Genomic DNA, 61270 nt, shown 5'->3' with positions numbered 1-61270 from the left:
CACAAAACTTTTTTACTATAACAAAAAAAGAAGAAGTAATTGTACATCAATTTAAAAAAAAATTCTCGAACGATGATTTTTTTATCATCAATTTGATTTTCAAAATTTTATTTAAAATTATTTATCTTTAAATTTTAGTTTAATTAAATTTAATTAATTATATGATTAATTTTAAGAATTAATTCATATATAAAATCTTAGCCAAGCCTAGTCTACTTGTAGAAATTGGGTAGGATAAATTTTAAAATCTTAACTTATTTTGAGATGATTTGTTAATCAAATAACTCAAACTCTATAATTAACAAATTATTAAAAAAAAAAATCAGAATAAGTTCTCCGATTGAATTTGAATCATTCAGATTACTAACATATCAAATTTTTGTCTCTCTTTTTGACCAATTTAGTAAACAAATAGAATTAATCAGATTCAAATCTAATGTCATACCCGAGCCTGCCCCATTTTTTACACCCTATCATAGTCCAAGCCACAATTTATACGTCCCAGTAATATAAATTTAAAAAAGATACACCACAACAACTTATCACCAATAAGGAAGAGATTATTTTGCGGAATCCGGACGAAGAAAACTGTTCAATTTTATCTCTATGAACAATTAAAATAAAAAATACAGTAGTGCACAGAAACAAATCGGACAGTTCTCTCCGTCCAGCACCCTTACATAATAATTTCTACCTCAAAATGCAAATAGTCTGATAGTAATAAAAAAAAAAAAAATCAGGTGCAAGACCCAGCGAAGAGCAATCACCTTATCTTAGCCAAGACGTGTCAGCATATGGGAAGGTGATGCGGCGGCTGGGGAAGCAGACAATGGTAAGCTGTAGCGAGCAAGACAAAAGTACTGATCATCTTTTCATAAGAAATAATATTTCTTTTGACTGATTTTGCTCTTCTTTGCCCTTTAAAGTGTCCTCACTGAACGTTACGCCAATATATGATTGAGAAAGAATAATGCTAGCCTTTTAATTATGATGAATTACAAAGAAATTTTATACATTTTGAGAGATAAGCAAGTGAACCTTCATCAAATCCCTCACACTTTGGGCAAATTATTGCACCCAGTCACCGGATGCGGAGATAGGTCCGGATATTAATAAAATATTATTTTAAATTAAGCGCATCAAAAGGGCTGGTAAAATGCAGATATGCAGTCAAAAGCGCAGGTAAAGCGCATGTAACGTGGCAAATTTTTATTAGATATTCGAACATATTATCCGCGTCCGGTGACCGGTTGCAATAATTTGCCCACACTTTGGGGCTGTTTGGTAGCGGGATTTAGGCCAGATTTGAGCAAAATCCAACCAAACGACCTAAAATGCAAAACCAAATCTCACGGTTAATGAAAGCCCCGGTTGATGAAAAATTCCGCATTTTCGTGGTAAATCCTGAATTTTTGAAATCCTCTCATTCGGCGGATTTAAACGAAAGCCATATTGTTTGCATCATCTTCTCACTCTCGCCTCTTCAGAATTGCCAAACAGTCACACGGCATTTAACAGGGTGCTACCAAACAACCCCTTTACATGTTAAATCAATCTCATGGGCCGAACAGACAAGTGAACTTTCTAGAACAACCAAGTAGGTTTATGATGACTCACATGAGCTACTTTCATAATTATAACATACAAAATAAAGATCCAGGAATCCAGTTTAACTGAGAACTATTTTGACAAATAACTGTGCTACAAAAGAGGACCAAAAAATGCAACTAAAATTGGTTTAAGTTATGTTACAAATATTTCCAGGCCAGCGATATATACAGAAGAAGATAATCCTCTATTCCAGTTAAATGAATTGACTGCTAATGCAGGAACTCTTCTCTCCCATTTTTGTGATCTCTGAGCAGAAAAATCTTCAGGTGGAGTTGGTGGATCAAAAAAATGTTTTGCTCTAGAGGATAGCACAATGTCTGCCAAAGTTCAGAAGAGGAAAAAAAAAAAAGTTAAACTAGCAAAGTCATCAACAGTCATTACCTTATCAGTCATATAATTTCGGCTTTAATAATAGACAGCGGCGCTAAAATGCAAACAGCGCAAAGAGAATGACATTTAAACAAGGAACAACTGCGTCTAAAAAGTATGGTTTATACTTTCCAACTTGAAGCAGTGTGTTAGGCCGGCCCCCTTGGGCCGGCTGAACCAGCTGAACCGGTCCCTAGTGGACCGGTTCTTGTCTATAGGCAAAAGGGAAACAAGGGGACGGAATAAGGAGAGAGAGAGAGGGGGCAGCTACGTAAAGAGGGCCCACACACTAATTAAATATTATATTGGAGAGAAATTTTAAATTAGAGGCTGTTTAGGGATTTAACTTTCATCCTTTACTTTAATTAGACTAGGATTGTTAGGGTTTGAATCATCTTGAATTGGAAGAGAGATTTGAGATCTAGGATTTTGTTCTTTTGGGATCTAGGCGTTGCTAGAGATTTCGAGAGTTGTTTCTTCCTCTCGAATAAAAAAAACTTGAATTGTGTGTTGTTTTCGTATTTGTAAATTGAATAGAAGAAGTTTCCTTGTGTTTTGTTTCCAATTTTCTGAAACTTCTGCTTTGTCTTGCAGATTTCTCTTTGAAATCAGCAGGATTTTTTGCTGTTTTCACCAATTACTGTTAGGTTTGCTTGCGAACTCAAGTATTTCCCTTAGGATTACTTGTGAACTCAAGTATTTCCTATCACAGTGACAAAATGTTGCAATGTAATTGTGCTTAGCCGAAAACATCCAATAAAATGCCTGGCAGTGGATAACCTTTGAATCAAAAAACTAGTTTGAAAATATGACAAGTGGGAATCAGCTAATTTAGTTTATAAATATCTTGGAAGTTATTGAAGTTATGAAATCAGGTATTGCCTACATCAACTTCATGCTTCAACATCCAACATTCTCTAAAATAAAATATATCCATATGAAACATGATAAACACACCAGAAGGAAAAAGAAATACATCTGTAAAAAACTTGCTTTAACTTCTACTTACAACCTTAGTTACCAAGTGTCCAGCTATTTTTATTCAGTACTCGAGAAACATAAATTTATGTTATATGTTGATGTGCACAAGCCCTGGGATTTCGTATGTAAATGACCCTGAAATTTTTGAAGAATATTTAAGGAAGTTGCCAGATGAACTTAAGATGGAAAACACTAAAAATACCGAAAATAGGAGGCTGAAAAGGGACGCCTAATCCACATCTTTTGATCCAAAAAAAAATTTCAGATCAAAACACATTGGATTCAACCTCTCATTTTTCGACACCTGTAGATAGTTCAGGGTGGCCATGCAAGAAGACTCGGCATAATCCTGACAACTATTTCATGTCAACTTAATAAATCATTATATGCCATTCATTCCTACCAGTAGCTAGATCAGCTGTAACTTTTTTCTTAGCCACTCCTTTGGGAGACTTCCTAATCTAGGCCTACTGTTTTTCCATCCAAAATCAGTCAATAAATTAGCTCACCAAAATGTATTTTTCAAACTAGGAAAATAAGAGGGGTCAAGTAACGAATTTATTAAAAGTTTCCTTACCAGTTTTCTACGGCAGCAACGCATACTGCTGTGAACAGAGAAAGAGCCAGAAAAAAGAAAGTTAATATCGTGGTATTTTCTGCAAAACTTGAGGACCAGCTGCAGGAAGAGTTAGCTGCTCCGAACTGGGCGAAGATTTAATTTTCCAGTCAATAGCTGAATTGCTTGCAGCTTGTTTAGATGTTCCTTTGCCAGTCACAGTCTCTCTTTGCATTTGTTGAGACTCCATCAATGCTCTAACCTGATGCAATTTTCCATTTGATTAGTTTATTCTAATTTACATAGTTTGTAACAAAATGTAGGCTTCACATGAGGCTCTTGCCAATAGTGTGTGGAGAGGTTAATTTAAGCAGCCCAACCTCAATATCAAAGAGAGGCTGCTTCAATTATTTGAATTAGTTATCTAGATCACAGACATGGTAAGGATTAATACACTTTTATCTGTTTCAATAATTATAACTTGTAGCATCAAAGGTCACAATACTGGTACTGGGATAATTACACTTTCATCAAAACTATGAATTCCAGCACATAGTAGTGGTCACAATTCTGATTCCAAATAGTTGAATAAAGTCGATGGCAATGATGATTCTCAAATTTAAAATTTGCAACATTCATTAACAATGCAGTGGAGACAAAGCCGGTGACACCAACTAGTACCTTACAAATTTTGAATATAAGCAACATCGCATAAGAAAGATGGGCAACATCCTAAAGTTTAAACATCTACGTTTAAAAATTAATAGCCGTTAAAATTTCTATCAATTATTTTGGGTGCTCTGTCGACCAATGAATCCTTGGGGTAAACTTTTTGTTTTAAAGCTCGTAAGTACAACCATAACCTACAATGAGAATGCATGATTACCACTTCTAGTCGTTTATTGTGAACATCAGCGGAGACCTACACAATTTCAAACCATAAAATCAGTAAGATGATGAAGAAGAAGCATACAAAAAAATTGAAATAATAAGACAATTTTGTGATGAGGGAAATCAAACAATAATGGTAAAACGAAGAGAAATGCATGCATTGCATGAGAGCATACCTACTTAAATATACAAAGTTTAAAACACATACTATAGAGGAAAAGGAATCATTATTTAATAATTAATACAAGTTTATTTAACCTTTTTTTCACCAAGATAAATTCAAATGACAAATCAAAACCATCAATTATCAATTTACACCATGAAAAATATAGAACATTAAATATCATAAACTTTTTTAGAACAATTTAATAATTCAACAGGAACATTAAATTCACATTAGAAATATGGGAAAGAAAAATAGATATATTATTTATGATTTTCACTGACCACAAGTACTCAAATATAATGAAACCTAACAATCATGTACCAAACAATGTCCAGCAATTTTTAGAAACGTAACAATCATGTACCAAAACAATGTTGCGCAATTTCTATGGCTTTTACGTCAAAAGTTTTTTTTTTCCTTCAATTTTTCCAGAAGGCATTAGACATTTCCTGTTTCGATTATAATTGATTTTTGTTCTTACATTCATGAAACAAGTCAAATTTCATACTAATGTCATACAATAACCCAAATTAAAACTCTTAAATCACTTGATGATTTATTAGAAAAGATTAAGATGTGATTTTCTCTCTCTCTCGGGAAAAGTAGAAGATTTATAAGAATAAATTATCTTGGAACAACAACAACAGCAAGTTTTTCTCCCACTACGTGGGGTCGTCTACATGAATCATTTTTCGCCATTGTGCCCTGTTAAAAGTCTTCTCATTTAAATCTAACAAAGAAAGATTATTTCTAATATTTTTTAACCAAGTCTTTTTAGGTCTACCTCTACCTTTCCTAACATAAGTCAAATCTAATACCTCAACTCTCCTAACCGAGTCATCATAAAGCCTCCGTTTAATGTGACCAAACCATTTGTTCATCTCCAATGTTTCCAAACAAACGGAATAGGTGATGCATTTTTTTTCGGTCTTTTGAACAGTATATTGGATATCGAATCTCCCAAAGCAAGTAGCATACGTACAAGTAGAATCCAGAAAAAGGAGTTTATATTAGCCATAAGATTTTTTATTGAGTTAGAAATTCCCAAGAAAGGTTAGAATGGTAATTTACACCTCTTGGGAGATACTAACTAAATGAGTGTGAGGGATAGACTTCTCTCCTCCTAAAAGGAGAATTGTCATTCTCTAACAGATTAAAATTTAATACTATAACCTTCAAATGTAAGATCTAAATTGCCCAATCTTTAACATCATTAAAACTAGTGGCATGAATGATTTAAAAAAAAAACTAAATCCATATGACCATCAAATGTAAAATTTTTACAATAGGTAGTTTCAATTGCATGAGAAGATAATTGCAATTACAAAGTAAAGAGGCTTCCAAATGTCTTGGAGTGAAATTTTAGAGGTTGATGATATCTTGCATAATGATTTTGACTAATGAAATTTATAGACAAAACTAAACTTTTAAAAGAGTTTATGTCTAACATCCAATCTTCCATGTATTTTCATATATTTGATGAATAGTTAAATCATCATAAAAATTAATTAACATTAAATTCCTATTTTGTAAATCAAAACAAACAAAATGGTCTAGAGTTTTAAGGTTATATGAAGCAATAATTTCAAAACTAAAATTAAGAGAAACAATCATTCTCCTTAGAGGGAAAAGCATATATATATAATAGAAGTAGCATTTGAAAGCTTTGGATCTTTAACATGTGCATGTCAGACATAAAAAGTAGCATTTGAAAGCTTTGGATCAGACATTCCAATGCATCAAATGTAAGATTAATATAATAGAAGATCCCATAGTCAAATGGCGATGGCATCACACGAAATCAACATTGACGTACTGTATATAATAATTTGACGGTGGCAGCTTTTGATAGATAAAGTCAACCAACAATGAAGCTGGCAACAATATAGGAAACTAGGGAAAATGTATATTTCCATTTGTAGAAATTTGGAGGAATAGTAGTGATTGGAGTCTTCTCAAACTCCGTTGCAATAATAGTGATGTAGGACTACATGCATAAATCGGAAACTTGCACAAAATATTTTAAGAACAATTTCAGATTTTCGCTATTCGTTATTAAAACAACAAAGTAAAACTGATAACAGTCACTTCCGTTTAGGCTAAACTACGCAAGAGGCTAAACGAAATCAAAACACGTAGGAAAAATAAAGCATTGCATGCGGAGTAGTTTCCAACTTAACCTTCGTTTAACAACGAGATCCAAAAGCAAAGAAGTACAAATCCTACGAATACTAGTGGATGGCGATGAGTAGACACAATCTCTTGCTTGAACAATTTCTCACGAAGACAGTAGAATTTGAAAGTAAATGAGTCAAGGAAGAAAATCACCTTCTCGGAGAAACGTCGTAATTCACCACGTACCTTCCAATAGTACTCCTTCAACGACTACTACGGGAGGGAGGAATTTCTAGGGTTCCGCCAATGATTTGAATCAAGCCGACGAAGGAAATTTGAGAAGATCCACGACGCCTTGGCCGTCGAATGCGAGGTAGGAATTAAACGTCGGATCGGCCATGCATCATTATCATGTAAGGAGAGAACGAACTCGAGAGGGAGAGGAAAAGAGATGACGGTGGGAAGAAGGAAGAAACTAGGGTTAGGAGAGAACTAGGTAGGGTGGAGGAAAAGTGTTGTAATCTCCATGCCCAAATTAATCTCAGATTTTTAAGTAGAAGTGGAGGGAAAAATCTGAAATTTGAATTTCAAAAGACAAGTAATTAGGAGCCTTAATGTAGCTTTAAGGAGGGGGGGGGGCCACCAAGGGGGCCGGCGGCATAGTAAAGGGGGAAGGGGGTTTGGGAGAGTGTAATGGGTTTCCTAATTTGCTCCAACAAATTAATGAAGAAAGATTTTAAATCCGTTTCAATTCAAATTTGAAATTGAAACCTCATTGAAACTTTCCTAATTTGTCACCGGACAAATTTGGAAACTTTCACTCATCAAAATTTTAAAATTTCGAAATTTGAAAATACATGAGGTGGCGGCAAGGGAGCTGGTAATTAACGGGAGTGGAGTGGTAGATGGAGGGGAGGCCGACGGTTAAGGAGATGGCCAGCGGGATGAATGGGAGGGGCGGGTTTTGGGGAGATTGAGCTTGGGTGGTGAGGTTAGGAGGTGATGATTGGTGGTGGGGAATGGCCGGCGGTGGACGTTGGGTAGAGGGGAAACAAGGGAGGAGGATAAACCAAGAGGCACCGGTGGTGACTGTTGGGTACGACGGGTGGCCTCTCCTAGGCTCCACCAAACTCTCAACACTCAAGCTCCACACAAAAGCTTAAAGAAGACAAAATGCAGGAAATTTTCTTCCATAGCATTCATTCGCTTCAAAAGTACAAGAGGAAGGCTTTAAATAGCCTATTACAATGACATAAAGCAAAAGGACTCAAATACCCTCAAGGGGCTACATGACTCAATCCCTCAAGCAAGGGTAAAAAAGGAAAAATGCTGAAATAAAATACATCAATAAGAAAATGACAATACTAAAATCAAAAGTACATCGGAATAAGAACATGTCAATACTAAAAATCAAAAGTACATCAGATAAATCATGACCGTAGATCTACGGCCACGTCAACGGTAGACTTTCCAACTGATGTCCCCATCAAACAGCCTCTAACAAAATTACCTATTCAAGTTTTGGCTCAAGATTATCTTCAGAAACATAATCATCACGTTCAAGTTTAGGGGATGAGATATTGTGACTATTGAAGATGGGCATAGTTAGGAAATTAAAGCGTTAGGCAAAGACATGAAATAAGCTTGTCAAGTTTTAAACATAAGATTTGTTGGGATTCATTATTGACATATGATACCAAATGAGAGAAACCAGAGCAAGGGTAGCAAAGAAGACTAACAAGAATCCACCATGAGAAGAGTTTGAGAAAAATATCTTTTATTCAATTCATTTTGCAGTGATTCAAATACAATACCATTATTTCTCATTTATGAACATAAAGTTTACAAAGATAAATTAATCATTTAAGTTCAAATCTAATCTCATAAAAATGAAATCTAATCCTAAATAATTCAACTTCAAACTTCGAATTAACCAATTAGGAAAATTTATCCAAATGAAAATATCAAATATCCTACTATAAATATAAATAGAAAATAAAATACTGCAAACCTAATTTCATGTTCAGCATCAGAAAGATGACCTTAAAAGCTATTTCTCCTCATGTTAGATGAAGGGAAATTAAATTCAAATAGCCTCATGTTAGATGAAGGGAAATTAAATTCAAATAGCCAAATAATGAAAATTCACATTATTTCTCTCCATTTTCTCCAATTCCTTCAGAACTAATAAAGACAAACTAATCTCAACATTGCAAAAAAAATTTGAACATATAACAATCTTACGTATCAGGATCAAGCATATGAGACATCAAATGAAAGTTACAAGATCAATGCCACTAGAGTGATCTAGACTATGTTAACTAGTCCAAGTCATTTAAAAAGGATGAGCGCTTTATGCAGAGTTTGGACAACGAGAAAAGAATATTGCATTTTAAGTACTACAAATTCAAAGTCATGTTCAGTCTGAGTTAAAATATAAAAATTAAACTGATAGGAAACAGCCACAAAACAGAGGAAAACAGAAGAAATTTAATAGAAATCTGAGAGAAAATAAAGCAAATCTCTTGTATTCCACTAGTAGATGCAAGAAAACAAGCAAAGATACAATTTCCTTCAATTCGAGAGGAAGGAATTGTTAAGAGAGTTGTTATTTGCATGTTTTACATTTTTGCAACTTATAAAATTTTGATGATTCCAAATATTATTGTTTAAAATTTTGTTTTCTCCAAACACTTTTTAGAAGAATTATTTTGCTCTTGTGTGGACTAACATTTCAGGATAATCGAACTCCAGACTAATGAAGACTTTAAATCAAAATTCAGCATGAGATAATTTGCAAATTGAAGCTTGTACTTTTCATTGTATTGAGTTTGAGAGGGAGTGATTATAATTAAGAAACTTAGCACACACACTTGGGGAGATCTTTAAAATTCATACTGATCGTACGGAACGAACCATGTTCGTACGGGATGATCAAGTCAGTTATCCCCTCGGAAGAGGAATGGAACGAACATGAAGTAAGAAAATTTTTCTAAGTCCTGATCGTCCAAACGAATTTTTCTATTCATCCCAGGACGAAATGCTTTCTGGAAAATTTTTGTTCAAACGAAATCCTATATTCGGCCCAGGACGAAAGCTCTCTATAAAAATTTCGTCCAGACGAACTTCAATTCGTCCCAGGACGAAATGCTCTCTGGAAAATTTTCGTTCAGACGAAATCCTATATTCGGCCCAGTAAGAAATGCTCTCTGTAAAAATTTCGTCCATACGAACTTCAATTCGTCCCAGGACGAAATGCTCTCTGGAAAATTTTCGTTCAGACGAAATCCTATATTCGGCCTAGGAAGAAATGCTCTCTGTAAAAATTTCGTCCATACGAACTTCAATTCGTCCCAGGATGAAATGTTCTCTGGAAAATTTTCGTTCAGAAGAGTTCCTATTCGGCCCAGGACGAAATGCTCTCTGTAAAAATTTCGTCCAGACGAACTCTTATTCATCCCAGGATGAAAATGTTTTATCATTTCGAATTTTGAAAACTTCCTGCAATTTGTCGAAACCGACCCATGGTATAACTGTTCGTATCGGACGAACTTAGTTCGTACGGGACGATAATCGGGTACGAAGTCAGTTCGTACCAATAAACATTGGGTTCGGATGCAACTGATTTAAGTAAGTTCGTCCAAGACGATCCACGATCGTACGGGACGATCCACTATGTACAGACTTGAAAATCAGCAAATTTTGGACGGTTTTTTGTGTCTTTCCTATATAAAGTCCAATTAGAATTGCCTCTTGATCTTTTTGCCTACTGATCTTCGTGCCTACTGAAAGGAGAGTCAAGGAGAGTGTGTGAGAGAGAGTGTTTGAAAGAGTATTCTTACTACTAGAGCGTGAAGGTTTCACTTGGTACTCAAAGGTAAGAGTCTCTACTTGTGGTTTTTGATTACTTCACTTTTTTCTCTCTTCCTTCTAGATTTCTTGTGAGAAGATCTGTCAAGGAGATCCGGTTCTCTGCCGACACTTGGAGAGTGTGAACAACCATAGGGCTCTCTACCCACACTTGGAGAGTGTGAAAGGACAAAGGGTTCTCTGCCTACACTTGGAGAGTGTGAACAGCCGACGGGTCCTCTGCCCACACTTGGAGAGTGTGAAAGGAAGAAGGGTTCTCTGCCCACACTTGGAGAGTGTGAAAGGACAAAGGGTTCTCTGCCTACACCGGGAGAGTGTGAAAGGACGGACAGTTCTCTGCCAACACTGGGAAGAGTGTAAAAGTACAACGATTCTCTGCCGCACCGGATAGTGGTGGAAGAGAATTTTGTAAAGGCTTCTCCGCCTTGCTGTGGGTGCAAAATGAGAGTCACTAGTGGTATTAGTACAATACTCAGAGGGTGCCTCCGGGGAGTGGAAAAAGACAACGATTCTCTGCCGCACCGGGTAGTGGTGGAAGAGAATTTTGTAAAGGCTTCTCCGTCTTGCTGTGGGTGCAAAAGGAGAGTCACTAGTGGTATTAGTGCAATACTCGGAGGGTGCCTCCGAGGAGTGGATGTAGGTCGTGTTTGACCGAACCACTATAAATCTTGTGTCTTTTTTATTTTTCGCTGCCTTTTAATTTTTACTGTTTTAACTTGTAGTTGAAAAATCTCTTTCTATAAAATTCACTAAGGTTAATTCTCGGTTTTAAATTTTTTAAAAGAGGGATTAATTTTTTAATTATCAATTCACCCCCCTTCTTGGTTAGCCACTTGGACATAAGCTTAGATTTAACAACCTAATTCATATTGAACAAGTTTCAACAAAAATAACTCTCCTAATCTCTGGCAATGCCAAGAGCCCAACACAAGCAAACCCTAGATCTCAAAACTCATTCAAATTCAAGATAACCCTAATTCCCTCATATTCCCCCTAATTATCATGAAAGGAGCATTACAAATTATCTAATCACCCCTTACATTGAAAGGACCCATAGGAGTTCCGCCCCCCTCTACCTGGTTTTTCCGCCGCCTGGAATAAATCAGGATCGGTCCAGCCGGCCTCTCCTGGGCCTGCGGCATATCAATACTCCCGTCCCAAAAACTCACCTAGTCCTCAAGGTGAAAGGAAGGGAATTGCTCTTTCATTCTTCCCATTGGCTCCCAAGTAGCATCGAAATCAGGAAGGTCCCTCCACTTGATCAGCAATTCTTTGTTGCCATATTTATCCGATCTTACTCCTACAAGCTCCAAAGGCTCTAATATCACTTCCAATTCCTCAGCCAGTGTCACTGGTAAATCTGTACTAACTGCATGCTCTCTAATCACTCTCCTCAACTGGGATACATGAAAAACAAGATGTATGGTAGATGATGGGGGCAACTTCAATCGATATGCCACTGCGCTGATCTTGTCAAACACTTCGTAGGGGTCGAAGTACCTTGGCGCCAATTTCTCATTCCTCCTTCTCGCCACTGCCCTCTGCCTGTAGGGTCGTAATTTTAGGAATGCCTTCTCCCCCACTTCAAATTGCATGTCCCTCCTGTGTGAGTCTACCTGCTTCTTCATAATCTGTTGTGCTCTTAGCAAATGTTTCTTTAACTCTTCCAGCACCTTGTCCCTTTCTTCTAGGTACTGCTCAACTGAAGACATCGGTGTACTTCTTCTTCCATAGTGCGCGAGGTATGGGGGATCCCTGCCATAAAGCACTCTAAACGGGGTCATCTGGGAGGCAGAATGGTACGACGTATTGTACCAATACTCCGCCCAAGGCAGCCACTTTGCCCACATCCACGGTGTTTCAAACACAAAAACACCTCAAATAGGTTCCAAGCTTCGGTTTACCACCTCAGTTTTCCCGTCAGTCTGTGGATGGTAAGCGGTGCTTCTCTTTAGGACAGTTCCTTACATCATGAACAGTTCCCTCCAAAACTGGCTGAGGAACACTTTTGTCTCGATCAGACACAATCGATTCAGGAATCCCATGCAGTCTAACAACCACCCTGATAAATGTGGCTGCTACTGACACAACAGTGTAGGGATGTCGTTAGAGGATGAAGTGTGCATATTTGCTGAGTCTGTCCACCACTACCAGGACGACCGTGAATCCTTCTGATCTGGGTAAGTGATGTAGACAAACAAGAGAAAAACTGACACAATGAGTAGAATTTAAAACAAACTTTATTAAATAAACGCAAATGACCCAAAACTTGACAAACACAACAAAGATGCTAGGAGATTTTAAAGAAATAAAGAAATTTAAAAAGACGCTATCCTCAGACAACCGTCAGAGCGGGTTCCTCACATGCATCGAATTTGTAGGTTAAATAAGTAAAGTGCATAGAACTAGCAAACCGATGGTCCACCACTGCAAGATTGTCCAATTTCTTCAATAGATGCTTCAAGTCAACTCTGATACGACGCCCTAAAGTTGCTTTACTTTTGAGAAGAAGGATACAGATGGAGTGGCACTTGCGGAGAGACGAAGAGATTAAAAGCCCGAGAAGAAAGGGTGGAAAGAGCCCGCAGGATTTCCGGAGGGGATGAGAAAAGAAGGTTGGAAAGAGTCCGCAGGATTTCCAAATAAACCTGCAGGTTAATAGCAACATCATGCTCACAATATTCAACTCCCTTTTCTCTCCACAACATCTCTCATAATATAAGCAAGAGAGAGGAATGCCAAGAGTCACATGACTTTAATTTCCATAAAACAAGCATTATAAGCATAAGGAATCTTCCCCCCATGCTTCACGGAATAATCACCCAACCAGGAACCAAAGAGGCAGTTCACGGGAACGAGGAACGCGGACGACCAAAGAGCCAAGGCCACGGGAAGGACCCAGGGCACGAAATAGAAGCCAGCCGTGAAATACCCAAGAGCCATCACGAAAAACATGCACCCTTTCTTATTTTTAAGCATAGAATTCCACCATTAAAAAGCAGGCCACGCGTTTCCCAAGAGACCAGAAGAAAGGAAGGAAACGAAAAGCCACTGCCAAAAGTTAAAACTTCATAAATGAGTCCTTTTTCGATATTAATGAGCTTACTAAAACTTCAGCTCAAGCAACTTAGAGAACCAGCTCAATAACGAATGCTCCAAAACAGCCAACCGAGAACCACCAGCAGCTACGGACCAATCAAGCCAGCAAACCAAAGGTCTACCAAGCCATATGCACTACCTACCATGTTCATTGGATGCTTTCCCATCATATTAGCTAAAAAAAAAAAAACAAAATATACTATTGTTCAAAATAAAATAAAAAGTATAGAATTTCTTGATAGCATCAGTAAGCCGTCGATGAAATCCATTGACACTTCCTCCCAAACCTTGTTTGGAAGTGTCAATGGTTGTAGTAGTCATCTTGGAGCCATTGCCATATATTTATTTCTCTGGCACACTTCACACCTTGTCACCATCTCCTCCACATCTTTGTGCATCCCTTTCCAGTAGAGCTTAACTGCTATCCTCCTGTATGTCTTCTGAACTCCTGAGTGGCCTCCGACTGCGCTGTCATGGAGCTCCTGCAACAAGTGGGGTATATGGATGGAGGTTCTTGGCATCACAAACCTTCCTTGATACAATTCTTTCCTCCTCAATGCAGTAACCAGGATGGCTACTCTTATCTTTCCTCAGATCTTCTATGATCATTCCCAATTCTTCATCCCGCATGCTTTCTTCCTTGATGGCTCCCCAGTTGACCATCAAGGGTACCGACACAACCAATTCTTGGAGCTCCCCAACACATCTGGATAAAGCATCGGCTGCCTTATTTTTCAAACCAGACTTATATTGGATCTCAAAATCGTAGCCTAATAGTTTGGATAACCACCTTTGATGCTCCTCAGTCACCATCCTTTGCTCTAACAGATACTTAAAACTCCTCTGATCAGTTCGCATAATAAAGTGTCTTCCCAAGAGATAAGGTCGCCACTTCTGAATAGCCAGGACAATGGCTATCAGCTCTCTCTCATATACTGACTTCAATCTAACTCTGGCTGAAAGCACTTGACTTAAGTATGATATCGACCTATAATTCTGCATCAGCACTGCCCCTAGCCCATATCCTGACGCATCTGTCTCTACTACAAAGACCTGGTTGAAATCCGGAACTGTAGTCGTGGCTTCCTTCAGCTTCTGGAAAGCCTGGGTCGTTGCTTCTCCCCATAAAAAGTTATCCTTCTTCCGTTGCTCAGGAGTGTCAATTTCGGGTCATGGGTCGGGTTCGGGTCAAACCCGAAATTGACCCGACACTATTCGGGTTCGGGTCGACCCGACCCATTTTTGCAACCGAGTCAATTTTCTGGACCCGAACCCGACCCGCTTCGGGTCAACTCGACTCGCTTCGGGTTCGGGTCAACCCGACCCCACTTGTTTCAGCCGCGATCGCGAGTGAGCGACGCAGAGCTCGGTCGTGGTCGTGCGCGGCATCTCGAGTGAACGACCCCCAATTTCAGGTCGCGGTCGTACGCGACAGCGGGGCACCGTGGGCGCGAGTGAGCGATGCAGGGCGCGCTCGACGGCTCGGTCGCTCGAGCGATCGACGCAGGCACTGGGCAGCGGTAACGCGTGGGCCCGCAGCAACGGGGCAGGTGGTCAACTGCACGACGTGGGGCAGGGCGGGAAGCGCTCGACTGCGTGGCAGCGGGGTGGCGCGCGACGTGGTGCTCGCTCGACTGCGCGACGCGGGGCCGGTAGCCGGGTTTATGTGTTATTTCGGGTCGATTCAGGTCATTCCTAGGTTTTCGGGTCAACCCGAACCCGACCCGATTTATCAAACGGGTCGATTTTCCGGACCCGATCCCGACCCGCTTCGGGTTCGGGTCGGGTTTTCAGGTCGGGTCCAATATTGACAGGTCTATACTCAGTCAATGGCCAGGCAATGGAGCTGTACCCCTTCAAGAATCGCCGGTAGTACCCAGTCAAACCTAGGAAACCCCTCAACTCTCTTATATTCCTAAGCCTTGGCCACTTCTGCATTGCCTCAAGTTTACTCAGATCTGCCGCCACTCCTTGGGACACCACATGTCCCAAGTACTCCACACTTGTCTGGGCAAAACTGCACTTCTTCAAATTAGCCTTTAACTGGTGCTCATGTAGGACTTCCAGAACCACCCTCAAGTGTTCCAAATGTTCCCCTACAGTTTTGTTATACACCAAAATGTCATCAAAGAAGACCAGGACGAACTTCTTGAGGTACTGCTTGAATATTCTGTTCATCAAGGATTAGAAAGTAATGAGATTTTAAATCCAGCTTAAAGAACAACACAACCCCATGCAGCTCATCAAGTAACTCATCAATCACCGAAATTGGAAACTTGTCTGGTACAATGCCCTTATTCAGAGGCATGTAATCCACACAGAATCTCTAACTCCCATCCTTTTTCTTGACCAAGAGGACTGGACTAGAAAAAGGGCTAACACTTGGCCTGATAATCCCCGCCTCCAGCATCTCCCAGATCAACTTCTCAATCTCATCCTTCTGAATCTATGGATAACGGTAAGGGCGGACACTGATCGGTGTCTCCCCTTCCTTCAAAGTAATGGCATGCTCCAGCTCCCTCCGGGGTGGTAAACCCTGCGGAGGTTGGAAAATCTCGCTAAACTGATGTACGAGAGGTTGTACTGAGGAGAGAATAGTGCATTCTTCCTCAATTCTGATCCCTTCCAATCGGTGTAACTCCACCAAGTAGCCTCCCCCTTCCTCCTGGATGGTCCGGATTAGGGATTTGAGTGACACCCCAGCCTTGGCAGCCCAGCATCTCCTTCGATCACCCTTCTTCTTCCCCCTATCACCAGCTCCATCCTCAATATCCCCCAATTGATCTTGGTCTCCCCCAAGGTCTACAACCATTTCATCCCCAGGATGACATCCTTACTCCCCAATTCCAAGGGAATGAAGCCTTCCTTCACATGGATCCCTTGAATTTTCAGTACTACTCCTCTACCCATCTCCACCTTCCTGGTGCCCATCATTACCCCGTAACCTCCCTATCCACCAGCTCCATTCCCAGTGCATCAACAACCTGGGTAGAAATGAAATTGTGTTGTCCCACTATCTATTAACACCACAACCTCACGGTCAGAGATCTCTCCTTTCACCTTCATAGTGTGACTCGAAGTGAATCTCACTACTGAGTTCAGAGAGACTTCTGTCACGTCCAGATGCAACTTCTCCTCCTCCTCCACCTCTGGGCCACTCCCACCTCCCTCTTCGTCTTCCTCATCTTCACAAACTAGGAGAATCTGAAGAGATCGGTCCTTGCACATATGCCCCGGCATGTACTTCTCATCACACCTGAAGCACACCTCTTTTGCCCTTTTCTCCTGCAACTCCTTCTCAGTCAGCTTTTTTAACTGTTCACCGTTTCCTCCTCCTCCCATCTTCTCCTTGGGTACTTCCTTCATGCTTCTGGGGCCTGCCCCTTTTGCTGGTAAGAAAGTGATCTTCGTCCTGTATGACCCCCCTGAATAGTTTCCCCGAGTCCCTCTTTCAGACTTCTTCTAGTCTTCCACCAACTGGGCCAACTCCATGGCCTTGCCTAGATTCCTTGGCTCTAACACTCTGACTGATGTTCTTATCTCTGGTTTCAGCCCCTTTATGAAATTCCCTTCCAGGGCTGACTCCGAGATATGATCCAGCCTACTAGTCAGATACTCAAACTTGTCCAGGTAATAATCTGTCAACGTGCCCTCCTGGGTAAGGACAAAGAATTGCTCATAGAAGTCTCATCCCCCATCGGCTCGGAAACGCTCTAATAAGCATTCATTGAACTCCCGTCAGCTCCGGATAGGCTCCCGTCTATCACGCCATTGATACTAGGCTAAGACTTTTCCCTCCAAGCACATTCCCGACGCTGTCAATTTCTCCTTCTCCGTCAGCCCATTGACAGCAAAATATCGCTCCACCTTATAAATCCACCCATGGCCATCCTCACCCTCGAAGATGGGCATCTTCAGCTTCCTCACCTTTGGATCTTCTCCATTTCCCCGGTATCCTCCATAACCTCCCATTCCTCGATGGGGAAGAGCTCCCCAAGTGTCCTGATCATCCCTCCGACGATTATACTCGAACCTCTCTTCATACTCTCCCCTTCTTCCTACAAAATCATCACCTCGACGCTGAATTCTTTCAAATTCAGCACCTCGACGATGAAGTTCCTCCCTTCTTCCTTCAAAATCAGCCCCTCGACGCTGAATTCTTTTGAACTCAGCACCTCGGTGATGAAATTCCTCCCTCCCCCCTTCAAAATCAGCACCTCGACGTTGGATTCTTTCAAATTCAGCGCCTCGGCGATGAAATTCTTCCCTTCTTCCGACAAAATCAGCCTCCCGTTTGTCGTATCCCCTACTCAACTCCTCCCTCGAAAGCGGTTTTAGCGTAGGCATCCCATCATTTCCCTCTAAAACTTCCACTTCCAAATTTTCCCTACCCCTAAACGGGTTAGGGTTTCCTCCCCTTCCATGGTCGCCGACGGTTTCAGATGATGCCGGTTTTTGCTTTTCTTCAATCATTGTTTTCATTAATTCTTCTAGCGTGGCAAATCTTTCATCCATCTTCTCATGGATTGATGAAAACTGATTTTGAAAATATGAGATCTTCTCTTCGATATATGTCTTCAATTGCCCTAGCTCCCCGTCCAAGACCTCAACTTTTCTTCCTGTCATAGTTCCTTCTTAGAACTTGAGAGATCTTCTTCCAATTGAGACAAATCTACCGCTGAATTTTCAGAAATCCAGTCGCCAACGGTCCCAAATCGATGCTCTGATACCAATTTGATAGGAAACAACCACAAAATAGAGGAAAACAAGAGAAATTTACTAGAAATCTGAGAGAAAACGAAGCAAATCTCTTGTATTCCACTAGTAGATGCAAGAAAACAAGCAAAGATATAATTTCCTTCAATTCGAGAGGAAGGAATAACTCTCCTAATCTCCAGCAATGCCAAGAGCCCAACACAAGCAAACCCTGGATCTCAAATCTTATTCAAATTCAAGATAACCCTAATTCCCTCCTATTCCCCCTAATTATCATGAAATGAATATTACAAATTACCTAATCACCCTTTACATTCAAATCTTTCCCCCAAAAAATTACATTAAGCCCATCATGGGGCCCATAGGAGTTCCGCCCCCCTCTCCCTGGTTTTTCCGCCGCTTGGAATAAACCGGGGCCGGTCCAGTCCTCCTAGGCCGGCGGCATATCATAGACCCAAGAGAACAAGTAATCTTGTAGAGAAAGAAACTATTGGATTTCAAATTTATGCAATAAATTGTTTGATTGATTTACTCAACGAGTCCATAAGACATGCATTAAATCACAATAAACTTCAAAATTTTATTCATGAACAAACTCCAAGAATACATTTGCTAAACGTTGTTAAACTTTTGAGAAAAATAGTAAACATTGATGGAAAACATTAAAATCATCAAGATTAAAAAAGCAGAAGGCTAAGCAGCAGAACTATAACAAAATAAAATTTATTCTCGGTATGGATTATGAGTATTAATACTCATCATTCAAACTTCATTCTTTATAATTAACAAATCTTAAGCAATTACGCTTCCAAGTGATTCAACTAAAGACGTAATATTCCATAGAACCGAAGTTTGAAAACTTCAAAATCCACAAAAAATAAAACGAAATTTAAATTTAAAAAGTGATTTAACTAATATTTAATGTTCAATGGCACCAAAGTTTGAAGCCTTCAAATTTCATAGGATTTATCCGAAGAATGGTCATTGTATTCAACATACATATAGCAACAGCTTACATGCTCCTTTCATGCAAAGACCAAATGAAGACCTTTACTGTGAGTCTGCAGTCCAGAACTGAACTTATCCTTAAAGTTAGGGATGGGGTTTAGTGTGTTCATCTATCTAGGGTACAGGCAACAAGATGCACGAGTCTATCAAAAGAAAAGAGCATCCAACACCAATTGCAATAATCCACAATTTGTAAAGGCCTACTTACCAGATGTTTTTGGTTCTTCTGCTCTTCTCTTGTAAACCCTGGAATCGTTAAATGCCAGTTTTTCTCTGCAGAAAAATTCTCCCTCAATCAGATTAACAATAGAAGAAGTTTAAGTAGCTTACGCAGACTTATTGCATCGCCCATTAGAGTGCATAACACCAAAATAAGTTCAATTTTTGTCCTCCAATAACCATGGAATACAGAAAAGAAATATTAAGTTTGTATCCTCCCAAAAATGCAAATAGAAGGCTAAAACTAGTCATAATTTATTTGCCAAAAACTGCATAAGCTCTATAGCGGAGACAAAAGAACATGTTTGATTTGGACATTAAAATTAGCAAAACAATTTTTTTATAGAAATCCAGGACTAGGAAACAGAACTATACATATATGTATTGAATGTTTGAGCTTAGGTGTTTGGATTGCTAACCTAAATGAAGTAACAGATCCTTGGGCTCTAATGTTGAGGATTTTCGATGTTTTGCAAGGCTGCAAGCAAACATTGTAACCTATAAAAAAAAGTTATCAGCATGTCATTATATAGAAGTACAAAATAATATCAAGAAACACTTCAATAGAACTAGTAGCTTTACTTGGTACAGCAACTACTATACGTAACTTACAGGAAAATAACAGCAGCAATTTAACAAGAAGATAAACTGCAATACTATTGTTACTATCTGATCGGAAATAGTAGTAGAAATAGAAAGCAATTTCAGCATTCTCGCCAAGTAGGTTTTGAGGATTTAATTGAAGAAAAACAAGAAAAATACTCTTGATTGAATAGTAGATGAAAGAAAATAGCAAGATACAATTAATCCTCAATTCAAGAGTAGGATCTCTCTCTCTCTCTCTCTCTCTCTCTCTCTCTCTCTCTCTCTCTCTACTTAAGTCACGGGCCCCACCTAGGCGGAAACAGCAGGCAAAAGGAGCCAGCCCTTGTTTTGGGCCAGTGGACCGATCTATCAATACCCTGCTCTCAAAGAATCACCTTCTCTTCAAGCTGAAAAGAGGGGAATTGATGTTTCATCCTCTCATACGACTCCCATGTAGCATCATAATAGATAAGTCCCACTATATAATCAACACTTTTTTGATCCCTCCTTCTCCCTAGCGTACCCCCCTTGTAGCTCTAGTGGTTCTCTTCTAATTTCTCAGTCAGTGTGGCCGGCAACTCTGAACAAGATGAGTGATCCCCAATAACTCTTCTCAATTGAGATACGTGAAACACTGGATATATGGTAGTGGTGGGAGGTAACCTCAAACGATGATCTACTGCTCCAATCTTCTCTGATATCTCATAAAGGCCAAAATATTGCGGAGCCAGCTTTTCATTCCTTCTGTCTACCATCCTCTATCTGTAAGATCAAAGCTTCAAGAACACCCTATCCCCAACTACAAACTAGATGTCCTTCATATGCCCATCCGTCCATTTCTTTGTAATATGCTGAGCTCTCAATAAATGCCTTTTTAATTTTTCCAATACCCTATCCCTCTCCTCCAAGTATTTTTCTACTGAAGAAACTAGAGTACTATTCTACCCAAATGCACCAAGTGAGATAGGTCTCTTCCTTACAACACCTTGAATGGTGTCATTGGGAAGTGGAATGATACGAAGTGTTGCACTAGTACTCCGTCCATGCTAGCCTCTTGGCCCAAAGCCGAGGTGTCTCTGATACAAAACATCATAGGTATGTCTCCATGATCATGTTGACCACATTCGTCTGCCCATTCGTCTGGGATGTAAGTTGTACTCCTCTTCAGAATTGTCCCCTGCAACCTAAATAACTCCCTCAAATGGTTGAGAAACACTTTGCCCCTGTCGGACACTGTAGACTCTGGTACCCCATGCAGTCAGACCACCTCTCTGATGAAAGTTGTCACCATTGTCACTAGCGTGTAGGGATGTCATAGGGGGGTGAAGTGAGCATACTTGTTCAATCTGTCTACTATCACCAGAATCACTATAAACTAGGGGTGCAACCGAGTCAAGCCGGCTCGCGAGCCAACTAGGGCTCGACTCGTTAACGGGCTCGACGAGTCGAGCTTATCGAGCTCACGAGTCGTGTTCGAACACAATTTTGAGCTCGAAGGCTTAACGAGCCCGAGTTCGAACACTCCGCACTATAAACCACTCAGATCGGGTTAGACCATCTATAAAATCCATGAAGACCTCCTCCCACACCAAATCAAGTAGAGCCATGGGTTGAAGTAATACCCCTGGATCCATGGCCATAACTTATTCCTCTGACATGCCTTACAACTGGCTACCAACTCCTCCACATCTTTGTGCATCCATTTTTAATACAACTCTGCTGCCAGACTCCTGTAGGTCTTCTGCACCCCTGAGTGACCCCCAACCGCACTCCTATGGAACTCCTGCAGTAGGTGTGGAATATGGACTGATGTCTTAGGCATCACAAATCTCCCCTGGTATAGCAATGTCTCCCTTCAAGAGAATAGCCATGATAGTTATTCCTATCCTTTAGTAAATCTGCCATAATCATCCTTAGCTCTTCATCCCATGCTCTGATACTAATTTGATAGGAAATAGTATAAGAAACATAAAATGATTGTTGAAATCAGAATTTTAGCAATCTCATCAAGCAGGTTTTGAGGATTTAATGGGGGAAAAATAAGAAAACACTCATGATTGAATAGTAGATGAAAGAAAAATAGCAAGATACAATTGATCCTCAATTCGAGAGGATGATCTATCTCTCCAAAATCTCTAGGCGCCGCTAGAGACCAAGAACATCAAAGCACCAAAAAAAACTTAAAAAACTCAAGATAACTCTAACCTCAATCCAACCCTACAACATAAAGCATACAAATTAAACTCCCAATTCCCAAAAGACAAAACAACCCTTCTAAATTCAAAATTCAAAATTCTCTCTCTCTCTCTCTCTCTCTCTCTCCCCTTAAGCCGCGGGCCCCACCTGAGCGGAAACAATAGGCTTCCGCCTGTTGTATACAAGGGGCTGGCCTTTGTTTTGGGCCGGCTGGACCGATCCCTCCTGGACCGGTCTATCATTACCAAACAAAAAAAAATGTTGATAATAACTAGGAATGCATGATGGTATTGTATGAAAATTAATCATATATTGGTAAAGACAATGCTTATCAAACATTCATTAAAAACTGATATTATAAGCTTGGACATGAGACTGACAATAAACATCAACCAAGTATATTGATAATCATCGTGAAAGCAAACCATTTCACTTCACCACAGCCTCACTGTACAGAACTTTTTTTCCATCTTCAAATTATTATAAAAAAAAAAAAACCTAGTTGACGATAGCTGAATTAGAATCAACCTGCTCTTGTTATTTCAAAACCTAGGTATATTCAACCAGCAAATTGAAGAGTAGACGCTTTTAAAGTAATAAACATAAGTTAAATGTGTTGCAGCAACAATAGAAATCTAGCAAGCCAGATTGTTTCGGATGAATAACAACAACAACAATATTAAGATTTATACCACTACGTGGGGTTGGCTACATGAATCTTTTTTCTCCATTGTGTCATTATAAGAGTCAATAAAGAAATGTAATTTTTAATATTTTCTAACCAAGTCTTTTTAGATCTATCTCTACCTTTCTTAACATAAGTCAAATCTCATACATCTACTCTTCTAATCAGGTCATCGGAAGGCATCCTTTTTATGTGACCAAATCATCTAATGCGACTCTCTCTAATCTTATCAGTCATTAGAGCTACTCCAACCTTTTCACATATAGGCTCGTTTTGTATATTGTCTCTAAGAGTACAACCACTCATCCAAATTGGCATCCTCATCTATGCTTCATTTTTAATGGCCAATATTTTGCGCCATAAATCATTGTAGGTCTCACCACCATCTTATAAAATTTTCCCTTTAAGTATGAGACAACAAGCCCGATGAATTCCTCCACTTCAACCATCCAACTTGAATTCTACTAATAATATCCCCATCTATTTCACCATCACTCTGAACAATAGACCTAATATATCTAAAATATGTACTCTTATTAATAACATGATTTCCCAAAGTCATAATCCCCCCACTAGATTTATTACTACTAAAATTACACTTCATATATTCAATTTTAAATCTACTCAAACGAAAATCTTTAGACCCTAAGGTTGACCTCAATAATTCAAGTTTACCTTTGACTCCCTCTCTAGTCCTATCAACAAGAAAAATATCATCAACAAAAAGCAAATACCAAAGCACAACCTCTTGCAAATGTCTAGTGAGAACATTCATGACTAGAGCAAAAAGATATGGGCTTAAGGCTGATCCATGATGTAATCCATTTCAAATAGCAAAATATTTGGTCAACCCATCTTGTGTTTGAACACAAGTAGTAGTTCTTGCATACATATCCTCAATAACTTCAATATAAGCATTATTAGCCCCTTTCTTTTTCTAGAACTCTCCATAGCACTTCTCTTGGAACTTTATCATATGCTTTCTCTAAATTAATAAATATTATATGCAGATCCTAGTTATGCTCTCTATACTTCTCCAACAAACTGATAGGAAACACTTGTAGATCTCAAGTTTTTCGTATCAATCTTCAGAAAACAGCGAGATTTCTCCACAAAAATCCACACAAAAACATGAAAATAATAGATTATTTGTATTATTTGATGAAAAGGAAGCGAAAAATAACAAGATACAATTGATCCTCTATTCGAGAGGAGGATTGATCTCTCCCAATCTCTAGATGCCACTAGAGCCCAAAGGAAAACCTATATCTAGATCTCAAATTTCAGCCAAATTCAAGATGTACTAGTCCTAGGAAAACAAATTATTTAATACATACAGTTAAAAAGGAAATCTCTAAACAATCCCTACATTCAAATTTCCCTCCTAACTCCCTAAAAAATCCTTCCTAAATTGCTCCGTGGGATTTACGGTTCGGTCGACAACACAGACAGGCGGGAAACGTCTGCCTGTTTCACATGATCCGGTCCATATGGAACCGGCTAGACCTGTCCAAATGACCGGTCTAACAATACTCCCCTCCCAAAGATCTACCTTGTCCGCAAGGTGGAAAGACGACACCCCTCCATTCCTTCTTCATCGCAAACGGTAAGAACCTGAAGAGTTCGATCCTTACACATATGCCCCGGCGTATACCTCTCGTCACATCTGAAACAGATCCCATTCGCCCTCTTCTCCTGTAATTTTGTTTCTGTGAGCTTCTTGAAATTGTCCCCAGGTCTTCCTCCGGTAGTCTTCTCCTTCAAAGTCTCTCTAAGAGTATCCGGTGTTGGCTCCTTGAGTACTAAAAAGGTGGTGGTCATCGTGTACGAGCCTACTGAGCTAATGCCTCCAGTTTCTCTCTCATGGTGCCTCTGATCCTCCACCAAGTTAGCTAGTTCCATAGCCTCTCCCAAGTCACGATGCCTCATTACTCTAACCGCTGCCCAAATCTCTGATGTAAGTCCCTTCATAAAATTTTCCTCTAACACTGTCTCAGGAAGGCAATACAATCGGCTAGCAAGGTACTCGAATCTCTCCCAGTACTCCGTCACTAAACCCTCTTGTGTCAAGGCGAAGAACTGCTCGTAGAAGTCTTCTCCCCTACCAGTTCGGAAATGTTCTACCAAACAATCCTTGAGCTCTCTCCAACTCCATATGGGTCGTCGCATGTCCCTCCACTGATACCAAGACAATCTCTTCCCTTCCAAACATAAGCCTGCAGCCGTCAGTCTCTCCTCCTCTGTCAACCCATTGACGGCAAAATATCTTTATACCTTGTAGATCCACCTGTGCGCATCCTCCCCCTCAAAGATTGGCATCTTCAGTTTCCTCACCCTCGGGTCACACACCCATTTCCCCTAAATCTTCCATAACCCCCCATTCCTCGAAGAGGAGGTGCTCCCCAATTGTCACGATCTTCCCTCCGACGATCATACACAAACCCTTCATCATAATCCCCTATTCTTCTTTCAAAATCAGCACCCTAGCGATCAAAATCATCCCCCTTCCTTACAAATTCAGCACCCCTTCTTGTGTAGCCAATGCTCACCTCCTCCCTAGAAAGTGGGTCTAGAGGTGGCATTCTGTATTCTCCCTCCATGATCTCCACTTCTGGATATTCCCATCCCCTAAACATGTTAGGGTTCTCATCTCTTCCATGGTTGTTGCCTTGCTGGTAGTTTCCTTAGCTTCCGATGTCACCAGTTTTCTTTTGGCTACAAGCAATTTCCTCAACATGTCTTCAACCACAACGAACTTTTCCTCCATCATTTCATTGACGGATGCAATTTGATTTTGAAAATCAGCAATCTTCTCCTCAAAATTTGCTTTGAGCTGCGGAGTTGCCCAAGTTCTCCCTCCAAAACTTCCACTTTCCTTCCAACCATTGGTTCCCCTTCGATCGACGTGCTCTAATACCAATTTAATAGGAAACACTTATAAATCTCAAGTTTTTCCTATTCATCTTAAGAAAGCAGCAAGATTTCTCCACAAAAATCTAAACAAAATCACGAAAACAGTAGATAATTTGTATTACTTGATGAAAAGGAAGCAGAAAATACCAAGATAAAATTGATCCTCTATTCGAGAGGAGGATCGATGTCTCCCAATCTCTAGATGTCGCTAGAGCCCAAAGAAAAACCTAAATCTAGGAGATCTCAAATTTTAGCCAAATTCAAGATGCCCTAGCCCTAGGAAAACAAACAATTTAATACATACAATTCAAAAGAAAATCTCTAAACAATCCCTACATTCAATTTTTCCTCCTAACTCCCTCAAGAATCCTTCCTAAATTGCTATGTAGGATTTGCGGTTCGGTCGGCAGCACAGAAAGGCGGAAAACATATGCATGTTTCGCATGATTCGGTCCATACGGGGCCGGCTAGACCGGTCCAACACAAACTTCTCAATAAATGTATAGCTTCCATAGTAAACCTACCCAGCATAAATCCAAATTGATTTTGAGAAATATTAGTATCACATCGTAACCTATACTTAATAGCTCTCCCATAGTTTTAAAGTATGACACATCAGCTTAATTCCTCTATAATTCGCACAATCTTATGCATCACCTTTATTCTTAAAAATGGAATCAACACACTCATACTCCCCTCATCTAACATCTTTTTATTCTTCAAAATAATCTTAAAAAGTTTAGTAAATCAATAAATTACTTCATCTCCTAAGCATTTTCACACCTCTATTGGAATATCATTAAGTCTAACAACTTTTTCACACTTCATTTTCTTTAAAGTCTAACTTTGGTTTTACTAATACACTGATAAAAATAAAAATCTCTATTTTCATTTAGAGTGTTTAGGTCACTAAAGTCGAACTTATTCTCACAGTCTTCATTGAAAAGCTTAGAAAAATATCTCATACATCTTTGTTGAATATACTCTTCTAATAAAAACACTTTTTGATCTTCATCATTAATGCAATTCAGTTGAACTAAACTATTACTCTTATCTTTTTTCTTGGTTAACTTATAGATATATCTTTTGCCCTTCTTAGTATCTAATCTATTATATAAATAATTAAAAACCAAAATTTTTGCATCGCATATTGCAAAAGCTTCATATTTTTTATCATTTCTTGCACATTTTGATTCCACCAATAATTATTTTTACTATTAGAAACTTCTCTTTTTGATACTCCAAGCAAATCCTTTGCAACATTCTTAAAATAACTAGTTACTTTTTCTCACATTACATTAGCTTCCTCATGCACAGACAAAATCTTAATATCTAAAATTTTACTCTCAAAAATTTTTTTTTAATGTTCTTTAAATGCTCTCATCTAATCCTAGAATAATATCTATTTTATTTTTTAGATTTTGTCCCTTCATCTTAAAGTCAAAAACTAATAAATGATACTGGTTATATAAACTTTCAACCGAAATAACTTTACAATCTTTGCAATCAAAATAATCTATTTTTTATAAGAAAATAATCCATCTGAATTTTATTATAAGCATTCTTATAAGTGATGAGATACTCATCACTTTTCTTAAATAAGATTTAGCAATTACAAAATTATAAGTTATAGCAAAATCTAATATGCTCTTACCATTTTCATTAATCGCTCCAAACCCATAGCGACCCATGAATGCTTTTAAAATCATCTACCTCTCTACCAACATGTCAATTTAAACCTGCTCCAATAAAAATTTTCTTCAAGATATATATTTTATATTAATTCTTCAAAGTCTTTCTAAATTTTTAATTTTAAACACATATCCCAACTTATTTGAGTAGCATAAGTATTTATAATAGTATAAGTATCTATAATATTAATAATTTTAGCATCAACAACACTCTTTAAAGCAATAATTCTATATTCAATTATATTAATTTTTATAATATTATTCTTCAAACTCTTATTAATAATCACGCCTACATCATTTTTAGTACGACTCCTACCATAATATTATAATTTAAATTCTAAACTAATCTTCTTAGCCTTCTCTCCAACCCATTAGTTTTTTGAATGCATAAAATATTTATCTTCTCATATATCATAATATCTATTAATTTCATTAATTTACCTGTAAGAGAACCTGTATTTCACGTTCTTATCATAATTCTAATTTCACAAATTAGTTTCTTTGCCCACAATAGATGAATGAAAGAAATAAATCATTTAGGGCAGCCTGTAAAGTAACAAGGAATGTAAGTATTGTGTGTGTGTGGTGTCGGGCGTGGGGGGGGGGCGGCAGGGCGGCATTATCATACATAAATGTTAAGTTCATGTAATAACTATTGAATCCGATGAAAAAAGATGAGCACACACCGAATCAATGAAATCATCCGCTATCTCCAACAGAAGATCTTCTACTTCAGGATCCAACTTACCCAATGCATCAACCTGCAATATTGATAAAAGATTAAAAGTCATCATTCCAAGAGTTGGCATGCTCTTTATCAAAGAAAAAATTGTAAAGCATAACGTTTTCCTCTAATGGACAAACATAAGGAGAATTACAATGAAACTTAGCATCATTTGGATACAAAGTTACAAATATGCACTGTAAGCTACTATAGTCTATACATATTAAAAAGATTAAAAAGATTAAAAAGAAGTTATGCATGCTAATGAATAGGACCATAATGAGCAACTGACGACCACCTTTTGTTTGACTTCCTACATAATCTTGTGAACCTATGGGCAACCCAAGGATCCATGGTGAAGGGATCCAGGTTTTCTGTGTGGAAATCCCATGTGTGAAATCTGAAATCTGGTATATACTTAGTTTCCTTCATTTACTTTTTAAATCAGGAATGTATATTATTAGGAGAAATGCTTTCAATTCTTACAGTTTCCTCCTTGTGTAAACAATGGTAGAAGAGTGGCCAGCTATGTACAATGAAATACAAGATGAAATTCATTCCTTCATTCTCCAAACTTAGTTCCACATTTATTTATTTTTTTTATTTCAAAATTGTATCGTAGGAGGTTTTTTTTTAGATCAAATACTTCTGACATGCCTGTGTTGTTGTGCGTTGGATTTATTCAGTTTCTCTATTGTAACACTATTGCCGTTCTTTCAGTTGAAATTTTCCGGTTCGTTGGTGGTTGATCTGCTGATATACCAACAGTAGTTTATTTTTTCTACTACCTTCCTGCTGATTTCGGCCTCTCTTTGTTTACTAAGAGCAACAACACTTTTTCCTCTCATGGTATACATGGTCTCTGATTAAGATCATCATCATTCATTGTTGATTTATCTTACAACCTTCATTATTGCTCTAGATCCAGGATCGGGGTCTTCCAAGGACTGAAATCCTACTTATCTTTGTTTCTTCTTCCTTGAAATGTCTCAAAATTCTAAAAATCAATTGGGTAGTTCAAGAATCATCGTTGAATATACCTAGCATTCATCAACTGGGAAGTTTGATAAATATTAACCTGCATATCAATTGAATGTAAGAAAGTATCTCTAATGCTCACAAATTGTGAAGATATTTCTTAAGGGGAGAGAAAAGCTAAGTCATTGTACTTAAAAATGAGCCAGATCCAGAAGATTCAAAGTTCCATATTTGAGATGAGGAAGTCTCCATAATCAGGCAATGGAACTCTGTACGGTTATAAATCAATATAAATTGCATATTCCTTGCTACAGCCTCAAAAATATGGGAAAACATTCATCAAACCAATTTCCAGACTCAAGATGCTACCAGGATTTACAAAATCAATATAAGAAAATCAGCAACAAAATAAGGTATGCATTCTGTTACGGAATAATATAATCTAATGAAAAGTTTTTGGCTTATACAGATCACTAACAAAATATCAAGATGAAGTAAAATGATGATGCCAAATGCTAAAGAAGTTTGTAGAAAGGAAGAATATCTTTGAATTCATGGTCGGTCTACAAGTTGAACTTAATTAGATTTGAATATAAGTGCTGAAAGAAGAGGCTCTACTATCTTTCTATAAAACTTCTATTTGAATTCATGCGGAGGAAAGTAGGAATGTAATGCTCAACTCCCAGAGAAAATGTCTCGGACATGATGATTGCAAAGCTCAAAGATTATGAGGATAAAATGACAAATCATGCACAAAGTAAAAATAATAATGGTATACCAAGTTGCAAAAACGAGAATGAATCTAGTGTGCATATTAAAAAAAAAACACAACATTAGAGGGAGAACTACTTCAAGCTTTATAGGAAATCCAATGTGCTCAGTCAAAATGGAGTATTTCATGGACAAAATAAAGCCAAAATTATTAATGGTAATGGGCTCTCCCATGAAATATTGGACTCCGAAAAAGATGGAAGCCTTGAGAAGCAAGAAATTGACAAACTCAGAGATCTTCTCAAACTCCTTTACCGCCTCATTTGGCATATGCTATGAATTTAAAATTAGGGAATACCGAGTGGCTCTAAAGCATGCAAGCTAAAAAGCAATATATGAGATAAAGCACTTCCCTAAAGCATGGTTTGGGAAATTCAAAAAATCCACGCTAACAGTGAGATACAAGGAAAATCAAGTGAATCATACTCTCTTTTCTAAAACATTGGTATAAGGAGAACTTCTTGTTATATCAACATATGTTGATTGCATTATTATAGTATAAAATAATAGCTGAAAAAGAACCCCTTGAGATAAATCTTATAAGATCAAGGAACTTAAGAGGCTAAAATATTTATTGAGGATCGCAGTAACATATTCCAAATAAGGCGTATGAATTTCTCAATAGAAATATGTGTCGGATCTCTTAAAAGTACCAATTCTCTAGGCAACAAGGTTTTTGGGTCCCCTATTAAACTCAATAGATGAAGAACAATTGATAGTTGTGTAGACTGAGAAAGATGCTAAAGATTGGTTGGGATATTGATTTACTTATTCCATAAAAGGTTGAATTTTGCTATATGATAGGTATAATAAATCAATTCACACATGATCCAAAGGGGAAACACTTATAACTTGTTCAAAAAATCATTATTATCTAAAGGCCAAACCAGAAAAAGTAAAACTTAGCCAATATCTATACAGAAATCGATAATGATAGATCCACTAAGGATAGGTCAACAACTGATTACTGTTAACTTCATCAAAGGTGAATTCATTATATGCATAAGTAAGAAGCAAAATATGGTGGTACATTCAAGGGTAAATTTGAGCTGCTACAGATTCTAAAACTGTCGCGAGAACACTAGATTTTTTTGTAGTTATGTTGGGTATTATAAATTTTTTCTATCAAAAATATTTGGCAACTTTTTTATATCTATGTTCGCTCAGGAAAAAACGGCGCTACGGCACAAACCCCGCTTTCGCAAGCTTTAGGTCCCATTTTTTCCCGAGGTAGATTGGAATTTTAAAATTTACCAGATTTCCCCTAGTGATTGGCATAAGGGTTTATTTAGTTATGAGGTTCTATTTCCTATGAGTGCAAGCCATTATAGTTAATTACCCCTCCTACTCTCGATTAAGGATGAATCAACGTTTAGGCATGCAGCAGTTTCAAATTTTGGTTGTGGGGGATGGAAATAAACCCGACCAATATCCCATGATTATGTCATCCCGGGTATACCGTAGATTTCTGTCTACCAACACTAACAACCGTTGATTGTAGTGTCTAGGGATTCTGATTAGCAGCCATGGGTCGCCTCTTTTCAAGGATCTCGAGTAAACTAAAGTGGATAAATGTAGGTTGATTTGGTTTGGACTTGCCTGTAGTTTAGATTTAGGTTAGATCTTACAACCCTATTTATGAGTTGCATGTAGTTTAGACTTAGATTAGGTCTTAAGGCCCCGTTTAGGAGTTTCCTGTGGTTTAGATTTGGGTCGGGGCTTACAGTTTTCATTGAAAGTAACCTGTGTAGCAGGCCTTACAATTTCACTTAGAAGTAGCCTGTGTAGCGGGTCTTACGACTTTTATTAGAAGTAGCATGTGGGTTTGGATTTGGGTCGGGGGTTACGGCTTTCACTGAAAGTAGCCCGTAAAGCGGGTTTTATAGCTTCTCTTGGAAGTGACCCAAATGTTTGGGTTTGGGGTTTGGTCTCACTTTACCTACGATTTTCCCCTAATGTATTAATTAAAGTAGGACTTAGGACCTCTATTAGAAGTTGTCGGTTGAACTTTAGGTTAACGGAATTTTAGTTTAGTGGGGTTTTAGTAGCAGACATGTAATTTTACATTTAAGTGGATCTTACTGCTTTTATTAGAAGTAGTCGGGTTTCAATTAGAAGCTTCCCCTGATTCGTTCAAGAAATTAATTACTAGCCGGGAATGGAAAATATATATTATCCAGTTTGAGGAGGTGTTTGAGTGGAAATTGTCAATAATCCAAGGATCCATGGTGACAAACCTAGGATAAGATCCAGGGGATATAAGTTTGAGGTGTAGAACTTCCACATGTATGAAATCTATAAAATCAAGTGTATAAATAGTTTCCTTCCTTATTTACAAAATCAAGAAAGTATATTAGTGCAGAGCTATTTCTTTCTTTCTTTGTAATTGATTGAGAATAATTTATTTCATTTCTTATGGAAAAAGGATGGCCGACTACACAAGAAATAATAACGGGAGGAATTGATTCCTTCATTGTCCTCGCTTTGTTTCACTTTTATTTTCATCTTCCCTCACATCTTGACTAAGATGCATGCAAATAATATTATTGCAGAAGAACGAAAAAAGATAACACTAAAAGAAATCCAAAGGAAATAGCTGAAAGTTAGATCTCCAATTGACCTATAACCAATCATATTGCCCAGCATGTTTATATCAACATTTATAGTTTAAATTTGACTGCAACTTTCCTTTCGCAACATCAAATAATTACAACTAGTAATACACGCCAGAAACTCCATCACCACCCACTATAATACATAAGAATATCAACATAAAAATTCAGAGATATAACGTAAATTATCGAAGTAGCATACTCTTCAGATACAGATGCAAAGCCTCACAAAAAGAAAGTAAACAGAACCTTAGAACTTGGTGTACCTGTGAAACCAAATCTTGTAATTTTCTCTTCCCAAGAATTTGGCTGCTTGCTTCTGTCCCTTGGCTGGAACTTCCACCAGTCATGATGGTGCCAGAACTAGCTGTATCTGGCTGCAATCCTGTCAAAGATTTTGAAACTGTCAAGCCTGACATCCTTGGAGATTGCTGCTGCTGGTGAAGTTGCTGAAGTTGTTGCAGCTGTTGCTGTTGTTGAAGCAACTGTGCCTGATGTTGATGTGGAGTACGAAGCTGTGCTTGCTGCTGTACCAGTTGAGAAATTTGCTGTTGATTCAGGCTCAAGGATTTTTGATGAAGCTGAGAGGAAAGTTGCTGAGGCAACTGGCTCTGCTGCTGTGGTTGAATATGATATGAAGGCGACACTGCAGAGGGTGCCCCTGATTGCATTTGCTTTAACCACTGTTGTTGTGAAATAGTGCCTGGCATCATGGTTGACTGCCCGTTCTGAGTTACCCCAGAGAGTTGGGAGTTCATTGATGCAAGAGACGATGTTCTTTGTAAGTTTTGACCAGCAAGCTTCTGACAAATGAAACGACATGTTAATCCTCAATCACAATGCTTGCAAGTCAATACTTCAAGAAGCATTTAAATGAGAGTTGAAGATGCATGGTCGGAACATAGGATCAATTTGGTAGCACGAATATTGAAAAATTCATCAATGCGTATAATTTAAGCAGATCTTGACACAACGTTCAAGTATTCTAATAATACTCCTAGATGAGAAGCAAAGCTTAATGCTTGATGAAGGGTTACTCAACCTGCTGAAGGAAGTACACATCCTATAAAATACTAACCACTTGTTTAACTATAAGATTCTGGCAAAGAGTTTTGATTTTGCCAGATTTCTTTTCAGTTTTGATTCTAACTTCAGTCTTAGTTCTAAGCGATTTCAATATTTTGAAAACTTCACTGCATTGAAATCAACTAAGAGGTGTTTTACATGCATACGACACAAACGTTATGTCAAGATCTGCTTGGATTAAATGCATTGATCTAACAAAGAAGTGCATATATCTTATAAAATATTAACAACCTTTTTCAGATTTTGCCATATTGCTCTTCAGTTTTGCTTCTAACTTCAGTCCTAGTTTTAACTGTCAGTATTTCGAAACTTAACTGCTTTATTAACTAAAGGGTGTTTCACATGTATTCCTAGTGAAATTGAGATTATTTAGATTTTTTAAAGATGAATTATGATTAACAAAATCATGTATTTTGATGAAGAAAATCAATTTATGATTACATTTCATATCATTAAGCACAGTTTCATGGTAATCATTTCACATATAAAACAAGTTACATAGTATACTGACACTTAAGGTCTTACTTGAAAATAATCTTAAAAGTAGCCCAATTGGTCTCCAAGATTTAAATATTATGTTTACCTCAAAGAGCATCCTCTATTGAATCGAACAAATCAATAGAAACCAAGTCTGTAGTCTTAAGATCTGGCCATCTTTATGGAGAACTCCCCTCACAATGAGCTGGTATTTTTGCGCAAACTGGTGCAGGGCCCAACAATACAGTTGCGCACAAGTGCAGCCGAGTAAGCAATGAACACTTGTAGGTAGGATAATTAGATGCATGGGCAATAGCACGTGCAGGCTGTTGGACTCAAGAAAGATTCGTCAAATATGCCTTGTATTGGCTGAAAGAACAATTATTTCGAAATATTACAATTCATGTTCATTCAATTGTGAGATTCTAAAACTTGCACTGACGCCCGGCCTCTGCTAAGAGAGTTTTTTATAGTTTCGGGTGAATTTTCAAAAGGCAAATTGATACGGACATCCGACGATGGACGATATTCACAGGAAGAGTCGAAGATCGACAGCCGAGATCACTCCGTTTTATTTTAGTTTATTAATTGTATTTTGATTTAATTTTGTCATTTTCCATTTTTACCATTTTATTTAAGAGTCTTGTCTTATGTAAGCCCAAGGGGCAAATGTGTCTTTTAATTTCTTTTGAGGCCTATATATAGAGGCCCCCTCTCTTGTATTAGGCATGATGGAATTATAATAAAATTTATATTCTGCACTTGTGTTCTTTTGGGAGTACATTAGTGAGAATCCTATGAGAAGGAATCGGAGTTTTCACCAGCCGCAAGATGGGTCCAGACTCGTGGCTTGAAGTTCCTTGGAGAAGGACAACGTATCACCCTCAGCCTTCGGAAGAGTCCAAGGCTCGCAGTTTTATCTTTTATCTTTGTTTCTTTGTTTTTATTCCTTCTTGTTGTTCCTAGTCGCCATCTTCATCCTCTCCCTACTTCCACGAAATCGGCCTTAGCTCCACCACCACTCATGGCCAAGCCACAAGCCGCCGGCCCTCCCCTTGGTTTCCTCCCATCTCCACTTGCCATCAAGTCTTTACTAAATTAGTTTTCATATTTTAGATACCTATCTTAATGATCAAATTCAAATTATTTGAATTTAAATAGTTGTCTAATTTATAAATCCTATTTTAGGAAACTTACTAATTCATAGCCAATTTAAATTTCGAATTAAATTGGGATGAAACCTTACATTTCAAATTTAATTTATTAATTTAGGAAAGCTTTGAATGCCTCATTAAACTCCCTCCTTTATTCCCTTCCTTTTCTTGCAAAATTAAGTTGGGAAATATTTCCTTTCAATTCCCCCAATCCAAATTTGAATTGTTTTTTAAATAGGATTCTATTTTAGGAAATTCCTCCAATCTAATTCAAATTAACAAATAAATTAGATTGGAATTAATTTCCTTTCCTTAAGTTGGGATTCCCAAAGAGGCAAGTAACTAAAGCTTTCCCCAATTCCCCCTCTCCCTTTTACAAACCGCTGGCCCCCTTCACCTATCCTCCGCCCCCTCTCTCTCCAATCTCCCTCCCCTTTCCATATTTCCTCTCCAATTAATTTCCATCCATTAAATAATTCGCTAATTGGATATCACATGATGGGAATTAATTAATTCAAATTTCCCCCACTCACATATCCATTATACATCACAAATTATATTGCAGATAAGATAGTGCACAAATTTTACGTCATTTTTGTTAGGGTTTTATGATATGCTTCGAGGTTTTCTATAGGCACAAACACCTATGATTAATTACCTTTCCCGATAACGAGAAAAAACTTTTGATTAAGGGTAGTTGTTGGATAGACAATCAGGGTTTCAAGTACAGCAACAACAAATTTAATACAGGGTTGAAAATTTACCACCTTACATTAAAAACGGAAGGTGGAGAGAATGATACCAATTCCAATCAAGACACTATGGTTTTGTCTTCCCAGGTTACCATGAACTCTGGTCTACTAAGTCAGAAGAGTTAGTCAACCCAATATGATCAAAGAATCCTTCATAGATTATTTTATCTAAGGGAACATTTTAGACTTGTGGTAGACGTTTGTCTAACGGAATAAATTCAAGCCAATCTTAGCTAACACGAAACTTTATGCTTAATCAAGTTTATCATATAATTTATTATCCAAGGATTTTTTAACCGATGGAGAACTTGCGGGCTTTGGCTATTATGATAATTTAATTGTAATAGTTTAGGGGTTGGAAGACACAACATATCAAAGACTCTGATTATAACCATTTATTTGTGGTGTTATTTAGTGGTAAAATTACTGGTTTGAAGACACGTAACATATCCTTATTGACAATAGATTGTTTGAAAATGAATCATTTTCTCACATAATTTCTCAGTCCTAATGTGTCTCAATTTGTGTCTTATCGCCTAGTGTGCAGACTAATCTAGTGTTTCGCTTTCGTGAGGGCAATATGAATGTCCCTTTTGGGTAATGTTGACATTATGTTGAATTATTCAATGCTATGTTGTTTTTGTATATATCTGGCTTTTCTTATTTTTTAGATGAATAATACTTTTAGTTTTTAATATAATTCACATTACATGAGACTTTGGTCCTTATTCATGCTATGATCTTTAGTTTAATTAACTTTTTTGCAATTACTGTTAGTACTTGAATCCAATGTCACTATCTGTAGATAATATAGCGTACCCCATGCTTTTTGTATGTCTAAAGATACTAGAATTCCTCAGATTTCTATTTAAGACGGACAACTTGAGAATCTTCTGAAAAAAAAAATAAAATCATTGTTGTTGTTGATTCTTGGGATTGCTCATCCAAATAACAATTTGATTATTATGTCATAACTATTAAAAAGATTTATGATAAAGAGGCTAAAAATGAGGTAATTTTAAAATAATTTGAAGTCTATATACTAATATGTTTTAATGATCTTCAGATATTTTTTTATGTCTAAATATATGGCTTTCACTCAATGAATCATGCTACTAAAATTTATTAGAATTGGTGCAAAACTGTGATAGCATTATAGACAAAATATATAATTTTAATTGAAAAAGATATAAACTCGAGTTCACTTTTAACGCAAGCTCTTTCTTGCTTGCCACTGCCGGTGAGTACTGATTAGGTAGTGGACTCAAGGCCGATGGTCTAACAGTAAATCTAGATGTGGATGTTGATTAAGATTAAGTTCTTAAAATTTCAAGAGGGGATTACTTTCTTTTGTTTCTCAATTATCATGGCAAAATGAAAAGCATCTTCTAAATTTTGAAGATCATATAATTCTACTTCATTCCTAATTTCAGGGCAAAGCCAAATGATAAATTTATTGATGAGATGCTAATCAAGGTCAGTGCTTGTTAACCTCTGTATAAACCAAACAAAAGAGAGGAGAAAACAAAACGAAAATCCCGCATACATACCTTGTGCCCGACGGATCCGCGAATTCTGCCACGATTCCCTACCGAAATCCTCTGCCAAAATTTTCGGAGCCCACAGTGCTGTTTGTCCTTTGATATGAGGGACTCATAAGTTTTCATGTAGTCAGTTAAATGCATAATTTTTTGCTTGAGAGCCAACAATTGACTATGTAGCTATTTGTATGAAAAAAAGTATATTATTTATTAACCTTTAAATTTTCATTCCAGGCCAAATACATTCGCTTCTATCATTCCGAAATTTTGGCCAGGGTATCTGAAGGTTATTGGAGAGTTGAGGCCTAGAAAAATAATGAGGGGTGTGAGGAATATTTAAGAGAATTTAAAATAGTTTTATTGTGTTTTGAGGTTGAGGAAAGCAATGCTCGAGAATATGTAAAGGAGATAAAAATTATGTCAAAAAAAATGAATAAGAACAAAAAGGATAACCAAGGATTCACCAAAATTCTAGAGATCAGCCATCAAACTTCACCAAAGATACAAGCCACTAAGCTTTACCACATATTTTTGTACAAGCAATAATAATTTCTATTTAATGAATTAAAAAAAAAATTCTGTTTATAGACTTTTTCCAATCCGAAAAAAAGTTTGAAAATTCTTAAGAGCTAATAAAACATTATTTACATGGATTGATGACTTGTCATAATATAGAATGAAAGAAAATAAGTGCAATAAATAAATTTAAAATTTTCAAATACATAAAAATTCGGATTGGCTAAATAAAGCAAATGGACTAATCCTCAAATAAACAAGTTATGAAGATTTTTACCTCCTTAATTGGTATATCTCATCCATCCATCAAGAGACTTTAATTTAAGCTACTTAATTATACTTTAACGATTTTAGAATAATTAAGGGTTGTTCAAGGGCTTTTATGGAGAGTTGAGTATGATGAATGACAAAAATTTTGATGTAGAGCCTTGATTTATGACCTTATCCTAAGCCATTATCTTGGCGCTGCATCACTTTCTTCTGATTTGACTATAGATAAGTTGAGTGAGGACCATACTATAGCAGGAGAGAGCATAGTATGCCTTCATGCGGTAACTTAGGAAAAATGAGTGCGATTTTCAGATAATTTTGGCATTCAGTCAACTAATCAAGATTTCGATAGACTTTTGGCTTTCTTTTTTTAAAAAAATAAATGGTAATCTTAGCTTTATTATAATTCAGGTTACACGAAACTTTGGTTCTTTCATTATTTATACCTTGATCTTTAGTTTAATTACATCCTATGTAATTATTGTGGGTCCTTGAAGTCAATGTCATTGCTTGTAGATAATGGTGGCGTTCCTTATGCTGTTATCTGCAAAGATCATAAAATTTTTAAGATATGCATTCAAGATGAACAGCTTGATAATCTTTTAAATAAGATAATTAATATTGTTTTTAATTCTTAGTATTATTCATCCGGACAACAATTTTGGCATTATGTTATAATATTAAAGAGATTGATAACAGAGAAATTGAAAATGAGACAAGTTTAAAATAATTTGAAGGCTATATACTGTAATATTTTGATGATCATTGAATTTTTTTGTCTAAATATACTGCTTTCACTTAATGAATCATGCTACTTAAATTTATTAAAATTATTACAAAATTGAGATAGCAATATAGATAAAATAGATAATTTTAATAAAAAAAATGAAATAAATTCAAGGTTGTTTTTAGAGCAAGCTCTTGCTTGCTTGCCTGCCACATCTTCCATAGCCTTTGTCATCAAAAGATGCTAGCCCTCATCAAACTTGCACAAAAAAACTATATAGAGAAGACAAGTTTAATAAGTAAAGCTACCAAATAGGTTAACACCAAAAAGCCTCAAATGTGGCAAATACTCTCAATGAGGGTTAGCCGGAGATGGGTATCTTGTTGGAATTAATCAAAGGTGTTCTCTCCAGGATTGGTAATTACATATAGTTTTCTCGCATACCCTCAACAGTACTATACATCCAGTATGATGCCTACCTTTAGCCCAACTATCTCTATATAGGGCTATGGGTAAATTACTTATGTCAAACCTCCTTCTTAACGGGGGATATTAGCTTAGATACCAATTTATGCACTGGAACAAATAGCCTTGGATTAGCCCCAATAATATCCTTGATCAAGAGGGTACCAGATACACTTATCTCCTAGTACCCCTAATGAATCTTAGAAGGTATTTTACAATTATGCCCTAGCAGGTACCTCAGTTAGACACCTCACATAATTGGAATTTTTCTGACATTCCACGTTTCCAAAATGGATCTTCTCAAATATTTCACATTTTCTATGATCATCTCTATTTTAGGTATTCGGGGAATCCTTCTTAATAGACGAAATATTCCTATTATGTCAATGTCAATTGAATCAATGTTATTAGCTGTCAATTCGAACTTTTTGGTCTTTTCCGTTTCTTTGGATGATATGATGGGTCTTTATAAAGGTCATGGAAGATGTGTAAGCAAGCAAGAGTCTGCATTGAAAATGTACTTAGAGTTTATATAACTTTTACTTAAAACTATCTATTTCATCAATAATGCTATCACAACTTCGCAATAGCTCTAATAAATTTTAGTAAAAAAGGATGATTTGGGAGAAAACAATGGCTTTCCAATGAACCGGTTAAGAGAGTAGAGGTATTATATTTGACTTATGTTAAGAGAGGTAGAGGCATACCTAAAAAGACTTGGTTAGAAAATATTAGGAATGACCTTTCTTTATTAGATTTAAACGAGAATTTGACCTTTAATAGGACACAATGGAGAAAAAGGATTCATGTAGCCGACCCCACATAGTGGGATAAAAGCTTGATGTTGTTGTTGTTGTTGTTGTTGTTGTTGTTGATTTGGGAGAAAATAATAATTTTATACACATCAATGTCTAAAGATTTTAGTAAAAGGATGATTTGGGAGAAAATAATAATTTTAGTAAGAGGATGATTTGGGAGAAATAATAATTTTATACACATAAATGTCCAAACTTAATACATGAGCTTTAAATTATTTTAACCATATCTCATTTTCAATTTCTTTATCACCAATTATTCAAATAGTTATGACATGATGCCCAAATGGATATTGAGAGCAATTTCAAAAATCAACAAAACCATAATTCTTATATTCAAAAGATTCTCAAGCTGTCTATCTTAAATGCTCATCTTGAGGAATTCTTAGATCAATAGAACTAAAGAAAGCATGGCGTATGCCATTATTATCAATAGACAATGACATTAGCTTTAAAGACCCACAATAATTGTAAGAAAGATAGTTAAACCAAAGATCAAAGCCTGAATAAAGAAATAATCAAATTCTCATGCAACATGATTTATAGTAAAAGCTAAGATTACTAAAAAGAATCAAATATCTACACAAATAACAAAAAAGAGAGAAAAGAGCTAAACTTAAGGTATGATTGTTTGAAGGTGCGTAAAATATTTTAAATAAAATAAAATCTAACACCACATCATTAAATAATTAATTTAAGTAAACATGAATAAAGATTAATAAAGTTGAACCCAAATAGTTAAGGTTAAGCATTTACAGTAAGTACAAATTGGGCCATTTTGATGTTCCACATATATCGACGCAATCTATTTTGTGAACGAAAGACGTTAAGGAAAATTTCATGCGACCTCGCATCCATGGTTCATTGTATTCACTGTGCTAAGTTGAAGTACAAGCGCGGGTCCTTCTTGAGTAAATTCTAGTCCTGCATGCGTTGACACAATTCGTTTCAAGAATGGATGACTTTAGGATAATTTTTTCATTTTCTAATCAATTGGCCTCAATTTATGTGGTATTTGCTCGACTCGATCGCGGGATACATATAGAAATCAACAAATGCCTCTTAATAAATATTATACACGAGTAGACCGTACCATATTTGTTGCAAATTAATTGACTATGTAGAATCCAAAATTTATTCTGGATGTCATGTTAAGGGTTTCACCTTGCAAATTTCCAAAACTTTGCTTGGATGCCATGATGAGAGGTCTTCTTCTATAGATACACACAAACATCAATATAAGAAGTGATTTGAATATTACCATGTCAATATAACTCTTTGTAAGAAAATGTGAGATCATTCGGGGTCCCTTGAGTAGGGTTGTAAACGAATCGAGCGTTCGACGAGCTGCTCGTGACTTGGCTCAATAAGAGCTCGTTTATATTCGTTTGATAAGATAAACGAACGAGCTTAAACACATTTGAAAAATACTCAATAGCTAAATAAACAAGCTTGAACAGCTTGTCATTCTGTTCGATTATATTCACAAACAATGTCGTTTAAAGCTCGTGAGCATGCTCGTTAAGAAGCTCAATTAAGGTTATGTTTAAGGCTCGTTTAAAGCTCTATTAGAGCTTGATTATGCCTTATTTAATTAAAAATAAACATTATACCTTATTTGACTAATAAGGTGATTAATGCATTCTTTTTGGGATGAATTTTACAAGGATGGCATTAATGAATTACCTAACTCCAATTTGCATAGTCCAATAAGGCGTTTTCAGGAAACTAAAATTTTGAATTCCCCCTCTCATTTGGATAGGAATTTAAAAATTACCAACACTAAAATTGATGGTTTGCACATTCTAACTGAAGATAAGTCTTTGAAAATAATTTTTAATATTATTAGAAAATTAAGAGACACAAGTCTGAGAATATGAAAGACGACACGGCTATTCATTCAAGTCTTGGAATTAATGTGATGATTCCTTTGCACGTGAAAAAGAAAATTATTCTTCCTTGATGCAAACAAAGATGATGTCTCCCTTTCGAAATGACATAGACATACACAGATAGAACAAAACGATACTATTATATCCCAAAATAGCTTAAACAAACACAAGCACTCCTTACAACTAAAAGGACATAACAACACCATACGACTTTTCAACGCTTTGAGAAGAAAAATACAATGGAATGGTAACTTGTGGAGAGAAGAAATAGATTTGCAAAAGCCAAACTAAACATCTTCATTTAAAACATAACAAAAATAGAACAAAACGACACAACAATATTATATGACTAATAAAGCCTTACAACTTTTGAGAAGAAAGATACAATTGAATGTAACTTGTGGAGAGAATAAATAGTTTAGAAGTTCCGAGACGAAATAATTGAGGAAAGGGAAACGAGGCTACCTCGCAAGCTAGAACAAAACCCGCAGGTTTTCTTTTCTAAAAATCAGTACATTTCACTCTCCTTAAATAGCTACAAAACAGTCCTATAAATTGAAAAGATAAGGAGGCCAACAGCCATGCTCAACCGCCCACCACAGCCAACCAAAAGGGAGAAAGAAACAGCAATAAAGGCATGGTTGGACCCCCACCCGAACAACCACAGCAAGGGAACCGGGACAGCCAAGAGCAGGAACCGAACATCCAGCAAGAGGAACCGGGAAAGCAGGGAGCGGAAATCAAACAGCCAGCAAGGGGAACCGAGACAAAAGGTAGAGGGAACCAAACAGCCAGCAAGGGGAACCGGGAAAGCAGAGAGCAGGAACCGAATAGCCCAAAGCAAAGGAGCAGCTCAGCTACCACCAAACCCAAGTTAACCCAAAAAGGGGTTGGCTTTGCTTACATCATTTCTTTTATCAGGAGAAAGTTTAGAACTACATTCTTGTCTCTGAAGTTTCTCTTCCAACATTGAACTGGATTGCATGGCCAAGACTTATATTCCTCGTCGGGATTTTCTTAATAATGTAAAAGGCAATGCATTATTTTGGATCTTGCTAGCCTTTATAATTTTTTATGAAGCTTGGCTCATTGGTATTGTTTTGTCCTCCGAGATTGCAAATTGGTTATGGGGCTTTTTAGCACTTCCTTCTTCCTCATGGCTAAAATATATTTGGAGCTCTTATTAGATCTTATGATAATAGAATCATAGCTCCCTTTGTCGCAGATATAAAGAAATTCTATAGGCATGATAACTTTTTAAAAATATTTTGATGAAACAATATATAGGTAATAGGTTTGATGGAGGACTTCTTTGGATTATTGTATTGAGTTTCTATTGATTGTCTACATTCTTTATAATAATGGAGCTTAGTGTACGAAGTATCATCCAAGAATCATCTATATATGGATTTTTCAAGCTTCCATTGCCTTTCTTTGGTCTTTTATGATTATTTATATAGATCAGATAAGGTCCTTAATTCTTGATAAGATTTATGGCTTTAATGAGTTGGACTTTAGTTTGAACTCTTTCTATTTAGTTTCAGATGGGATTTTAGTTTGTAACTTCATTGACATTACACATTTATCATTTCCGTGCTGAATACTTGCTGCTACACATGCTCAATTGAAATAGTTAATGAATAAAACGAACCATATCCAACAATTTAAATAGGAATTCCGATTAAAATTGATAACTCAAGCCCAGCGTGCTTTGGGTGCTGAATACCGTGACGAAAGAAAGTTTTGCAACAGAGTGCACCTGAAGTGTAAATTGCTTTGTTTAATTTACCATATAAGTAAATGTGTAATGCAATTCAAGATGCTGAAAAAAGGGCAGAGTTAAAGAGATCCAACCAAACAGGTTGATCTACGGTCATCAAAAGAGCTCCGAAGGAAACCTTATCTAATCTACCAAAGACTGTATGAAAGCATCAAGGTATTTGCCTCAAAAACAATAACTAAATCAAAGAAAGCTATGCAATCTTAATTTGTTAACGCTAAACTTAGAAACATACCTGAGGTGAGGTGAGAGCAGCCTGTTGTGAGAGCTGCTGCCTCATCTGGCCAGCAGTTAAACGCTGTTGCCCATACGAAAGTGGTCCGTTTGCTCTAAGCTGTGAATTTAAACCAAGGGAACTTATCAACCCCATAGCCTGCATGCCTTGCAGTGCCTGACCTGATGAATTTGCATTTTGAAACTGTGCACTTTGCATCAAACCTGCCTTTTGCCTTGGCTGCAAGAAGAAGAAAAATCAGATATCTCATCTCTGTACGAACAAACATGTTTTCCCACAAAAATTGTACTTCAAATGTACTCATTCAATAATCATACAGATGTAAAGTGAAAATGAACTGTAGCTAAAAGCAGTACATACCGTACTTTTCTCCTACCACAATATCATTATCATAACTTATTAATATCATTAGAACTTTAACAATAAAAGTAAAATATGATGGTATCACTAGCACCCGTCATGTAACTGTACTAATATATGATACCACCATAACCTTTACATATAAAAGTAGAGTTGGATGAAAGAGAAATTACCAAGTAGCTACGCATTAATATATGATATTCACACCCGACATATATATATATATATATATATATATATATATATATATAATATGCAAAATAACCCTTTAATGCCATAAAAAACTTTCCCTTGCCATTTCATATACTTTCTTATGTGATCTCATGAGTTATATGATTGATGTGAATAAAAATATTTTTTTTTATCATCAAGCATTATTTCAAAAAAAGTAAGGGGAACAATTAAGTATAGAGCAAAGGGAAGAAGATAAAGGCGCAACCTAGGGGTGTCAAAAAATGACTCGACTCACCAATCCGACCCGATAAATTTGGGTTCGGGTTCACCTGTTTAATAAATAAGTTGGATTCGGGTTGACCTATCAACCCAAATTTAACCTGAATTGATCCGTTTAGATTTTTTTAACATTTTTTAAATTTGTTGGTATGATTGTCTTATTTTTTATTAATTAACCTTAAATATATTGTTAAAAAGTTATATAAAAAATGATTGAAACAAATTATTGGATCATTTGGGTAGCTAGCGGGTCGGGTTCAAGTCCGCACTGTTTACCAATTTATTAAACGGGGTGTCTGATTTGATTCGGGGTAGGTCAATTTTGAGTCGAAACCGAACCAAACCGTTGACCCATTTGACACTCCCAGCGCTACCTTATACATATGACAAAATATTTTAATGCATGTTCCATCTGACAAAACTTCTTTAGTCTTTAGCTTTGTTGTATTAGTTATGGTTATTATTGATGAAGAAAGCAAGTATGGGAAAGTGATTAATTGGTTATATATTTTATACACTCTATAAATTATTATTTATACAACAACAACAACATCAAGCTTTTATCCCACTATGTATGGTTAGTTATATGAATCTTTTTTTCTCCGTTGTATCTTATAAAGAGTCAAATTCTCATTTAAATCTAATAAAGAAAGGTCATTACTAATAGTTTCTAACCAAGTCTTTTTAGGTCTACATCTACCTTTCTTAAGATAAGTCAAATATAATACATCTACTATTCTAACCAGGTCATCAGAAGGTTGTCGTTTTATGTGACCAAACCATCTAAGGAAACTCTCTCTAATCTTATGTTCCACAAGTGCTACTCCAACCTTTTCACGTATATGCTCGTTTCGTATTTTGTCTCTAAAAGTAAAACCACTTATCCACCTGAGCATCCTCATGGACCTCATCTCTGCAACACTTAACTTAATATTACGCTTCTCTTTTAATGGACAAATTCTGCACCACAAAGCATTGCAGGTCTCAACACCATCTTATAGAATTTTATCTTAAATTTGAGGGGGGTTTTTCTATCACACAACAAGTTTGATGCATTCCTCCATTTCAACCATCCAACTTGAATTTACCCCCATCTATTTCACTATCACTCTGAGCAATAGATCCAAAGTCACAATCCCCCCCACTAGATCTATTACTACTAAAATTACACTCCATATATTTGGTTTTAGATCTACTCAAACGAAAACCTTTAGACTCTAAGGTTGACCTCCATAATTCAAGTTTACCATCAACTACTTCTCTAGTCTTATCGACAAGAAGAATATCATCAGCAAAAAGCATACACCATGGTACATTCTCGTTAAAATAGATAAATTATTATTTATCTATTTTAAAAATCTAAATTGCATCATTTATAGGCTATATGTTGCTTGATTTTCAACAAAACCAACTCAAAAATATTATTTATGCAAATTATTAAAAAAATAAATATATTTTAAAGAGTTGTTTTAATAGATCTAAGAAGGATGTAAAAATTAGGAATGAAAAAGGGAAAAAAATGATAAGTATTTCAAAAACCAAACTTTGTATAAGCTAAAAAAATATCTATATTTTTATGTGCTTACATAGCTTTCATGAAGAATGCTAAATGACTAAAATATATGTAATCTCTCCTATAATTAAAAGATACAACAACAACAACAAAATCATCATCAAGCCTTTATCCCACTACGTGGGGTCGGCTACATGAATCATTTTTCTCCATTGTGTCCTATTAAAAGTCAAATTCTCATTTAAATCTAATAAAGAAAGGTCATTCCTAATATTTTCTAACCAAGTCTTTTTAGGTCTACCCCTACCTTTCTTAACATAAGTCAAATCTAATAACTCTACTCTCCTATAATTAAAAGATAATCATCTTAAATTTCTATGCAATAAAAACATTTTTTTCTCTCAAAATTAACATCAATATTTAAGAAACTAACATCGTCATGATCAAGTTGAGATTGCACAATGGAAAACAAAATATAACCAATATCAACCTTTTAAAATAAGGAAGAAAAATTGGTTTTAATTATTGTTCTGGTTTTAACAAATAAATTTTCAATTAGAAGTATAAAACATGTATGATCATTAGATCTCTTTACACTGCGCAAAAGCAAAACTTTTATGTAGATTGGTTTTTAACCAAATTCATAAAATCATCATTGTAGGTCCCAAGTTTATATGAATTGATTAAAGAGACTAAGGGTTGATGTTAGGTCAATAGCTTCAATTATAAAGCCAATGTTAAATTCCATGATTCCACTAAAATGTAACCAAGACTAACAATAATGATAATGATGATTTTATAGACTCTATAATTACATAGTTATTTTAAATGTACTAAATTTTCACATATAACTCGCACAAATGTAAAAACAAAGATTATTAACAAAATATAAACAATCAGGATGAGCCTCTCTTGCAAGAAGCATTTTTAACCCATAAATATTTCAATTTGATGATAAAAAAAATTTCAGTCATTTTATAATTAAAAAATAGAAAAAAATTTCATAACAACAAAAGACGCCTCCATTGTACCTCTAAATTTTGTATTAATTAACATTAATTAATCTGCGTTGCTTCTATTCAAGTTTATAATTATGTTTGTACAATTACCCATGTGCACCTCACACACAAGAAGCATTTATGGGCCCAAAACTCTATAAATTATTATGTGCAGAGTTAGGATGCATCCTGACCAGTAGTGTGTTCGACTTGCACATTGTGTACAAGCGAAGGAATTATTTTGTACGGAATTCAAGCAAGAAGAATCGTCCGGACATGTAAGTGTACACATAGTGTGTACATAAATTTGACACAAGAGATTATTACGTGCGGAGTCCAGATGAAAGAACAGTCCAAATTTGTTGTGTATTTGCTGAGCATTTACTGTACACAGTAAATACTCAGCACATACTCACAACTAAGTATTTGATGTGTATTTTTTGAGAGTTTGGTGCATATTTGTTGAGTATTTACAAATACTCAGCAAATATGCAGCAATCTGAATGGTCTGGACTCCACACGAAATAATTAATCAATGTGATGCACACTATGCATACTATGCACATAGTGTGTGAACACTTACAGTCCGGACGGTTCTTCCCGTCCAGACTCCGCACAAAATAATTCCTCGTACAAGCAAGCCTGGCTCAATCTCATGAATTCGGAAGACAGCTACGTCCAGACTCCGCGCGTAATAATTCCTCCCAATACTCATACAAAATGTAATAAATTTTCCGCCTCTCCAAAAAAAAGGAACTCTAGAAATTCAGCTCGAGTAAACTCACAATAGTATACATCTATGCTTCACTCATCACAAATAACCGAGCATAAATCAACCAGGGCCTACCTTGTTAGCTGAAGACACTTCTCCTTAAAAACGAAAAAACGAAGTATCCGAACTTGAATTAAAATGCAGTCATCGAAAGTAAAGACAATTTATGTTTAGAAATGATTCTCCAAAGACAATTAGGTTGAAATATCTTCGCCCTACAGCAACTAATTACCTGAGCCAGCATTTGTGATTGAATATTGAAATGTGCCGCAGCCTGGTTGGAAAGCATGGGAAGCTGCCCAGCCTGACCCATCATGCCTGGCCTAGCAATTCCATTGCCCAATTGCTGCTGCTGCCCGGAAAAGCTCATTTGGCCGCCGTACACCCCTTGTCTCATGGAGCTGGCGGCCCCTATAGCAGTCCCAAACTGTTGCTGTATTTGGTTCACCCGCTGCATGGACCCCGACCGTTGGAGCCCTGGCTGCATCTGAAAGTTGGAGCTCGGTGACAAAGTACTGCTCTGCTGTTGCTGAGTTGTTGCCAACGGCTTCGTCGAGAAATCTAATGTTCCAGTGGGAGTGATCTGGGGCTGGGAGTGGGCGAGCTGAGGGGAAGAGATCTGGGGGAGATCGATGGAGGGAGGGGAGGGGGCAATCGAAGGAGAGGAGAGGCTAGGGTTTTGAGCGTTGGGCAGAGCCATTTGATCGCCGCCGCCATTTGAAGGTGGGAAAGGTATAGGTGGCGAGGAAGATGCGGTGTTCGCCGCCATCGATGGATTTTCGAAGATCTGGCGCGCAGAGAGAGAGACGCGGAGAAAGACCGAATTCGGGAAGAACTGGGGACAAACGCGGAATGAGTTACTTTGGGCCTTTCTGTTGGGCACGGCCTAATTCGTACTAATTGATAGATAGGGTTGCAATTCGAGCGAGGCTTTAGATCATCTCCAACCGAAAATCTCATTTTTTTTCACTCCAAAATGTCGGAAACTACAAAATGCCGTGATTTCATCTCCAATGGAACGCGTTTTTCACCCTTTTGCAGTTAACCGTCGCCTCTTTTTTTCCCGCGACAAGTTCGGTAGAGTGGTAAAAATGGCGGAGATGAACAGTGCAACGCCAATATTGGCGTCCCACTGTTCACCCGCAGCCATATAGCGGAAATTTTGCAGATCGGCTGGAGCTGGCCGGGAGCTCCATTCAAGCGTTTGGAGGTCGGTTGGAGATGCCCTTAGACTTTAGAGTACATTTATGATCATTTGATTAATTAATTAATTTTAAATATTCTTTTTAAAATATTTGATTATTAATTAAATAATCTTAAATAGTTATGTATTTAACTCATTTATGTTCATGAATATACTCTATAAGAAGCTCGTGAAGCTTGTTAAGAACAATTCTTTATTCGATAAGGAGCTCGTGAGAATGAAAGTAAGTACAAATAGTCAAATACCAAACCCTAGTCATTCACTAGTTTGTCTTTCTCCATTACACCGCTTAAGTCCCACCAAACCCTCATCTTTCTCCCCCATGCTACTCAGCCGGCTCATGAGCCCACCTCTTTCGGTTCTATGCCACTCGGAGACCCCGTCGGCCAAAAAATAAAATATTTGCTGAAAAACTTCACAGTTGTTCATGAATAAGAGATATTTGTTCATGTTTTATAGATTATTTGTTTAAAGTATTCATGAATAAGCTTACATATAAGAAGAATTATAGCTAGTTTTTTTTTTTTTTCTTTTTTTTTTTTTAACGAGCTCGTTTGGTAGCTTGAAAATACTTGCAAGTTATGTTTGAGAACAAGCATGTTTGGTAGCTCAAAAACACCAGTTATAAATATTTGTGAACAAGCAAGTTTGACAGTTGGAAAACTATCGCTATATATGTTTGCAAACATGCTCAAAGGTAATTCTTTGTTAGTAGGCTTGATAAAGCTCATTTATTAAGCTAATGAACATGTATAATTAGAACTCGATAGTAGCCTGATAAGGCTGATTTGTTTAAAGTTTGATAAGTACGAAACAAATCAAACATGGACCAAACATGAACATCCATCAATTTAAACAAACTAAGCTTGAACTCAAGTAGGCATGCTTGAATCGAGCTCAAACGAACACAAGCAAAATGATAATAAATGAACTCAAATATGAGCAAGTATCTACACGGCTCAGCTTAGCTCTGTTCATTCGTAGCCCTACTAATTGAGTATCTTAATAATTCATTGACTCGTATTGATCTAAGTCATTAACTAATTTGATACTCAAATATTTATAAGTACCTTTTTAAATAAAATATTTTTATATAAAATTTATGAGATTGTTATAATTTAGTATTCAAGTAACCAATCAATGTAGAGGATTATTTTCCGCCGGAAAAAAAAAGGTTACCAATCAATGATTAATTGGCCATCATCCGCTCAAGTAATCAATTAATGGCTTATTATATATAATTAGCTTAAGTAAAATTCATTAATTATTCTTGATTAATCAAAGTGTCATATAATTTTTCAATGACTAATTCATTTTAGTTATCAAGCTGATTATCATTAATTAATACCATTATGTATCATATATATATATATTTATTATTTTAAGTTGTATTATATTTTAGAAGTCAATCTATATTAATTATAATAGTAACAACTAGTCTTGCCACATTAATCTTGCATTAGTCATATCATTTTTTTTATATGCAAAATAAGTTAATGCCATATATGAAATATAATAATCTATGAAATATAAGAAAATCTAAAAAATCTAAATACATTTCATTAACTTTAAAAAATTAGAAAATCACAAATACCAAATTATTTAGTGAAATTCAATAGTATTATAGTCAAAATATTCATGTAATTCATATATATCATATAGAAAAAGTTGCACAATAAAAATTTGATAAATTTGAAGAAATACATTTTTGGCGATTCAGGAGAAATAAAATACTTAGAAAAGATCAAGACATTAAAAAACATGACTAAAAATATAGTTAATTACTTCAATTAGAACAAATTCATAATATAAATTACAGACAAAAACACCTTGGAGCAATTCCTATCTCGCATCTCTCTCGTCCTCTCTTTAACTAGCTAGTGATGGTAGTCGGGGGTTTATAGTTTGGCAATATTGGTCAGATAATTATAGTTTAGTGAAGGTAGTATAAGATTGTAGTAATGCGATAATAGTTGTGGGATTGTTGTTATGTGAAGTTAGTCAGGATATCATAGTTGGGTAGTAAGTGGTCAATTGATCATAGTCGAGTGACGGTGGTCAAAAAATTGAGTTATAATAGTAAGAGGGTGGTCCATTGTTAGCAGTTAGGCAATAGTTCGATGGTGGCAATCGAGTGATGGTGCCAAGATTATAATAGTTGTGGCATTACAGTCAGGAGTTTTTAGTTAGGTGATAATGGTTAATGGATCATAGTCGGGTGACAGTGCTTAGGAGGCTATAATTGAGCGATAATAATCAAAGAGTGATCCAACGTCGATAGTTGGGCGACAAGTCGACTGTGGCGATCAAGTGGAGCATTGAGATTCTTTAAGAGTTCAATATCTCTTGAATCTTAAGACAATGTTCTTCTCAAGAGGGGAAGGGGATGGGGTTATTTATAGATTTTGAAAGTTTATAAATATAACTTAAATTCGAAACATTTCATCAAATAATATGCATTGATCCTCTTGATCATAGCCCGCTATGTTAGTCTTCAGGTGTCTTAATGATATTAGAATTAATTTATCTTGGCTTTTTTAGATTTTTCTTGTTGAGACGCTTTATTAGATTATAACTATACAAGATTCAGAGATTATTTGATCATCTAGTCAACGTCTAAAATATTTTTAATTGTGCTTGATTTGAGCTCATTTGAATGTCAATCAGTTCACTTTTGATGTCGATAGGTTCGCCTCATCCATGTATTTAATTCGACTATAAATTTGCTAAAATCAGATTTTAGATGATATTGAATTTAATTTCAAAAGTTTACCATTTGAATATTTTCGGATGATTCTCACTTGATCAAATGATTTTTCTAATATTACATCAATTTTAATTTATATGTATATGAAAAACAATAAAATTATTATTATTACTATATCACCGTTCCATTTGCAATGGCTGAGTGAAATTTACGAGCTGGTGACGGTTGCAATCCCTATATATTATCTTTGAATGTGATCGGGATGCATTATGCTTTTAATGAACTTCTATTTAACGGAGAATTATGATCAATATTATGAGCTCTCAGATTGTTAAGGCATATGAAGCCTTACATTCAACTCACATGGCATGTTAAAAAAAAACATGTTTATTTAAAAATATCAAATAATTTACCTTCATTCATATAATTAAATTCAGTGGCTGAAAAATATTTAATCATCAGATATATTGAAAATATGTCAAATAAAAAATATAATTTCAATTTGAGAAAAAAAAAAAGTAAAAAATAAATTGTCCCAAGAGATTCTTAGTATATTTCTTTTAAATTTTAAATCTTAAAATAAATACTCAAGCAAGTTAATAGTATATTTCGAGATTAAAATATTTATCATTTCAAATAAATTTTAAATAGTAAATATTAAAAAATTTATTAAAACTGAATTAATATTTTTTTTTAATATAGAATTCGTTAATACTACTTGTAGGCTCGTAGCCAAACAGCCGCTAAGCCCACCCACCTTTCGCTCTCGCTGCATACGCACAGGCACTGTAAATCATTGCTCTCAGTAACAGTAGCAGTAACGTTGAGCTTCATAAAACCCTGGAAGTATAGATTCCACCAATCTGGGGGGCGATCCGGATTCAGATCTAGTGAGCGTGCTAAGGATTTCGGCCTGAAGTTCTTCCATTTCTTCGATTATAAGGTGCTTCTTTGTCACTGGCTGAGCAATTCATATGAACCTGTGGATATTTTTTTTTATTTCATTATAGAAGGCTTGTTAATGGCAATTTATCTTATTCTCTTTTAATATTATCTTGCGTTTTGTATTATAGTGTTGCGTCACTTCAGCCATTATCTTGAATGTGCCGACCTTTTAAATAAAATTCTGTGAGTGCGATAGAAGTGCGATAGATTGCTTAGTTCATCTTGTGATTCTTTACATCCGTTATTGGAGCTGAAAGGGATTCTTTGCCGAGCTTCAGTAGTGTGATTCTATCTAGTTGGAACTTTTTGTGAATTTTGGGGTTAGATTGTTGTTTTAGCTATAGTAACTGCAAATAATTAATGTCCAGTATGTTTACTAGTGTGCTGGAGATTTATCCGTTGATAACGCATAGCGATGCATGCGTGGAGAGTGAAATTTCTGCACAGAGGCTTTACGTGCTATACTTTTTTATCCTGAAAACCTTGATACGAGTACCGCAAATTTATTTACTATTAGTATGAAGCTGCCAGTTAAGCTTTTGAAAGATTATCTTCCCTAATTATCTATTAATTTTGAACAATACCTGTAAATTCTTGTTGGCCCAAGTTGTTGGGATAAGTCTAATGATGATGATGAGTCTTTGTTAACATAGAACATGTGCAAGTTACTATGGGATGAATGGAAGTTATAAATGACGCTTGAAGTATTGCGACAACACCAATGATTCAATAGATTTTCTGCTAGAGCTAGGTTAAGTGTGCCCCCCTAGCTTATTAGTACGACCATATATACAATGAGAGAGCCTGAATGCCAGTGCTAGCTGTGCTAACAAATTAATATGCCCAAAATTAAGAAGGCAATAGAGGAAATGACAAGCTCAAGGAATGATCTACTCTTATGTAGGTGTTGAAACAATTGGCAATGGAGTTGGAGATAAATGAAGCTTACTTCTATGAACAACCCTTTGCTGCAGTGATCTCCTTCCTTCCTTGGTAAGTATTTTTGTAAGGGTTGCGAACTTACACATAAGTAGTTTTTCAATTGGTGTGCAAAGCACACAGAAGAGCATAATATATTCAAAGCAAAAACTTTCATTCAATTACCAATCATTACATAAGGTAACATACAAGAGGAATGAGACCACTATATATGTTTGTACACACATGCTCATGTAGGTAATATGCAGGCACCAAACAAGTTCATGCTTGAAGGACTAGAACAAGGGAAAATTTCGTCAAAAACAAGCCTCACTCTAAGGGTTAGTCACTAAAACTAGGAAATGGGCAAACAAGCATCTACCCAAGTGGAACTCGCAGCATGTGAGCTTGCCCTCGAAGGATCAGATCAATGATGCACCTATCCCTAATAATTTTCCAGAGGACTTTCCTCATGAAGTTTTCACCTGAAGGAGGACTCGCCCCAGGCGACTTGACTTTCTCAGCAGTTTTCCTCAGCAAACGCCACCTACATGTTGCAAATTTCCCAATCTAGGCTATAGGAGCCACACGCCTACAAAGCCCATGTACATGGATCCCATCATTGATGAACCGAATCTCACCTCTCTCTCTCTCTCTCTCATCATCATCACAAAAAATTCACTTACAATCAGGTCACTTGCCCAACAAAAAGTTGCCTTTAGGTAAAAAATGAAGAATAGTCGTCACAAATAAAAAAAATCAATGCAAGAAAAAAATAGCAAAAAGGGTAAGCCATAAACATAAACGACGAGTACAAAAACATAATTTTTTTATTTATCTTACTTTAACATTTTTACAAACCTTGTTAAATATTGCGGGTTTATATCTCTCACTCCTTAGGAACAATTTATACATATGATCCAAAAGGAGGTAGGAAGACAACATGCCTCGCTCTACCTAGGATGAAGCAGCCTCTCGTAAGAAATTGGCTCAATTACGATGACTCCAAAAGCCTGTGAATCGCCGGCACCTCAGCCCTTAGGTCTGGCACCTCCTTGTGCAATGCAATATCCTCATCACTTGCAAGTTCAAACTTCTTCAAGGTCTTTTTCCCCCTCCTCTCCTAAGACTCAACCTTGACACGTGCAAGCTCCTTCTCTAAGGCCTAGGCTCACCTCGACAGAGCCTGCAAGAGCGAGGAAATGGATGCGGGAATCTCAACATCTTGGCAACTAGGTGGAGGGGGAGACTGATGGACCGCTCAAGATGGCGAAGGAGAAGTGATATGGAGTTCTTGGGCATGAGAGTGCTTCACCTGCTTCTTTTTAGCGTGGCAGTCTTCACTGCTGGTGTGGCTCCCATAGATGTTGTCATTTGCTGGCCTGGTATTTCTTACACCACTGAAGTCGCCTCTACTGTATAAAGTGACTGATCAAGAAAAGGTAATTCATTATCTAATAAGCTAAGGCGAAGCTCGAGCAATTGATCATGGAGATCCCATGCTCTTGCATACAAGCTAGGTGCTCATTGAGTTAGAGTCAACAACTCAAACTCACTTGATAGGTGCCCTAAAAATTGTTCAAGGTTAGTATATTTAAGGCTTACTTGAGATCAACAACAAGTGACCTCCATACATAAATTTTTCAAAAATAAAAAAAATGAATCCTTCTTATCTCCATTGGTTTCCTGTTGCTTCCCAACTTTCTCCACATGGGGTCATGGATACCTGTCAACTTACCCCGGGTGGGAGTCAGTTTTGTTGGTCTGACTGCCTTGTGAGGAGAGATCGCCACCTCAGGAATGACACTCGCCACAACGAGAATTTGATGAGATCCCCATAATGCGGAGACTCAACTAGTGTTTCTTTTAGCAAGGAGCACATCATCATAACTCGACGATAGGGCTGCAAACGAACCGAGCCGAACCGAGCCGAGTATGTGAGTGTTCATGTTTGTGCTCATTTAATATCAGGTTGTTCAAGTTTGGTTCATGTTTGTTCGAGTTTTATTGTTTGTGTTCATGTTTGGTTCATTTAAATTAATGAGTATTCATGTTCAGTTCATATTCGTTCGTTTAGTGCTTATCGAGCTTTAAACAAACAAACATGAATGAGCTATAAACGAGTTATACTTTTAGATGTTCATTAACTTAACAAACGAGCTTTATCGAGCATCCTAACAAACGATTACATCGAGCATGTTCGCGAACTTAATGTCGAGCTCTATTTATATTATTTATATTTATTAAGTCTATAATCAAATATTAATTATTTTTATCAAGCTTATTCACGAGTTCAAAATCGAACACGAATCGAGCTTAATGTCGAGCTTGTTCACAAACTTCAAATGATGTTGTTCGCGAACATAAATGAGCCGAACACATTAGTGTTCAAGCTTGTTTATTTAAGAATTGAGTATTTAAAATATTGTTCAAGTTTGTTTGTTTAGTTAATAAAACGATAACGAACGAGCTTTAATCGAACCGAACAACGAGTAGCTCATCGAACGTTTGGTTCGCTTGCAGCCCTACTCGACGAAGAGACCACAATAGCCTTACTTGACTTGACCTTCGTCGCATTACTTGACTCGCCCTTCATCACCTTACTCGGTTCAACTACTATCACCTTTTTCTTTTTCATCTTCTCAATAACTTGGTCGAACTTTAACTTTTTGACCTCCACTTTCATTTACGAAGAAGGGCCTTCTGCAATTTTTGAGTATCCACATTAGCATACTTGGTAGGGCTCAACTTGACCATCTCTCATGCAAGCTATAAGAACTCAGTTAAGGCAAAAGAAAGGGAGGAGTGTGACCATATTTATACTCTTCACAACTATTTATAGACAAAATTAGTACTGAGGTCAAATCAAGTGTCATTATGAGAATCTTAGATGAATGCGCTATTCTCGAGGTAATAGTAAAAATAGGGCATTAATTTTCATCAATTTTTATAGTCGTTTGGTGAATATTGTAATTTTTTTTTTCTTATTTCCCTTATCCTTCTGTACAAGTTGCTCTTCAAAGAAGCAAATAAATCAAGGAACTAAATGTATGCCCACTCATGCCTATAAAGGTAACACAAAGGTAACAAATAGGTCTATGTCCAAAGGATGCTGTCAAGGGAAACACTCACCCAAAATAGCCCCCGACTCCATGTCCCCTACCGCCCATACTTCTTACTGCAATATCTAAAACTAGGCTATGGATAAGCAGGTATCAGCCAAAGCGGAGCTTGCCACATGTGGGTTTGCCCTTGAAGGATTATATCAAGGATGTGCCTATCTCTGGTGGGTTAGACTAAAGGACTCGTGCCAATAAGCTTGCACCTGAAGGGGGACTCGCTCTAAGAGGACTCAGCTTCCTTAGCAATTCTCCTCAGCTAAAGCCACTTACCTTTCATGGATATCTTAGTCCAAGCAGCAGGAGGCACAAACCTACAAAGCCCATGAACATGAATAGTTTATTACATTCATCCCTGGTTCACAACTGCGCTCGTCAAGGAGACTTGTTTCTCATTCAAGGGACTCGCCTCAATAGAGTTGCTCAAAGCATTTATTTTGAAGGACTCGCCCAAGGCACTCTCCCTCGAGGATTCGCTCAATACACTTGCCCCCAAGAACTCACCTAGGAAACTTGTCTTGGACGTTCTGAGTCACGTTAGAGGCTGAGGGCCACACATTACCTTTTGGCCTAGTCCACATGTCTTTGTTAGCCTGTACTTGCCAAATCATGTAATTTTTCTTTATTTTATTAGGTGTGGCCTTTCCTGTAGCCTCCTTAACCCCATAAATTAGGGGTTAAGAGGCATATTTTGGGCTTTATGCCATTTTTATAGTTCATAGAGATCATATAGCTTTCATTTACTCTTTATCCTTGTTGATTGAGAAAATGATCAAAATGGTCTCTCAACTCTTTGTGAGGGACCAAAATAGTCCCCAATTATTTTGAGGGACCAATTTGATTCTTGAACTCCTCAAAATGGGGCTTTTTTAGTCCTGTCATCTAATGGTAGAACTAATAATGTTAAGAATGAGGGTAATTTAGTCTTTTTAATTAAAATATTTAATAAATGTATTTTTTAAGAGATTATAAGTTTTGTAAAAAAATATATTAATCTTTTCTTTAATAAAAAAATATACATAATTTTAGTTTTAATTATTGTACATAATTTCTTTATCCCTTATACACTGTTCATTGCTCTTCGACTTCGCCTCCCTTGACGGGTAGAGTTTTGAATGACTAGCTAAATAACTTCTTTGCCTCCTTCGACTACTTTCTTTCCTGTCGGATTTGAAATCACACTCCGTTGTTCATCTGTTCGATCAGAAGTAACGACGACGACTGAAGCTTACTCGTTGCGAAGGTGGCCATCTTTCTTCCATTTGCACGCTTCTTTGACCAAATTGACTGCGATCAGAAGTAACGATGATGACAGGAGCTTGTTCATTGCGAATGTAGCCATCTTTCTTCTGTTCGCACGCTTCTTCAGCCAAATCGATTGCTATTGAAAGTAAGGACGACGACGGGAGCTTGCTCGTTGCGAAGGTAGCCTTCTTGCTTCCTTTCGTGTGTTTCTTCGGCCAAATCAACTGCGATCGACAGTAATGATGGCGACGAGAGCTTGCTCGTTGCGAAGGTAGCCATCTTTCTTTTGTTCGTGCGCTTCTTCTTTGCTTGTTCCGATAATAACCTTCTGCCCATCTCACTTTTACTTTTTAAATTGACGGCAAGATCAAAATAGTCCCATTTGGAGGAGTTGATGGACCAAATTGGTTCCTCAAAATAGTTCCCTCAAAAGAGTCGGGGATTATTTTTGTCCCTCACAAAGAGTTAAGGGATCATTTTTGTCCTTTTCTCCTTGTTGATTCCTTTATCCTGTTCTCTTGCTCTAGCTTACTAATATTGTTTGTAGAGTCAAGTGCCGTTCATGAAAAATTTGAATCTAATTATCTAACAATATAATGACTAGTGCAAGAGTAGCCCAAGTGATGGGGGAGGAATGGAGTGGAGTTGCAGAGTCTTTGGTGATTTTCAAAGATTTTTATCATTTTTTTCAAAAAGGGTCATAAAGAAAGTGTGGTTCCAAGCTTTAATAATGTCTTAGCTAGGAGAGAAATGGGGGGCGGGCAGTGGTTAAAAAAGATGAGGTGGTGGTTACATAGTGTGGTAATTGTCAATGTAGTGGTCAAAAGAAGGCCAAATAAGGTATAGGAAATGGCTAGGCTGGTTCAAGCACATACATAAAACAGTACATGACTTATGAATCAAAGAATTCATGAATCACACTATAACTCAAATGACATGATAGAGATTGAAACTACAAGGTAAAATATGTAAAATGATTCATGCGCCTAAAAAAAGAAGGCCTTACTTTCACATAATCTAGACCCTTGACTCGTACTAAACTAATCTTCAAAATGCATCCTCGACCACTTGTAAATTATGCTTTCTTTCAACTAGTCTACGATGTCCATACAAAATGTTTTTAGCTTCTTAAAGACAATATTTTCGCTGTAAAAGGATTTGAAATCCTTTTGGGTATTTTGAGATGTTTCCATTGATTTTCCATGCAGACTAAAAAGTCATGTCTAGAAGGGCACTACCATCTCGACGTGCGGTTGATAATGGAAGCATTCCTCTGGCAAGCTCGTTGCAACAAAAGTCCCGCTCATCTCCCTTTCTAACAATTGGACTTGTTCTTGTGGTAATGCTAATATTTGTTCCTATTCCATGATCCACAATGCATTATATGATTGCACAACAATTCCTTCATGTCTTTACTTTTTTTTTTCACCATGAAATCCAGGTTGCCTTTCTTGTCATCGGATACACTTATACTGGCTCTGGTATGCACGAACTCTATAACAAATGCTTGCATATCAATGCAGATTAGAACTATTAGATTATTAGTTAACAGCGCTGGGGATTTATCTCAAGCAAAATTTAGTAGTTATTGCTAATATTTTTTTCCTTCATCATATTTTTCTGTAATGAATCATTTGTACCCACTCAAAAATATATTTAATGTTGCATGGGCAGGTTATGACAGTGAAAAAGATGCTTTGAACAGAGGTGAAGGTAGGCCTTTCTTTTGGAGCTGGCATTTATTCGTCACTTTCTCCATTTTACCATTCTAAAATGCAACGACTGCACAAAAAAAATGTCAGCTTTTACCTTTATAATTGGTTTTTTACTTTTTTAGGAGTACGCTGTACTGTTTATTGTTTAACTGCATTATTATTTTAATTTCCAGGTGACATCAGTAATCTTAATTTGTGTTTATTTGACCATATGCAATTATGAGTTTTGATGCCTTGGTTAGTACCGATTTCGCAGGTTGTCGGAACATCTTCCTTATCAGTTAGAGTTTGCTTTCTTTATCGACATCAAGCCAGATATTTGTGGAGTCAAAAAAAAAAAAAATCCAGTCATGGTTTGAAAATATAAGCATCAATTATCTCTTATAGGTTTGTAGTAAATAGTTATGTAAAATCATGCTCCAGAACGATATAAACTTTAAGACAATTTATATATGCAAACCTAGAGGACAATAAACGAGATGAACACACTAAGTAGCAAGAAAAAATTTAAATGCAGAAATTGGAAAAAATCTTAACAGAAAGCGTGCTAGGATTAAATTAGAAAAAGTGATAATAGAAAACATACTAGAAGATATGCCTGTCATGACTTGCATCAGATCTAGAACATTTACTGGCATAGAAATTAGTAGATCTACTTGAAGATATGATAGATTTTACTAAGGGATTGTGAAGAGAAATTGGAGTCCATCGATTAGATTAGTTTTTAATTGAAATTATGCGATGGAGAGGAATGATAATAGTAGAGTTTTTAATTTCAATTCATTCAATTATCAATGACCCAAATAGAACAATAAAATCCTTATTTATAAAAATAGGGTAAGATAAACCCAAATT

The 61270-nt window shown here is 36.7% G+C and overlaps 2 protein-coding genes across 5 annotated transcripts in view; one reads left to right on the top strand and one right to left on the bottom strand.

The window, feature by feature from the left end:
* Positions 1-1598: 1598 nt before the first annotated feature.
* LOC110115291 (transcription initiation factor TFIID subunit 12b-like) lies at positions 1599-49459 on the bottom strand. 2 transcript variants are annotated; one of them, XM_020848513.2, is made up of 9 exons: positions 48795-49459; positions 44467-44685; positions 33023-33559; positions 28358-28432; positions 20021-20099; positions 19591-19655; positions 4404-4439; positions 3539-3779; positions 1599-1928 (listed from the first exon to the last, which is right to left on the bottom strand). In XM_020848513.2, the coding sequence occupies exons 1-8, from the start codon at positions 49329-49331 to the stop codon at positions 3600-3602; spliced, it is 1728 nt and encodes a 575-aa protein (XP_020704172.1). In that variant the 5' UTR covers positions 49332-49459; the 3' UTR covers positions 1599-1928; positions 3539-3599. The 2 variants fall into 2 exon arrangements, with proteins under 2 accessions (XP_020704172.1, XP_028553840.1); XM_028698007.1 differs by having other exon boundaries at positions 33023-33556.
* Positions 49460-53199: 3740 nt separating this feature from the next.
* LOC110115431 (probable pectin methylesterase CGR2) overlaps positions 53200-61270 on the top strand; it is a 24012-nt gene continuing 15941 nt past the window's right edge. Inside the window, exons 1-5 of one of the 3 annotated variants that reach the window (XM_020848766.2) lie at positions 53200-53416; positions 54323-54411; positions 59909-60039; positions 60142-60181; positions 60375-60413. In XM_020848766.2, the coding sequence (XP_020704425.1) occupies positions 59920-60039; positions 60142-60181; positions 60375-60413 (199 nt within the window). In that variant the 5' untranslated portion in view covers positions 53200-53416; positions 54323-54411; positions 59909-59919. Of the gene's footprint in view, positions 53417-53719; positions 53739-54322; positions 54412-59908; positions 60040-60141; positions 60182-60374; positions 60414-61270 lie in introns of those variants that run through there. The other 2 variants (XM_020848829.2, XM_020848688.2) reach the window with 2 other exon arrangements.

This window comes from Dendrobium catenatum, unplaced genomic scaffold, assembly GCF_001605985.2.
Source record: "Dendrobium catenatum unplaced genomic scaffold, ASM160598v2 fragScaff_scaffold_1028, whole genome shotgun sequence".
Taxonomy (NCBI): domain Eukaryota; kingdom Viridiplantae; phylum Streptophyta; class Magnoliopsida; order Asparagales; family Orchidaceae; genus Dendrobium; species Dendrobium catenatum.
Note: the sequence above shows the minus strand (reverse complement) of the source record. Positions and strands in the feature narration are given on the sequence as shown.

What these genes read in the sequence shown, in the direction of transcription:
- LOC110115291 (XM_020848513.2), bottom strand. Translation starts at nt 49,331, where the DNA reads ATGGCGGCGAACACCGCATCTTCCTCGCCACCTATACCTTTCCCACCT. An exon ending in CGGATGATTTCATTGATTCG is followed by an intron (nt 20,100 to 28,357) that starts GTGTGTGCTCAT and finishes TTTTTTTTATAG; the next exon opens with GTTACAATGTTTGCTTGCAG. An exon ending in GGATCTGTTACTTCATTTAG is followed by an intron (nt 19,656 to 20,020) that starts GTTAGCAATCCA and finishes ATTTTTCTGCAG; the next exon opens with AGAAAAACTGGCATTTAACG.